This window comes from Sapajus apella, unplaced genomic scaffold (genome assembly GCF_009761245.1).
Source record: "Sapajus apella isolate SASKATOON/1434 unplaced genomic scaffold, GSC_monkey_1.0 scaffold113, whole genome shotgun sequence".
Classification (NCBI taxonomy): Eukaryota; Metazoa; Chordata; class Mammalia; order Primates; family Cebidae; genus Sapajus; species Sapajus apella.
Genome location: NW_022437053.1, coordinates 1,278,574 through 1,340,198, shown reverse-complemented (window position 1 = coordinate 1,340,198; position 61,625 = coordinate 1,278,574). Strand labels below are relative to the sequence as shown.

General features: G+C 53.5%; 2 protein-coding genes and 1 long non-coding RNA gene across 3 annotated transcripts in view; 1 reads left to right on the top strand and 2 right to left on the bottom strand.

Moving 5' to 3' along the window:
• The window catches only part of LOC116537716, a 24,551-nt gene extending 24,479 nt beyond the window's left edge, over positions 1 to 72 (bottom strand). Inside the window, exon 1 of the mRNA XM_032259999.1 lies at positions 63 to 72. Within this exon, the coding sequence (XP_032115890.1) occupies positions 63 to 72 (10 nt within the window). The remainder of the gene's footprint in view (positions 1 to 62) is intronic.
• A 10,852-nt stretch (positions 73 to 10,924) lies between these two features.
• On the top strand, positions 10,925 to 12,039 carry LOC116537677. Its single transcript, XR_004263256.1, has 2 exons — positions 10,925 to 11,660; positions 11,703 to 12,039. It is a non-coding gene; the product is annotated as an uncharacterized LOC116537677 (long non-coding RNA).
• Positions 11,762 to 58,921, bottom strand: KLF13 (Kruppel like factor 13). Its single transcript, XM_032259955.1, has 2 exons — positions 57,899 to 58,921; positions 11,762 to 17,640 (listed from the first exon to the last, which is right to left on the bottom strand). The coding sequence occupies exons 1-2, from the start codon at positions 58,482 to 58,484 to the stop codon at positions 17,351 to 17,353; spliced, it is 876 nt and encodes a 291-aa protein (XP_032115846.1). The 5' UTR covers positions 58,485 to 58,921; the 3' UTR covers positions 11,762 to 17,350.
• Between the last annotated feature and the right edge of the window lie 2,704 nt (positions 58,922 to 61,625).

Sequence of the window (61,625 nt, the reverse complement as noted above, 5' to 3'; positions counted from 1 at the left end):
ACACGCACAGCCCCAAACCCAGCCCCACACTGCCCCCCACAGCCCCAAACCCAGCCCCACACTTCCGCCCATATCCCCAAACCCAGCCCCACACCCCCACACACCCGTAGCCCCAAACCCAGCCCCGCGCTGCCCCCCACAGCCCCCCACACCCACATTCCCAAACCTTGCCCCACGCCGCCCCACACTGTCCCCCACAGCCCCACACATCCTCCCTCGGCCCCTCACAGCCAACACCCGGCACCCCCACAGCCTCCTCAGCCCTATGCCCCCCACACAGCACCTCACAGCGCCCCCACAGGCCCACACAACCCCCTCACACTCCCCGCATCACCCTCACCCCCATAGTCGCCACAGCCCTCCACACCATAGAGAAGGCCTATGCAGCTGAGAAGGTAAGTCCTTTCCTGACTCCACAGCCTAGTAAGGGTCAGGACAAAATGCCATGGCCAAGAGTGCCGTGAACACTGCCTGAGGACGGGGATGGCAGGAAAGGCTGCCGTAGGACGTGACACGTGGTCTGGGTCTTTGGGGTAAGTGAGATTTGAGTAAGGAAGCCAGTTTCAGCTCAAGGAGCAGACCAGAAGAAAAGAAGGAAAATAAACACAGGGCTGATGCCAAGCACAGAGATAAGGGACACAGAAGCCTGATTCAGTAATCCTTCAACTAACAGGAATTCCAAAAGAAGGCAGAGGGAGGACAATTAACAATACAAGATTAGAGGAAAGCGTTACAGCCCTAAGGAACAGCCCTAAGGAGACGTGGCGTCTTCAGATGGAGTGCTCCATGGAACGCAGGATCAAGGAAAAAACGACCTGACTCTAGAAATATCTGAACGAAAGTGAAGAGTGACAGGGAGTAAGATTGGTTGACAGACTTCAAAGATGGTAAAAATAAAATGTTCACTGCAAAGGCTGAGAACTGCAGTGCATCAGATCCCCATCAGTAGCAATGGTTGTAAGAAGATGATTGGGAAGTAATTTCGAACCCTGTTTTCTACACTAAGCCAAATTATGAATCAAGCACGGGGCAGAAAAAAGATACTGTTAGACCTCCAAGGACTCAAAATACAGAAACCCATCCTCCCATGCATCTTTTCTTGGATAGTTACTTGAGGATGTATTCCAGCAAAGTGAGAAATCAAGCTAAGAGAAAAACCTGGGGTTGACTCTTGAGTGATCCACCAGGGGGTGGTAAAGGGAGGCCGGTGCTGTGCTCCGACCCAGAGACAAGGAGTGGAGGTGGGAACCATGGGGTAGGAGAGGGCAGGGGAGGTCTTGAGAACAAGAGCCACATTATTACTCTGTTATTACTATTATTCTGTGAATAAGAAGGAAGAAAGGCAATTAAAAGCTATAGGGAAAATGTATATAACAAAATTCTGCTTCAACTAGAAAGCAAACTAACATGAGATAGGAGTTTCAGTTTCTGAGGGAAGGCAAAATGAGTTCGCCCCATTTGCTGTGGATGCTAAAACTATCTTCCTTGTGTGGTCAGAGAGGATGGTGGTGGTAATGACTTTAGGCCCATAAAGAAAGAACTGTCCCCTGGCCCAGCGTTTAGCTGTGCAGTGAGTAACATGTGACAGTGACATGCCCAGCTGCCCAGGGGTGTAGTGGCTCTCACTGCTGCAGTTCAAATCCACTGGGCTCCACTTGTACTGTAGACAAAGTTGTGGGACCTAGAAGGAGTGGCTAGCAGGGGCCATCCTACCCTCAGCTTCGATGAAGGGGGGAGTCAAGACACAGACCAGAGGTATGGTAGTAAACATAGGGGAGTAAGTGTGAGTGTAAAGTTGCAGAGAGAACCTGCAGAAGAGTGAAAACACTGCTCTAATGTAAACGCAGGCAGAGGAGGGAGAAGGCGCAGAGGGGAGACTGGAATGGAGGTGATTACGGTTGATGTTTGAACAACACGGGTTGGGGGCACTGATTCCCTCCCCCATGAAGTGAAGTCAAGAATCCTCACATAACTTTGGACTTCTCAAAAATTTAACTACTGTTAGCTTGTTGACCAGAAGCCTTTCTGATCACATAAACAGTTAATTAGCACATCTTTTGTATGTGAGATATATTATGCATTCTTACAATACAGTGAGCTAGAGGAAAAAAGTTATTAAGAAAATAATTGTAAGAAAGAAAATAGATTTAGTATTCATTAAGTGGGAGTGGATCATTATAAAGGTGTTCATTCTTGTCTTCGTGTTGAGTAGGCTGAGGAGGAGGAAGAGGAGAAGATGATCTTGTTGTCTCAGGTGTGGCAGAGGCAGGAGAAAATTTCCATGGAAGTGGACCCACGCAGTTCAAACCTGTTGTTCAAGGGCCACCTGTATTCATCTTTCATACTAGGAAGCCAGTATATTTTGTCAAATACTCATAAATCACAAACTGGGAGAACAAGGATTTTATTGAAGCTGAAGGGAATAACAAAAAAAAAAAAATTAAAAACAGAAGCTATAAAATGTTTAGTCCCAAGGTGGTAGAAATGGTGTATGTGGTGGGGGATAGGTGGATAGGTAAAGAGACATTTTATCATTAGGTTTTTTTTTTTTTTTTGGTATTTTTTTAACCTTGTTCATATGTATTACTTTGATTAGAATTCCTGAATTTTAAAAATAAAACCAATAATCCAATTACTTCTGAAGTCCTTGAACATCATGACTCAATACTCCATAAAATAAATATATTTTACTGTTTCTTTCTTTTTTTTTTTTGAGTTAGAGTTTCACTCTTGTTGCCCAGGCTGGAGTGCAATGGCATGATCTCGGCTCACCACAGCCTCCACCTCCCGGGTTCAAGCGATTTTCCTGCCTCAGCCTCCTGAGGGAGGGAGTATTACAGGCATGCACCACCATGCCCAGCTAATTTTGTATTTTTAGTAGAAACAGGGTTTCTTCATGTTGGTCAGACTGGTCTCGAACTCTGAACCTCAAGTGATCTGCCCACCTCGGGTGATCTGCCCCCCTCGGCTTCCCAAGTGCTGGAATTACAGGCGTGAGCCACTGCACCTGGCCTTACTGTTTCATTTTAAAAATCATTTTCACTGGCACTTTCTTAGTTTTACAACTGTCACCAACTGTATACAGAGCATGCATTCTTTACCCTAGCAATGAAAGGGGGGAAAAACACACCATTGCACTCCAGTTTCTAATGCTTACCTAAGGTACAGTGCCAGCTGATGAGAATAATAATAACTGCCCTGCGCCATCATGTTGAGGCACCTCTCGGTACCAGGACAGGTGACTTTGACCCCTGCCTGACTCGTGACAGCATCCTTACCTATGCTCAGATCGGTGAAACGTGCTTTTGTTTTAAAGGCCTCCCAGCAAGGAGCTCAGCCTGTCCCCTCTCCGGCTGAAGCCGTTCTATTTTTATTCCATGCTCTTGGATGGCTCGTGTCCAAGCCAGTGGCTGTGCTCCAGGTGCCAGACTCCCTGGCAGCATCCCTACTATGGAACAAAGCTCTGCCTGGTGCAGGCAGCAGCCTGGTCACAGCCTGATCACAGGCTGGTCACAGGCCTGTCACAGACATCTGTGCACGTTTCAGTCTGCCCATTGTAGGGATAGCTTGCAGGCCTCCCTGGACCTGGCCAAGCCCAATAACATGCAGGAACCACATCTGTGAACCATGTCACAGATTGTCAAATTGTCAGACATTTCACACCTAGAGCGAATACAGAGAAAACAAGCCCCAGTTTTCCCACCACTCAGTTCTAGTACAGGCACACACCTCAGAGAGATTGTGGGTTTGGTTCCAGACCACTGCAATAAAGCAAATATCACAATAAAGTGAGTCACAAATTTTTTGGTTTCCCAGTGCATATAAAAGTTGCGTTTAACTATACTGTAACCTGTTAGGTGTGTAATAGCATTTTGTCTATATAAATAATGTCCATACCTTAATTTAAAAATACTTTTTTTGCTAACAAATACTAACAGTCATCTAAGCCTTCACCAAGTTGTGATCTTTTTCCTGCTGGAAGATCTTGATTCAATGTTGATGGCTGCAGACTGATCAGCGTGGTGGTTGCTGAGGGTTTGGGTGACTGGCAATTTCTTCAAATAAGACAACAATGAAGTTTACCACACCAATCGACTAGTCTTTTTTTTTTTTTTTTTTTTTTTCCTTAAAGACGGGGTTTCACCATGTTGGTCAGGCTGGTCTTGAACTCCTGACCTCAGGTGATCTGCCCACCTTGGCCTCCAAAGTGCTTGGATTACAGGCATGAGCCACCACACCCGGCCCAATCGACTGGTCTTTTAGTGATGGATTTCTCTGTAGTGTGCAATGCTGATCGCATTTTACCCACAGTAAAACTTCCTCTGAAATTGGAGTCAGTCCTCTCAAACCATGGTACTGATTTATCAACTAAATTTATGGAATATTCTAAATTCTGTGTTGTCATTTCAACAGTGTTCACAGCATCTTCAAAAGGAGTAGATTCCATCTCAAGAAACCACTGTTTTTGCTCATCCATAAGAAGCAACTCCTCATCCATTCCAGTTTCATCAGAAAGGAGTCTTTTTCCCTGAGCAGTAGGTCTCAAAACAGGCTTAAAAATATTCAGTGAACCATGCTGTAAATAGGTGTGCCATCATCCAGGCTTCGTTCTACCATTTCCAGAGCACAGACAGAGTAGATTTAACATATTTTAATGGTCCCAGGATTTTCCAAATGGTAAATGAGTACTGGCTTTAACTTAAAGTTATCAACGGCGTTAGCCTCTAACAAGAGAGCCAGCCTGTCCTTTGAAGCCAGGCACTGACTTACTATCTCTAGCTTTAAAAGTCAGAGATGGCATCTTCCTCAAGTAGAAGACAGTTTTATTTACACTGAAAATCTGTTGTGTAGTGAAGTCGCCTTCATCAGTGATCTTGGCTAGATCTTCTGGATAACCTGTTGTAGCTTCTACATCACTACTTGCTGCTTCACCTTGCACTTTTATGCTGTGGAGATGCCTTCTTTCTTTAAACCTTGTGAACAAACCTCTGCCAGCTTCCAACTTTCTTCTGCAGCTTGGTAGCTTCTCTTAGCCTTTGTAGAATTGAAAGAAAGTTAGGACCTTGCTCTGAATTAGGCTTTGACTTAAGGGAATGTTGAGACTGATTTGATCTTCTATCCAAGCCATTGAGACTTTCTCCATATGAGCAACAAGCCCGTTTCACTTTCATATCATATATGTGTTCACTGGAGTAGCACTTTTAATTTCCTTCGAGAACATTTCGTTTGCATTGACAGCGTGGCTAACTACTTGGCACAAGATGCCTAGCTTTTGACCTACCTCAGCTTTTGACATGGCGTCCTCACTAAGCTTAAATATTTCTAACTTTTTGATTTGAGAGACCTGTGACTCATCCTTTCACTTGAACACTTAGAGGCAATTGTAGGGTTATTAACTGGCCTAATTTCAATATTGTGTCTTGGGGAATAGGGAAGTGCTGAGGTAGGAGAATGTAAACACAATATAGCTATAGAGAAAAATGTTTTCATAGATCATGATTATACTTTTGTACTGTTTTGCAACCTATCTTTTTCACTTAATAATATAGTGCGTATTGGTGATAATGGAGGTTATGTGGTTCATTGAATTAGTCTCCTATTCCTGGACGTTTAAGCTACTTGAAACATCTTGATATTTTTAGCAGATTAACTTTTTAAAAATGTTGTTCTTATGTGATATTTGCTGCATTCACAAGAACATATGTAATGCAAGTGTGAGCGCGGCCCTGCCCTCAGCACGAACCTGTCATCATTGCTGACACTCCTCTGTGTGCCTCTCCTGGCCCTGTGACCCTCACTGCAGAGGCACCTGTCCTCTTGGATTTGGAGTTTGTGTTTCCATTGTAATCCGGGTTCCACCGACTAGCAGCTCGTCTTCCCAGAGTGGAAGGTTCGTGTGCAAAGTTCACTGGACCATTGGCAGAGCACTGCAGAGCCCAGGAAGGAGGCCATCCTCCCTGCTCCGAGCGTGTCCAGCCCCCACAGGCCAAGAGTCAATCTCAGAAAACCCACCGGAGTGTGTTTATGGTTACAAGAGCAGGAGACAGACAAGAGAGAGGGTGTAGCTGTGTTCATCAGGGCAAGCATGCAATAACCACTTTCCCAAAACACAGTCGATCTGGGAGCCTTGTGTCGCTGGTGTTGAGATGAGGACTCCTCTTAGGAGGTGCAGGGGAGTCTGCTGATTATGCAGGTCATCTTGATATTTACTGTTGATTCTCCCTGGTCCCCTGGCAAATTCCTAAGTAAATGATTACCCAATTGTGAGGCTGGGAATGGAAAACATTATGATGGGGCAGGGGTTAAGAATGAGCCCTAGAACTGAGGTCAGGACACCCAGACTGAGCTCCTCAGGCCTATCATGTGCTTGTTAGTGAGGATAACGCCCATCACCACTTTGTACCATCTGGCTCTGAGTTCAGGAGGTCTGAGTGAGTGGGTGCAGCAGCTAGACATATTGGCAGCCTGGGCACAGGGAGTCACAGCAATGCAGGGGAAAGGGCTTTGCCCGGCTGCTTGGTGGGCCCTGAAGGGAGGTCTGAACCTCATGGTGCCTGGGACTGGCCCCCCCTTGAGCGCAGCTTACTTATCATCTTAGAGGACATTACATTGGACAAACTGGGCTGCCAGGTGCAGGCCCAAGACTGGCCAGTGTTCAGGCCTCGGAAATGCAGCAGCCAGAAAAATGCTAAGTGGCCAGCTCTGTGTCCTAGGGCCCGCCAGCCTTCTGGGCCAGTCCCACAATGCCAGAGAAGAGACAAAGTTACCCCTAGACAGGTTAGAAGCCATTATTTAATTAACCCAGAGGTTAAAAGGCAGCTGTGGGCAGTGGTCTAATCAGACTAGGGTCTCTCAACTTTTGCCAGCTGTGTGACCTTGAGAAGGCCACTTTACCACTCTGAGCCTTGTGCCTTCTGCAGCTTTAAGTTGGGACTACTCCCACTTCCCTCTGAGAGTGCTCAGAGGACACAGCTCAGCAAACAAGCTCCTGGTCCAGGACCCGCTGAGTGGCTGCTGCCAGGCAGGCCTCTGGGACAGGGAAGGCAGGCTGGGGCAGCCTTCCTCAGTGTCCCGGGTCGGTCCCAGTCTCTGTCCACAGTGATAACTTCCCAGTGGCGATTGGGAGTGGAGGCCTGGCTGCGGCTGGGTATCTGGCAGGGGCACAGTTCCCAGCAATGACATCTCATACCCCGCTGTGAACTTCACCTTGACCCCACACAGACCATGCATAGCTTGCTTCCCAGGTGAAGAGGGCAAGGCTTAGGGAAGGACTTCTTTCCACAGCTGCGTGGCAGGCTGCTCAGAGCCAAAGGCCCCACTGTGTCTGACACAGAGATATCAGACCTTTCTCCAACACTGTGTGGCCACTGACCAGAGCAAGGGCTGTGCAGGCAGCGGCAGGTGAACCGGGGTGCAGGTCGTCAAGAATTGATCCGCTTTTCAGAACTGTAGTGCAGTGACAATTATTTTTATTATCACTGCTACTTTTTAAAGCTGAATAGTTGAAGGGGAATACTATAAAGGATGACAAAACACAGATGGAAGAGATGCTCAGTCCAGTTTAATTCAACTGTTTTGTGGCCCTTGCTGCGGCCATGGAGAGTGGGATGCAGGCTCCTTCCACCATGCAGGAGTTCATCGAGCCCTGTAGCCCGAGCTTCCACGTTCCTCTCCCCAGCCCAGGGGAGTGCAGGAAGGACATGAAGGCCGGGACAGATGGGGGACTCATCCTGGACTAGTTGGGGGTGAGGGACAGCCTGATGTGCAGCCACATCCCAGCTTCACAGGGTAATCACAGGAGTCCTTATAAGAAGAAGTTTAGGAGGTCAGAGAGGAGATGCTACTCTGCGGGATTTGACGATAGTGGAGGAGGCCACAAGTCAAGGAATGTAGGTGGACTCTACAAGCTGGAAAGGAAAACAGACTCTAGAAGAAAGCAGCTCTGTTGACACCTGGATTTTAGCCCTGGAAGACTTGTTTTGCACTTCTGACCTCCAGAGCTATATGAGAGTAAAAGAATAAACTTGTGCTGCTTTAAGCCACTGCTTATGGTAATTTGTTACAGCAGCAATAGGCATTTTTTTTTCAAAACAGAGTCTTGCTCTGTCACCCAGGCTGGAGTGCAGTGGCATGATCTCCCCTCACGGCAACCTCCACCTGCTGGATTCAAGCAATTCTCCTGCCTCAGCCTCCTGGGTAGCTGCGATTACAGGTGTGCGCCACTATGCCCGGCTAATTTTTGTATCTTATGTAGAGATGGGGTTTTACCATGTTAGCCAGGCTGGTCTCGAACTACTGACCTTATGATCCGCCCACCTTGGTCTCCCAAAGTGCCGGGGTTATAGGCATAAGCCACCATGCCCTGCCAACAATTGGTAATTAATACAGGTCCTGTGCTTCCAACACAAACCTGCCTGTCCAATGTACCACTAGAATACTGGTCTCTGATATGTGACGGTGGAGGAAAGTTGGTGCAGAGATAGCAGTAATGCCAGGAGTAGCCGCGTGTCTTTACTGCTTTCCATGTAGACAACCTTTTAGGAGTGGTGCTAATGGCAGGAATTTTTTTTTTTTTTTTTGAGACGGAGTTTTGCTCTTGTTACCCAGGCTGGAGTGCAATGGCACGATCTCGGCTCACCGCAACCTCCGCCTCCTGGGTTCAGGCAATTCTCCTGCCTCAGCCTCCTGAGTAGCTGGGATTACAGGCACGTGCCACCATGCCCAGCTAATGTTTTGTATTTTTAGTAGAGACGGGGTTTCACCATGTTGACCAGGATGGTCTCGATCTCTTGACCTCGTGATCCACCCGCCTCAGCCTCCCAAAGTGCTGGGATTATAGGCGTGAGCCACCGCGCCCGGCATGGCAGGAATTTTATCATGGCCTAGATGAGGTTTGACTGGAGGTGACTGAGCCATGTATATCCCTAGAATAAGCTACACATTACCTAACATGTTATTCAAGACCTTCTGCAGCCAAACACAATCCAAAAAAGGCCAGTCCACACCCCACCATGACTGACAAGGCTAGGAGAAAGTGTCAGGGGGTCTTGATGATTACACCCCAATGAGTCCCCTTGGAAAATACTGTGGCCCATCCTCTGAATGCTAACCGGGTCCCCTTCCAGAACACCAGTCCCTGCAAGGCATTTCTGGCAAGCAGTGTTTTAGCCCCTGCTTGAATGCCTCCAGCAACAGGGTGCTCACTGCCTACAGGCTGGCACCAAGAGATGGGTGCTTCATTTATTTATTTATTTATTTTTTAGACGGAGTTTCACTCTTGTTGCCCAGGATGAGTGCTTTATTTATTTATTTATTTATTTGTTATTTTTGAGATGGAGTTTTGCTCTTGTTGCCCAGGATGAGTGTTTTATTATTTTTGAGACAGAGTTTCGCTTTTGTTGCCCAGGCTGGAGTGCAGTGACATGATCTCGGCTCATGTAACCTCCGCCTTTCAGGTTCAAGTGATTCTCCTGCCTTAGCCTCCCAAGTAGCTGGGACTACAGGCGCGCGCCACCACATCCGGCTAATTTTTGTATTTTTAGTAGAGACAGAGTTTCACCATCTTGGCCAGGCTGGTCTTGAACTCCTGACCTCAGGTGACCTGCCTACATCGGCCACCCAAAGTGCTGGGATTACAAGCATGAACCACCGCACCCAGCCCGAAGTCCTTCTTTAGAGAGGCAGGTGTCATTGTGAGCTTCGCCAGGCTCTGTCCTTTGGGGGAGTGCATTCCCGTCCTTCACCAGATGCTTCTCCTCTCCTGGTCACTACACAGCCAGACACAGTGCTTCACCTAACCACCACAAACCTCACTTCTAATCCCAGTCCTGAGAAAAATGCAAAAAGGGTCAGGCCCAGGAGTGTCCTGAGGCTGACCCCTCAGCCCTGCCTCCAGGACACTGTCCTGTCTGCTCAGCACAGACCCTCCCCACCATCCAGAACTGCTTTGTCACCTGATCCAAAAAGAAAATGAGGAGAAAACGTGCTATGCACATGCCACACACACTCAGACATTTGTTCTTCAAACACCAGGAAATCTATTGCTTGCTTTTTTTCTGCCCTCTTACATTACGGGTGTTCTCTGAAGGCCTTAAGACACCCCTACTTCCTGAGATTGGGGCTTCCATGAATGGTGGGCTCCCAGTCTTCTGGAAAGAAACCCCAGTAGGGTTTCAAATCTCAGCAGTGACATCATAACTGACAGGCGTTTTTTTTTTTCCTGTCAATATTTTTTAAGCATCTGGGATCCTCTCGGCACACAACTATTTATGGAAGCAGATCCACCCTGTAGTTGTTGCTATCTGGGGAAGTTCCTGAGCAATAAATGGCTCTGAGAAGGCGGAACAGTGGCTGCCCTGGGAAAATACTCCAACCAAGAATGGGCTCCAAATGTCTCGGTACCAAAAAGACTTTTGTTTGAAAATGTGTGCTTGTTTTTATGACTGTTCAGTATGTGCCTGGGTGCATTCATTTCACGCCTCCCTCCTCCCAGTCTATAATACAGAAAACAAATGTTCATCAGGAAATGCCAGCTGGTGTCAGGTTAGCTTCAGGAAAAACAATGTCTGATCAACTGCAATGCCTGTATTTGTTAGTAATACTTTACATTTTGTGGTGATTTTCATTTATCCTATGAACAGGTAACCACGGGCCAGGTGAGGTGGCTCACTCCTGTAATCCCAGCACTTTGGGAGGCTGAGTGGGTGGATCACCTGAAGTCAAGAGTTTGAGACCAGCCTTGCTGACATGGTAAAAACCCTGTCTCTACTAAACATACAAAAATTAGCTGGGTGTGGTGGCAGACATCTGTCGTCCCAGCTACTCAGGAAGCTGAGGCAGAAGAATTGCTTGAACCTGGGAGGCAGAGGTTGCAGTGAACTGAGATCATGCCACTGCACTCCAGCCTGGGTGACAGAGCTGGGCTACAGAGTAAGAGACTCCATTTCAAAAAGCAAAACAAAATGGGTAATCACATAGGAACAGCGTACAGCCTAGATGCAGCGCTAGTCTACCCCTGGGTGAGGCTGACATGTGGCTACACCAGCTCATTTTCAAATGAGCTTGCACTGGGGCCCCTCCCTTCCACATGCTGTGGAAGACCCCCACCCCAGCAGCTACCTCCTCCAATAGCTGCAGGCTTCCCATTGCCTCCAATGAGGACATCACCTGCCCTGGGGGCAGCCAGGGGCAGTTAGTGTTCAGTGGGGACTTAAACGGGCTCTGCTACCAACACCTGCCTTCCTACTCCCCAGGGCCCCGGGACCTGTCCCCAGTGCAGCACACTTTGGGGTCAGTGCCTATGGTAAGTTGGAGGAACTTTGGTAGCTAGAACAGGGGTGTTTTCTAGACTCTAGGCTGAAGGGTGAGGCGAGCAGGGTATCCAGTGTTCAAAGAAGCGGTGGCTTTGATCCAGGAAAAGAAGTCCAGGTGTTTCTGTGGGACTGTGAGGGAAAGGTGCTGTGCCCTTTGAGGGAATGTGTCATCACCACATCCCTTTCTCCTCCATGCTGTTTAGGATGGACAGGGGTGGGAATGTGATGAGCAGAAATAGCCTCTCATGGGCAGGAGGGGAAGCCAGAAGTAGCACCGACTCTCTTCAAGAGCTCTTCTGCAAAGCCTTCCTTCCGGAATAGGACCCACTAAGTTCCAGGCAAGCTTCAGTCCCTCAGTCAATTGCAACTGCTTGAGTTTGTTCATTTCAGTTCCCTTCCCCTCAGAGCCTCTGTAAGACATGCCCTTCAAAGAAACTAGCTCCAGCAAATAAAATAATGAATCATAAATTTTATTTCAAAATGTAAACGTCACTAAACATGCATACACGTTAAAACAATAAAATTTACAATTTCGTTAATTTTTCTTTTTGCATAGGACATCATTACAATATAGAATCTATGCCATACAAAATACATACAAAGTTTAATCCGAGCAAGCCAAGGCCAGACTGGGAACTGTACAACTGTAATACTTCACTGTAGTGATCCAGAAAAGATGAAACATGGCCTTCGGAATTATGGTGGGTGCTGGTTAAAAAAAAGTTCCTACAGAAAAGAAAAACATGAGCTCCATGGAAATGGTCTTGGACCCTTGGATTCTGCCTTGGGCTTTTGGCAAACGATTCCAGAGAAGCTCCACCAATGGCTTTGGATGGGAAGGGGTTGCCTGTGCGGGCCTGGGGCAGCTGAGACCCAGAAGCATGCACCCAACACATGCACACAAGCAATTCCTAGTCACCAAGGAACCACCGCAAGCCCCAAACCCGACAATGACAATGCATAGTTGCTCAGGAGAGTCTCCCTCCTGCTGAGGCTGACCAGCCCGAGGCCCCAGCACTCGGCACCAGGGGCCCCTCCAGGGAGAGGCCAGGGAGCAAAGTCTCCCACTCATACACCCAGAGGCAGGCACCTGGACCTGGCAGACGCTGGAGCTGATGAGCCCACGTGGTGTCTAGAGCCACATGGGAGGTGGCCCCTCACTCCTCTCAAGGTAGCCAGGTACAGTGGCTCCTGCACTGTGTGTAGCCTCGGTCATTCAGCTCACATACCTGCTTTCCAAATGAGCACGCAATGTGGCCTGTCCACAGGCCCTCTAGGAAGAGGCCAGGGAGCAAGGACCCTGAGGCCTGGAAGAAAGCAGTTTCCTTGCCACCCCCCCCGCCCCCCCTCCACCCCGGAATGTGTGACTTGTAGGGTTGGGGACGCTACTTCTCTCCCATCCAGTTCCTTTTTAAATAAAAGTAGTAAAGTTTTTAAAGCTGTATGAGAAAGAGAGAGGCAGGGCAGGGCCCCCACGGCCGCACTGCAAGTCCGAAATCTTCATGGGGGTGAGTAGAAACCAAGCACAGCTCCTCTTCCCTCGTGGACCGGGCTCCCATCTCCTGCCGAATTCAACTCTTCTGATACTGAGGGAAAAGAACAGCAGGCGGGAGGTGGCGCCTCACCCTAAAGGGTGCTCAGGCGTGTCAGTAGTAAGCTGGACTGTGCATCCACGTTCTGGTACAAAGGTCTCTGGAATGTGTCTCAGACAAGCCTTCAGAGCCTCAGAATCAGGAAAATTAGTCATAGGACCTGGTTCTCCCTGGGTTAATCCTGATTTCAAAAACCATCAGCCTACACCTCAGATTTTAGCTTTGGAAAATATGGTGACCAGAATTGTATACGGAAACAGCAAAAGATGTAGATAACCTACAAAGCAGTTCTTACTGGTTGCGATGTGATCAACACATCACATACCTTTTAAACCTTCTAGCACTGAGTCTTTGACTAAATGACCTTTTTTAAATGGGGGAAAAAAAATCAGTGACATCTGTCGGAAGTCAAAATAGTCAGGTAGCCCTGCAAACACAGCCACAACCGGTAGCAGAGAAACAAGGCCACACTATTGCTCAGATCACATCATCCTGTTGGGGGGCACCCCTGCCCAGCTGAGATCCTGAATGGGTCCCTAGGGAGCACCAGGATCCTGTGCAGTCCATCTTAGCACCTGTTTCTGGCAAGAAAGAGGCTGGTTTTCTGGACACACCGTGCAGGGAGACAGAAGACTTGAGGTCAAGTCTTGAGGCAGAGTGGCCAGCCCTCTCTGCTCATCCCTACCTTTGAATGACCCCTCACTGGTCTGAGCTGTGCTCTGGGTACAGCAGGGCCTGGGGTCGCCATGCCTCACGTTTGTACCTGGAGGCTGCACCATGGCAAATCCTGCACCTGCCTCAGTGTGGAGCCTGGGAAACGAGTCAGGGTTGGGAGTGAGGGGATCTTGCACTCGAGAGTCATGGGTGGGGGTGCAGCAGAATGCAGGTAGGGCTCCTCCAGGACCATGTTCCCATCCAGGACATCTCTGCATGTTCCTATGTAGCACCCTGCAGGACAGGACCCCAGGGCTCTTTGAGGAAAGGGCTGTGTCCATCTGTTTTCCTGTATGGCTGTAGGATCCAGTAGGCATTTGGGGAGCTGATAACCATTCCCCTAATATGGCTGATGTAAAGAGGAGCTTTCTTATCTGGGACATGAGCAATACCAGCCCCCAATGGCTGAGCCTGAAGTCAATTTAGGCCTTTTATAGGGGAACTCTCCCTTCACTCAGGCAACCTTCATTTTGAGATCTCTGCCCCTATGGACCACCAGAACTGAAGTCCCAAAATAAGGGTTTGAGTTTTCAGTATTATTTCTATGAGTACTGATTCTTTAACCCCATCAAAACTGGCAAGCATGGCCATAAACCACAAAAATGGAAGACGCTGAAACAGACGCAGGCTGGGAAGAAGAAAACGAAGGCTGTTTCCGGAGGGCCGCCTTGTGTGCCCGCTTCAGTGGTGGCAGCGTTCCAATGCCCACCACCCTCTTCTACGGGGCATCCCTCACTTCATGATGAGATGGAAATCTGCCCATGAGGACCCCGGTGAACTGCTCCTGAGATTCATGGATTTCTCCTCGCCCTTCAGGTGAGATGAGTTTAAGCTCCAGATGATTCAGGAGGGTCTGGCCAGGAGGACCCCTTGGGATTTCTCTCCTGGTACCCTCCCCCAATTTCCCAGTCCAGGCCGGGGCCTAAGGACCACACCCTGCCATTAAACGAGAACCACTTTGGGAATGAAGACACACTCTTACGCCAAAAATAGCCAACGCCTGCATATTTCTGTTTTAAGGCAATGTTACCCTTCCATCTATCAGACGGAACAGCCCTGGGTCATTTAAAGGAAAAATTAAATTAAGTGCTCTCTTTGGAAACAGCCAACACCCGCTTCCCTCCCCCACCCCCCACCCTGCTCTAAAACAAACCAGCTCTTCTTTTTATTCCAAGATGACTAGGTTTAGAGTCCTATCTTTTCCTTCCTATGTGCAGACAGATGTGAAGCTAGAAAATCTCCTGCCGTGACACCCTGGGCAGATCACAAGGACTGGCCCCTCCCTGGAGAGCACTTTGCTGGCCTCCCAGGGACGGGCTGCTCCCTCTCCCTGCCTTTGGGAACGGTGGACGGTGAGTGCACCAAAGGACTTTGGAATAAAATTCCTGAACGTGGAATGTGAATTCCTGAGACATGAAATGTATTCAGAGTGTGGCTTTCTCTGCCTCACACGAAAACAACTTTGGGAGGGACCTCACTTTGGAACTGGGCATGAAGATCTTTGCACCCCAAGCACCCAGGGCTCTCTTCTGTCAAGGTCCCTACCGAATATTCCACTCTGTCTTCCAGACCCGATGCAAGCAGGGCTGTCAGGGAGCCCAAACACAGCACGGCAGCCAGAGTGGCCAGCTCTGTATTCAACCAGAGCGGGGGTGACCCTCTCCCCGCCAGTTCCCACTGCAGCAGGAATAATGCTACTGCCCAATTTAGGGTCCATCGTGCTACCTGGAAGCTACTACCATGCTGCGGGCCAATGCCAGCTGACAAACAGTAGTGAGAAACGGGCACCTGATGCCATACTGTGCCTGCGCAGCTGCTGTGACAGAGGGCACTTGTCCACTCTGGAGCCAGCCCAAACAGTGGCCAGCGGCTGGGCCTGGGTCCCGGGTTTGTGCTGCACCCCACACTGTGGTGGGGCCAGGTAGAAGCAGGATGACCACAACCAAGGCACACTGGGCCCAGGAAGGCCACCTGTGGCCCTCTGAGGTCCCAGGGCCATTCCTTTGCATCAAAATAGGTACTCATCAAAACAGGTATCTCTGGCAAGATACCCTGAGTCCACCCCAATCCCCCCACCCCCCAACACACATGCGTGTGTGCAGGCGCACACATGCATGCACGCACGCACACACAGATACGTACATGCACGCAACACACACAGATGCGCACATGCACGCACACACGCGCACACACGCACACACACACACACTGTCCTGGGCCCTTGCATTTACAGGCCCCAACTCTGAGGAAGAAGGGAGGGCAGTACCTGGGCCACAAGCCTGGGGTCAACACTCCAGCCATCTGCAGAGGAGCTTGCTGGACCACGGCTTGACTGACCTGCCCAGCGCTCAAACCCAGGCCCCGGCTCTCCACTCCTTCTCTCCTGCCAGGAGAAGGCCGGTGATGGGGCACCAGAGCAGCCACACCAGCTGGGTGTGGCCTGGGGCCTCCAGGCAGGGCAGGGAGAAGCAGGAAGAAAAGGGAGGACGAGTCCAGGGGACACGGAGACGCCGGAGGTTTGCTAAGTCTGAGTTGGGGATGTGGTGGGTCTGAGAAAAGCGTCTCCCACAACTTTCCATCTGGCGTTCCCTGGGGAGGAAGCAGAATGCACGCTCTCCAACAGCATTTCCTGTAACATCCACGCCACTCCTGAAAAGGTCCAAGTCACAATGTTCCGGTCTCTTGCTACCGAATGTTCTCTGTGAAGCACGGTACACTGCCACATGCACAGCTGCGCACACAGACCCTCTGATGAGGAGGCCCCAGGACCTGCCCACCGTTTCCAACAAAGGTGCCCATGCGGGAGGACTCCGGAACTGGATGTGCCACCAGGAATTTCTGACATCATTTTAGAAGCCCAGAATTCCTCATTGGAGGCCCAGGTATGATAGTGACGGGGTCCCGCGTGCCTTCCGTAGGGACACAAAGAAGTGGAATCCCGGCAGGTGTGACCCAGCCGCTGCCTCGGAGGAGGCCAGATGGTGCAGCGCTGTGTTCAACCAGGGCTCGCACCTCTGCTTCCAGTGCTCCCAAGCGCCCTAGGAGAGGGCTCCTGGAGGCGAGGAGGGAGGCAGGCAGGGCGCAGAGGGCTGAAAGCCCACTCCACAGTCATCAAGGTGGAGTGCTCCTCCGGCCGGCACAGCTTTAAGGCTTCCCTTTGCAGGGGCCTGTCCCTCAGAATCAGCTGCGCTGGAAGTCTGGCCAGGCCTGTGGAGCAGAGGCCAGAGGCTGGGTAGGGCAGGCAGGGAGAGCTCAGGCCCGCTGCTTAGGAATCTGCAGCGGAAGCACAAACGTCAGTGACCACGTCTGCTCCCAACAGACCCACAGGCTGGCCAGCCAGCCAGACGCTGAGCTCCAGACTGGCTGGCCTGCTCTGTCCCCAGTGTGTCCCCGAACCTAACAGAAAACTCCAGAGTGCAAATCTATGTACAGAGTAAGGCGGCAGGAAGGGGTGTCCTCACTGACCTCGTGGAACGTGTCCATCCCTGAGAAAGGGGGTTCAACACCGCTGAATCTCAACTTTGTGGGTCTATCTATTGTGCAATTGGTGGGTGGTGGTTTTTGAAATTTTTGTGTTTTTTTTTTTTTTTTAGACAAATTTACTTTGACACCTGAGGTGATGAAAATTCTTTTTTCGTGGACTTCGCATCGAGTTCTCTCTCTTCTTACTACAAAAGGAAAGGCCAGGGACTCACGAGGGGGCGGGAGCGGCTGCTCATGGCTGTGGCGGGCTCAGGGCGAGCTGGCCGGGCTGATGGTGGGGCTGCTGGCGTCGGAGCGGCTGTAGTCGCTGAGGGAGCCGGTCCGCGAGCCCCCGCCGCGCCGCTGCAGCATGCCGGGGTGGAAGTTGGCGTGGCGGCGCGCGTGCTTGGTCAGGTGGTCGCTGCGCATGAAGCGCTTCTCGCAGATGGGGCAGCTGAACTTCTTCTCACCCGTGTGCGTGCGGTAGTGCCGCGCCAGCTCGTCGGAACGCGCGAACTTCTTGTTGCAGTCCTGCCAGCTGCAGGCGAAGGGCCTCTCACCTGTGGGCACAGGGGCAGGGCATCAGTATCTGGCCGATCCCGGCCTGCACACTCTCTCTGGGAAAGGGCCCGCGACGCCCAACACCCCAGCCGCTCATCGCCCCTGCCACGTGCCCCACCTCCAAGAGCTTCCATGACAAATCCCTCAGAGCAGAGATGAAGGTGGGCCCCTGCCCTCCCGCCCACACCTGCGATGGAGGAAGAGGACAGGCCTAGGATAAAACAGCATTGCAGGTGAACTGCAGGGCCCAGGCTCCTGGCAGTGGACCCCCTAAGTACCCCACAAAGCAGGAAGCACCACACACCAGGCAGGGCCAGCGGTCCCCAACGCATGGGCATGACAGGCCCAGGCCCTGGCTTCACAGGCCTCCTGGAGTCCAGGCACCCCTGCTGCTCATGGGAGCCACATTCTGGACCTCTGCAGGGCAGGAAGACAATTCTCCATCTAGTCTGTAACATGACAGGGTCAGCCTCGGGGATCTCCAGGGCCTGGAATTCTACAACCAGTCTGCCGCTCCTTCTCTCACGCAAGTCCTGAAGTGGCCAACCAGGGTTGGCTGGCAGAGCAAGAGAATGAGACAGGTTCCCGCAGAGCCAAACATGGTGACAGACAGCAGCCCAGAGAATCCCATCAGGGGCCTGTGCAGGAGGGGAGGCAGCAGAACACAGTGGGGATGGGAGGTGACGAAGATGGGCTATACTCAGGCTGCTGCTCCCTCCTTCCCATCCCTCACTTAGAGCAGGAGACAGGCCAGCGTTTACCCTGGCAAACTCAACCACAAAAATGACATCAACTGCTCAGGAAGAACCAGGGTGGGGGGCTCTGGCACCCCAGAAAGCAGCCCTTCTGGCATTAGGGGTGGCTGCAGGGCTGCCCTTCCAAACTGGCCTCATCCCTTCTCACCCCCCATATCCATAAGGCTGGATAAACTTCAGGACACAGTAAAGGCACATTATTACTCTTTGTTTAAAAGAAAAAAGAGAGGCAATTAGAAACTCCAGGAAAAATAGAAGACATACAAAAAACGTGTGGTTCAAATTAGATGTAAACTAAAATGCCACATGATTATGAGTCAAGAGCTTTGAGCCAAGCTCAGTTCTAGGGGTTTATCCTATGCTCTATTACTTATCCTTCACAACAAGTCTACGAGGTAGTGGCAGGAAATGTAATCCCAGCACAGGCCCTGCTGATGGAAACTTTACACAGTGTGGTCATGCTAACCTTAGCACTAGCTGTCAGTGTTTTAGAACCAATCCTATAAACAAAGGCCACACAACGGACCTATGGGCCCAGAAGAGAACATGGATTTAAGAGAAAAGTGGGAATGCACCCAGAGAACAAGGACATGTCTAAGTGAAACACAGAGGTTTAAAATTACAAGGATTGTCAACAAAATAAGTAAAATAATACATCCATCAATTTAGGAAGAGTTGGAGGGGAGGAATAGGAGTGAGGTAAATCCTTAAATTTCATGGCAGGAGGATAACAGAGAATACCTATATTTGATCAATCAAGAAACAGCAATAATACAGTTCATTTATGGCAGTAACCATCAAGACAACTAAAATCAGAAAAGACGTATTGTTCTCTAGGGAGTGGGGCTGGACTGGTGAGACCATGTTTTTTGTTACAAGCTCTCTGTTATGGGTATGTATCTATGTATTCACCTACCTACCTACCTATCTATCTAATCTGAGACAGTCTCGCTCTGTCGCCCAGGCTGGAGTGCAGTGGTGTGATTTCGGCTCACTGCAACCTCCACCTCCTGGGTTCAGGCAATTTTCTTGCCTCAGCCTCCTGAGTAGCTGGGATTACAGGTGCCCATCCGTGCCCGGCTAATTTTTGTATTTTTAGTAGAGACAGGGTTTCACCATGTTGGCCAGGCTGGTCTTGAACTTCTGACCTCAAGTGATGCATCCTCCTCAGCCTCCCGAAGTGCTAGGATTATAAGCGTGAGCCACATGTCTGACTTGGGTCTTTTAAAAAAAATACACATTTGTTTCTTTCATAACAATAAAAAGAAATGTTTAATTCTTTATATATCTAGTCCAATATTTCCCAGAATATGTTCAAAGAAACGTTATCATTGTATAAAGCTTCATCAGTTCCAGAATAAAAAATTTCATCAACCAAAGAGTGAAAACATTGCATGGTAATTCCACTCTTGGAGATTCAGAATGCATACTGTCATTAAATGCCTAGGGAAGCCCAGCATTAAATAAATGGTTTAGTATCAGCCATGTCAGGTCTGACAGATGAGGTTCAGACCCTGTTTGCACTGAGTTGTGACAGTATGGTCCAAACAAATTCCTTGCTGCCTGCAGTAGGGGAGACAATGGTCCCCAAAAAGATACAGCCAAGTCATGACCCCCAGAACCTGTGCATGTGACCTTATTTGGAGAAAGGTCTTTGCAGATGTCATCAGGTAAGGATCTGGACAGCAGCTCCCAAGTGTGGAAGGTAGGGACGAGGGGAGGGAGTGAGTGAGAGGAGAAAGGGAGCAAGAAGAAATGGGGAGAAAGTGGGCAAGGGAAGGAAGGGGAGGCAGGGAGCGGATTCTCCCTCAGAGCCTCCGAAAGAAACTAACCCTGCCAACACCTTGATTTCAGGCTCCTCGCTTCTGGAACTGTGAGAGTGAGTTTCAGTTGCTTTTCAGCCACCCAGTTTGTGGCAATGTGTGACAGCAGCTGCAGGAAGTAAGCACGCTGCCCCATCCTCCTGGGGGTTGACACAGGTGCGCCTCAACCCAATGCCTGGCACGTTCCAAATGTGCACTCCTAAAATCTCCACTGTTATTGTTGCTCTTAGTCATTAGCCCTGTCAAATGGGTCTCCCCAGATTTGGGCCTGTTGGGAGGGGGGGAAAGCCAAGCCGAATTCAGACTGAGCCTTGCTTTTTAATAGCCCTTGTGAGGAGCCTTGTCCTTTAGCTCCTTCTGCCTGCAGGCCGGGGAAGCATGTGAGGTGCGCACAGCTACGGGTGGGCCACACGATGCCGCAGGAACTGCAGCATCCACGGATGGGACGCTGATGCCAGGCAGCCTGGAGCAGAGGCAGGTGGTGTCCGGCGAAGCCACTCCACCAGCACAGTGCTCAGCCTCCCTGTACATCAAGAGTTCTATGGTTTGACAGGACAGGGCACATACGGGTGCCTGGCCCAGAGACACAGTCCTGACCCAGGCAGATGTGGCCCCCACAGCGGCTCCATCCTCTGCTCCTCCGGCCAATGAACTGGCCCCCAAACTCGAGTTATGGCTCAAACTGGCAAGACCAGCACTGGGTCTGGCCCGGTCTCCTGGTAGTGACACTCAGGCAGTACCCAGGAGGCTGACAAGGAGCAGCCCAGAGAGGGGAACAGGTGAGGGCGTGAACAGGGAGCAGCATGCCAGGGCACTTTCACCCACATGATCGGCAAGGAGCCCCAGGAGCTTTGGTGTATGTGGGCAAGAGCCCCTGCTATTCATCATATTCAAAATTAGAAATCAAAACAAGGTCTTCCACCAAGCCACATTCCAGTGACTCTGAGAGGGACAGTGCCGTCACACCTCCCTGTAGCACCTGCAATATCCTACTGCACTCCCTGGGAGCAAGAGGCAAACAGTGCTATTGTCATGAAAAGTTTTGAATTCGAGGCCCCACACGTGGTCTCCAGATTCGCTCTAAAACCTGTTCTGGGGACACACTCCGGGGGCTGTGCAGCCCAGCAGCGAGTGCAGCAGGGCACCCAATGAGGTGGGGGGCAGCCAGCCCCGCCCTTCAGAGAGTGAGCCCAACTCCCATTCTAAGGCAAAGGGAGCCCATCGGACTCAACAAACCAAGCACCCTCTGTGCTGGGTTCAAACCCTGCATCTGCCTCCTCCCAGGCATGTGATACAGAGACAGTATGACAGGGACTCAAAAGGACAGGGCTCCCTCTAGAACACGTAGGCGATTCCAGACCCCTGCAGAGTAGCTTCTAGCCTTCCTGCTGGATCCCAGAGCCACTCCAGCTCCCCAGGTGGGGGTATCCAGGGTCCTGGCTGTGTGTGCCTGCTCTTGTGCATAGGGTGGGGGCCCTGGGACAAGGTGGGATTAAGCCTTGTGAGGAGGAGACTGGGTGAGAGGAGGGGGCCTGGGGTCAAGCCTGGAGAGGGACTAGGTGCCCAGGAGCCTGTAAGGGAGGCTGCAGGAGGGCTGGGCGGACAGTGGGAAGATGGGGGAGGGGCTGGACCAGGCCAGGCTGGGGCTTGGGGGTCCTGTGGGTGCCAGGCAGCGAGGAACTCTTCGGGTGTCAAGCTGCACGGCCAGGGATGCAGGGTTGGGGGCCTCGCGGAGTTGTGGGGAGAGTGGGGGTTGGGGACTGGGGTGGGGTTGGGTGGGGCGGCTGCTCAGGGCTGCGAGTTACATAAATGTTCCCTGGCGCCACAGCGAGGCCATGAGCGGAGCAGCGCAGAGTGAGAGCAGTTGCCTCATCTTATCAGGGAACACAGCGTCCCACAAGCTGCTCCTGCCCAAGCCGCAGGCCCGGGCGGGACAGCATGTTCCCTCAGAGAGCCAGCCGGGAGGGGAGCACAGGGCTCTCTCTCCTCCATCCACGCCCCCCATCCGCCTCAGCACCCACGCCCCAGGCCCTCCCCGCTCCCCAACAGCAGCCACATGCAAGTGTGGCCAGCTCAGGAGTTTGCGTGCTCCAGCTCAAAGCCTGGCTCAGACTTGGGCTGTGGCATGAACTCACTCTGCTCTGCCCTCCTGCACAAAGGGCACGCTCCCAGTTACCTCCTGCCATCCAGCCTTCACCAGACTGCTACCCACCATCCCACAGGTGAGTGGGCCCCTCCTGGCTCCAACTGCATCTGTATAAACGATACTGCACTTCTTTCTGTGAACCTCCTATGGGAAGCCTGTTGTGGGGTCATTTTTCCACCATTCCCAATGCACCAGGCTGGGGCCAGAACAGTGTTTGCTGCAAGGGCCTCTTCTGCTCGCCTCCTGCCGGGTCTACTCTGGGAAGCCCTGCTGAGCTCCCCTCCCCTTCATGGAAGGGAGAAACAGAGATGCAACTCCTACTGGGAGGTCCTGGAAAGGCAGATGACCCATCGTGTCTTGGATACAACAGCAGACCTCTGCAGCGCAAGGATCCACAGGAGCAATGGCAGGGACAGGACTGGTCAGACTCAAAGGGAGGCACAGGGAAAGCCTCCCAAAGAGAAACTGCTTCTCCTCAGGCTCCCGGGCCACTGTCCCCAGTCCCCAGCTATTCCCCACCAGTGAGTGGGCTGTCATTCACCGATGGACAACTTTGCTCTATGGGCACTGGCTTGGGGCCACTTCCAGCTTCCAACCTCAAGACTGCCATGTTTTCCATTCCAGGGAAGCCTGTTTGCCCTCCTGCCCTGGGGCAGCTCAGCACATGGCCAAACATGGGGGCTGATAAACTGCTGGCCTCCAATGAAATTCAGGCACACAGCCTCTCCTCGGGTGGCAGAAAGGCCTCCCCGCTCTGTGGTGGAGGATGGAGTTCCTAATTCTTTAGGAGGCCATTTGGCTGCCCTGCTCATTACTGGAAATGCTAGTGGTTTGTTAAGCCACATGGAGCTGACATGCGCATGGTCTCCCAGGAAGTCCAGGTTGGAAGCTCTTACCCACCCACTGAGCAGATAAGGGAAGTGAGGCTCAGGAGGAGACAGTGAGCTGCCACTCACCCAGCTGGCGGCAGAGCTAGAGCCACAGCTGGGGCCTGCCTGTGGCAAAGAAGCAGCCTGCCCCACCCCCACTCCTCTGTTGATGTCTCAGGGATGGTCATCCAGCCAGTGTCTCAGTCACTGAGATACGTGGGGCACATGCCTGCTGCACAGCAGTGCCTGGAGGAGATAACACTGTTATCACCTGTGCGCCAAGGGGCTCCGGGCGCATGGTCATGAACTGCCCTGTAGTAAAAGGGTCATGGGAGGCAGGCGTGCCCTGTCCCAGGGCGCTGTGGTCTGGTGCCACTGACCACACACTCCTATCCACCCTTCATGTGCGAGAGCTGGCAGGGTGCCGAAGCCTGGCTGGAGACTGCCACACACAGTGTTGGAAGAATCCTTCTTGGACAAACGTGTGTCTCCACATTTCTACAATGCATGCAAAGGTATTTTTTTAAAGCAGGCATTTTTCTTGTTGCTTTGCTTTGTTTTCAAATAGGTTAACTTGATCCTAAAAATTCATACAGAGAAACAAACAGGAATAGCCAGAAAAAAATTCTGCAAAACGATGTGGGGGAAACGAGACCACCAGGATTCAACAGTTCCCTGAACTGCTACGCAGCTAGTGAAGCCCAGCAGGAATGGCAAAATTAGAACTGAAGGCAGTGGTAACTGTGCATAGGATGGAGTGACATCTTGAACCCCTGCGGCGGGGGACACTCAAAATGTGTATCAGGATACTTCGGGAGCAAGGTTAGATCCATTCCTCCCCCCCACACCAGGATAAATTCTAAATGGGTCAAAGATTCAAATGTAAAAAATAACCACAAACATTCTAGGAGAAAACTGTAAGATAGAAGTTCCTTCTATAAATCAAAGTCCACAAGCCATAAAAGAAAAGACTGAAGGCTGGGCGCAGTAGCTCACGCCTATAATTGCACCACTTTGGGAGGCTGAGGCAGGAGGATCACCTGAGGTCAGGAGTTCAAGACCAACCTGGACAACATGGTGAAATCTCATTTCTACTAAAAATGCAAAAATCAGCCGGGCATGGTGGCTGACGCCACCAGCTACTCAGGAAGCTAAAGCAGGATAATCACTTGAGCATGGGAGGCAGAAGCTGCAGTGAGCCGAGATTGCACCACTGCATTCCAGCCTGGGCAACTGAGCAAGACTCCATCACAAAAAATAAATAAATAAAAAATAAAAATAAATTTGACTGCACCAAAAGTTATACTATACTTCTCTGGGAACAAAGACATCATAAACAAAGGTGAGAGATAAATGACAAACTGACAGAAAAAAATATTTGCAGCTCCTACCACAAAGGGCTAATCTCTAATACAGAAAGAGCTCACAGAAATTTAAAAAAGAAAAATATCCAACAGAAAAATGGACAAAGGCAATTCATAAAAAAGGAACTACAAAGGGCTCTCGAGCACCTGAAAAGACGCTCCACCTCGCCCAGTAGGAGCTAACAACAAACGAAAGCCCCTGAAGTGCAGCCCTGTAGCTACCACCTTGGTGAGGCTGTGGGTAAGCAGACAGTCCTTGCTGATGGGAGTGCGAACTGCTACCACCTCCATGGAGGGTGACTGGCAATACCTATTAACATCAGAAACGCGCACACCCTTCTGCCCCACATCTCAACTTTTGACATCCTAGCCTACAAACACATATGCACACCTTCAAAATGGGATATGATCCTGATAATTCAATGCATCAGGAACCTGTAAACAACTCATGACCTTCCACTGGGGCCTGTCAATAAATTATGGAACGCCAAGACAACAAAATACTAACAAAAAGAAGTATTACAAACTGCTATGGAAAGATCTCCAAGCTGAGTGAGGAAAATAAAGTTGAGGACAGATGACCAGCAAGGATGTACGTGTGCCTGGGCCAGTCTGCGCAGAGAGCAGGTCCCTCGGAAAGTAGGAACAGAGATCACCCAGAGGAACACTGAGCAGATGGAGGATGCGGAAGGTTGACAGAATTTTCCCTGGGGAAACTCCTTAAATCTTTTAGATTCTGAAACACACAAATGCATCTCCTATTCAAAAAGTTAAATTAGAAACAAAAAAATCCATAGCAAACTAGAAAATGCTAGCCATCAATAATGCCAATTAAAAACCAGACATTCCACACTCTGGGCACATTACTGGCCCCATTCTGTATTCCCTATTTCAAAGCACATTTCCTCAGATTCCCCCAAGAGCTCTCTTAAAATAACAATGGTCGCCCAGGCTGATTCTCCTCAGAACATGCTGGGCTTCCAGGATGAGAAACTCAAAAATAACCGTCAAGTCCAATCTAGCTTTGTAGGGCTGCTCTCAGTGCAGGGCTCAGGGTTTCAGCGCCCTTGGGTCACATCGCTAACTGTCCTATTGGAGGAGGGCGCTCCCTGATAAATGATTTGACAGGCCCAGCAGTTTAGAATGGGTCAGACTTAAAAGGCTATGGGTGACAAATATTCAGCAAAGGATTTAAACAGCAGCAGTTCCAGGGTTGTATTACACGTCAGAAGCCCCCTGCAGGCTCCTGAATGCCACACTCCTGCCAAAAGACCACCCCTCTGTGCACTGATACCACTGGGGGCTGAAATTTGACCCAGGTAAATGGGGCAGGTGCTAGCAGCTAGGAGCGCCAAGTCCATCCAGCCACTAGGATGCAGACCCCAAGTGCCGCTGTAGGGGCTGGTGAGGAGTGGAAACCAGGGAATCTGCAACTACTGGGAAAGGGTTTTCTCTTGCATCAAAAAGAAAAGGAAGGAGGGAGAGAAGGAAGAGGGCAGACCGTGTGTGGGGTAGGGGAAGAGGCAGTTTGGAAAGGCCTCTTGGGCCCGCCTCTGGCTGTGACGTCTGGTGGGAGCACCAGCCTTGGCAGTCACAGGGGAGCTGTCACAGGAGACAAGTCCCACTGCCCTTTGACACCAACAAGCACCTGCACAGCCAGCCCAGCTCTGCACCCCGGGCTGTGCTTCAGCCGGCTCTCCAGGCCACGGAGGGAGGAGCCCTCTCTGCAAAGCCTCTGCAACCCTGGTGGCCCACTTCCTCTTCCTGTGTCTCCCCTCCCCCAGCCTTCATTTCCTTCCCCTGCCCTCTCCCCTTCAGTGCCTCCTGGGTGGGCCTTGCCAGTAGGGACCCCACCCTGCTAGGCTCTGCTATCGGCGCTCAAGGGCACCGACAGCTGCACGTACACTCTTTACAGGCACGCGGCGTTTACTTTTGGCCTGCACTGGGCTCATCTGACCACCAACCCCGAGAGACAGGAAAGTGTTGATGTGAAACCCGTGTCAGAGGCGAGGAACCAAGTGACCTCACCAAGGTGACACACTCAGATGGGTGAGCTTGAGGCCAGGCTCCACCTGGAAGAAAGATTGTCACAGCCCCTCCCCAGGCAGAATAGGAACACTACTGCCCACGTTCATGTCCCCGGAGGAGTAAGCAGGGGCACCCACCCGTGGTGTGGTGAGGCTATCCTCTGCACCCCAGGCCCCCACTGCTCCCACAGCCAGGCTGCACTGGGCCTATTTCACTGCAGGCTTGCCCAGGCTGCAGCATGTGGGCCTGAGGACCTGTGGGGGACCTCCACAGTTGTTCCCCAGCTCCCCTGCAGCTGATGAAGGAGACGGGCAGTTCCCTGGGAAGGGTGAGGACCACCAGGCAGCACAGTCAACACAATGGCGCTCAGAACCCCTGGAGGAACCTTGGAGGGCTCCTCCTCCAGGCCCAGCACCTGCTACCTGGCCAGCTCCAGGTGCACAGCAGGCTCAGTTTTCTCAGGAAAAATGCGGCAAGGTTTCCAGGAGAATATAAAAACAATATACTCTTCAGAGTTGGTTTCATAGAGCAAATACGTCCGCATTAAAATGAGCTTGTCATCTGGATGACAAGACTAAAACACCTTTGGTTTTTGAGAGAGCCGAGGCAAAACCACCACCACAACATCAGACAATGATCTGTCTTTTCTGGAATAGCTCAGCAGTGTCAGGGACTTCTAGGAACTTCCAGACCCCCAGGGAGGAGCTAGAAAGCCCACCCGGGCCTCTCCTGCAGCAGCTTCGGCCCACAGGCCCACCTGGGGCTCTCTGTCTTGCCCACTAGGAGCAAGGTATCCCCGCCCCCATCTTTTGGGAAAGCCCTTGTGTTCCGAATCCCTCTTGGTGGCCTGGCAGCCCCAGGCCCTGTCCCTCAGCCCTGCCCGCAGGCCTAGTAGCCCCTGCATCCTGCTCGGGCTGGTCGCAGCCTAAGAGCACTAGAGAGGGGACCGCCCTGAAACAGAGCCCCACTGCCTGCCGTGTGGAAAGACCAGTGCTCTGGGGGCGGGGGGGGGGCGCCTCTCCTCAGGAGACAAAGCCCACCCTCTTCTGGGCACAGGCCTGCTCGATGCGTGTCTGTGCCCTCCCTTCTTCCCTGTATCCTGCTGGCCCTGTTTCCTATGCCCTTCCCTGTCCCAGCCTAGAACAGCATCCTAACCTTAAGGGAGCTGACCCCAGGAACACCAGCCAGGAGGAAAAGCAGTGCCACACTCTGTACTATCCCATGGCTAGGCCCCCAGAAGCTTCAAGGTTGGAGTGACCCCCTCTGCAACAGCTCTGTACGGGACTCTAAGACCCGAGGCTACCTGGGTCTGCCTGATGGCAAGGGAAGGCTGGCAAGAACTGGGAGGAGCCACTGGGGTAGGAGCCCTGTCCTGTGTCCTGCCTACCTCCCTGCCCCAGGACCACAACACGGGGGGGTGGGGGGCTCGGTGCTCCTTGGTGTCATTCCCAAGGTCACTGGAACCAGGCTTCATCTGTTGGGTGGGCTAGACGAGGAAAAATAAGCACATGGAGTGGGCCTGCCGTCTCTCTCGAATGTTCTTCTGAACCACCAACATGGGCTGCTCATAAACAGCCCCGGGTATGTGGACAGGGAAGAAAACAGACTACCAAGTGGCTGAGCCCCACCCTCAAATGCACACACGCAATTGCAGGAAGGAAACAGGTTACCTCGGGAAGACGGGATTTGTGTGTGACTGTCCTTTCTGCATTTGTCTTCATCAAATGAACCGCTTTGGACAGCCAGAATTAATGCAATAACACTGTATAACAAAGTGGTGTATGTACACACCCACACACCTTTCACCCAAGCTCCAGCTCACAACTGGGACTGCTTCCACAGAACCCAGCACCCCTGACCCCAGAAGGGAACAGCACTAGTTTGCATGCACCAGTACACTGCCTGGAAAGGTTAAAAGGACCACATGCCAGAGTTTCATAAAGGTGTTTGCTCTCCTTTGGCTAAGGGTTACAAAGCACATTTGAAAATTTCCGTTCTCAAGGTCCCTTTTAAAAACAGCAATAACAGAATACTGATGGTTTCGGCCAACAGAAGGCCAGAAGCCACCTGAGGCAAGGGCTCTGGAGCTTCTTTCCTTCACGCACACCCCTGAGTCACAACCCCTGTTGCTCCTGAAGGGATATGCAGGGAAAGGTATATCTGCCCCTTGCCCCAGAAAGCTTCCAGATCATGGATTGCTGCAAGCAAAGGCCTTCTCCAGATGAACGGTGTTACCTGTGGACTCATGTGAACTGAACCCAAAGAATACACATTTCCATTTCCTTTCCATTGTGAGGGCCTCATCACGAACTGTCTCCCAAGAGAAGCCAGGAGCATCTTCCCTGAGCCCGGTGAGTGATGCACATCCAGCTGACCCCTGCCCCGTCTTTCCTCTGCCATCTTGAAGGAACTGTTCCCTGGCTTCAGGAGCCTTGTTCTGGGCATCGGAGGCAGCATGGCTAACACAGCACTAACACAACACTAACACAGCCCCGATGGCAGTGATGGCCCAGGGATGACATTCCTGTTCCCTTCTTCAGAGAGTCTCTGAAAGACCAAGGCAAGACAGGAACATGAGGTTGGAATCCACAATTAGAGCCAGGTTTATTTAGCTGATAGAAATGCTTTTATTTGAGGCTGATCCGAAGTAAAGGCAACTTGTATCTAAAGTACATAAAGAACTCAATCTCAACAATAAGCAAACGCCCAATTTAAAAAATGAACAAAAGATCTGAACACTCAACCAAAGATAGACAGACGGTAAACAACTGTGTGAAAAGGTGCTCAGTGTCATTTGCTATTATGGAAATTCAAATCATAACAATGAGATATCACTATACACATTTATGAGAATGGTTAACATCCAAAGCAATGACAGTACTGAATGCCAGCGGAGCAGCTAAAACTCTCATCCATTGCCGCAAGAATGTTAGCCACAGGGGAGCTGACCAGCCACCTGGGAAAACGTGTTTTGCTGGAAGCTAAAAGAATGCAGGCAATACAGTTAACCTGCCAACCTTAGGTTTGGACCTTCTCCTTCCTCTGCACAACTGTCTTTGTGAGCTGCCCTTCAGTTGCTTCCAGAATATTGCTGGCTATATCTCTGGAAAACTCCTGGATAAGATTGTTGGGCAAGAACAAAGGAGATGCTGGCTGCCCAGCAGCTGGACCACTCAGCCACCCCTGCCTAGTACTAACCTGCTTCTCATCTGTCCCCACATTCCTGCACTGGACCAAAGCCTCACAGAACTCTGGGTAAAGATGGCAGATCAGGCACAGGCACTCACACCCTTCCGGCCCCAGATCCCACTACAATGAAAGTGGATTTTAACAGACAAAGCAAAAGGGAAAGAGAATAACAATAATAATCAGGAAGCAAGACATTAGAAAGACAGCAGAGAAAGCAAGAAAGCAATCCACGTTACCCCACAAAGGCTCAGGAGTCTCTAGTAGGGGTGGGGGTGCAGTGGGTGGGGGGGGCACCTGAACATCAGATAAAGCACCTGTGGACACAAGGTCTTTCCCCGCCTTACAGATGGCTGCCTCCCCTTCATGTACCTACCAGGGACCAGAGGCTGGCTGACTGGGAGGGTCCACATAGGAGGGAGCTCTGGACCGAGGACTCCAGACACAGCTCGGAGTAGGGCAGCCTCCAGAACAGGGGTGTGGGGAAGGGCGGCTGACTGAGTGTTGCCTCCCAGCTTCTTTCCCAGTGCAGCAACAGGACCACCCTCCCCCACTCCAGGCAGGAACACAACACTCCTCTTGGGGGGGCACCCCTGAAGGAGATGGCCCTGTAGACCACCCACAGGAGGCCACGGTGGCTGAGCCCACTGGGCGCCCAGGACCCCCACCCAAGTCAAGCTCTCTGGGCCACCACCAGACAATGCAGAAGAGCCTGACTTGGGTGGGCGAGAGACCCAGACCAAGGTGCAGGGACGGGCGATGTGGAGGGAGCACAGGCCACACAAGGGGAAGACTGCCAGAGCCGTCACTAACATCCCCACCGGAGATGGACCTGCGGAAGCAACAATGGCATGTGCCTTTACAAAGGAAGGCCCAGAAACCCAAGTCTGAAAGGAAAGGAGGAAAAATGTGGCAGAAATAAAAATCTCAATAGCGGGGTTAGAACACTGAGAGAATTTCACAGAAAACAGAGCAAAAATGCAACTGGATGAGAGAGAAAAAATATACAAATGGAAGGGTCAGTCCAACAGCTCCAAATGAAAGGGGCTGCAGGCAGCTCTGGGAACACAGGGGGCGCTGCAGGCAGCCCTGAGAACATGGTGGGGTGTGCTGCAGGCAGCCCTGAGAACATGGGTGGGGGGGGGTGCTGCAGGCAGCCCTGAGAACACGGGGCGGGGGTGGAGGGTGCTGCAGGCAGCCCTGAGAACACAGGGGGCGCTGCAGGCAGCCCTGAGAACATGGGTTGGGGGGGTGCTGCAGGCAGCCCTGAGAACACAGCAGGTGAGGTGCCTGAGAAGAAAGGGCAAGAGTGTCTTCCAGACGCCACCTGAAGGGCCCGCTGCAGGGCAGAGTGTGGCCAAGCACCTCCACACACGTGTGCACCTCCAAGCCCTGGGTAAAGACACGAGCCCAAAAGGCCTCGAAACGCAGAGACCGGCAGGTACACACAGTCAGAATCAGAACCGCTTCCGTCTTCACCACAGCAACATCAGACGTCAGAGACTGCAGCAAAGCCTTCCAAACCCCACAAGGAAACCGGTCCCACCTACGATTCAACCCAGACAAACATGAACCAACCTCAGACCAGGATCAAGACGTTTTCAGACATGTGTGCCTTGAAACAATGGCCTCCCATTCTCATAAGTGAATTAACGCAGGAACAGAAAACCAAACCCTGCATGTTCTCACTTATAAGTGGGAGTGACACACGGAGTAAACGTGGACACAAAGAAGAGAACAACAGACACCAGGGCCTACTTGCGCATGGTGAGAGGTGGTGAAGCCTGAAAAGGCTACTTACCGGGTACTCTGCTTATTACCTGTGTAAAGAAATAATGAAAACACCAAACCCCATGACATGCAGTTTACCCATGTAACAAACCTGCACATATACCCCCGAACCTAAAATAAAAGTTAGAAGGAAAGGAAAAATGGCCTCTAGTGCACCCCTTCCAGGAGGCTATGCAGCAGGAGCTCCACGAAGAAGCAGACACAGGGGCTCCAGGAAGCGGGGCCTGGATGGTAGGGAGGGGTCCCAGGATGACAGCCAACCCCCACAGAGACGCTGCACAGGCCACAGTGAGCAGGCCACACTTGGGCGGGAGTGTGGGACAACACTGGGAAGATCAAGCAGCAACGGCGACCATTGAGTCTACAGGAAATTAACACATGTAAAGTATGGGAGACCTGCAACTAGCATTTACTGTCATGATTCCCAAAATACTGCCTGCTGACTCCATCGTAAACATCCGATTATCACACGGGTCGGGGGAAGGGTGCCAGCTTGCAGGCACTCATGTGCCATCATGGGAAGTCAGGAGGTAACACCTAACAGTCTTCTCAGAGCCCCTATGAGCATGCTATCGAGCTGGGCAGGTAAATAACAAAGGAAGTAGCTGAAGAAGCTGGCAGAGGGTGGATGTACAGAACGATGGGCTCCTTAAGCTGTGTGTATTACCACATGCACTATTCTAATACAATTTTTAACACCATTTACAAAATGGGATGGGTGTAGCGATCTCGCAGCCCAGCCTTTCCTTAGAGTGTCACTTTCTTCTCCTAGTGGCTCATCTTCAGAAGCCATCTTCTGTGCGGAGATGACACCCTGCCCCTCTGCTCAGAGGAGGTGAGGGACCATCCACAAAAGACACTTACTGAGCGCCCGGCCTCTTCCTCACCTATCTGTGTTACCTTAGTAGCACTGTTGATTGTTTTGGTTGTTGTTGCTTTGATCTCATAAACACCTGTGTCCGTGTTGCCTTCTTTTTACTTACAACTAGTTATAACTTGAAGCTGAGGACAGCAAGATAGGCTCCATCACTTCTTTAAATGGTGGCTCCAACCCCAAGCTTGGGGCTTTAGGGTTGGACCCACACAATTCCCAATACCAAGTCATGTGGGGTGACTTCAGGCTTTGGATTCTTCGCTCTACACTTACTATTAGCCCACTAGTAAAATTAGATGTATCAGGCTTTCATTTGAAGATGTAAGGCATTAAAATATTTATGGACAAATTGATATTGCATCTGGGATTTCCTCCAAAACAATGGCGGGGGCAGGGTGGGGGAGGGGCAGAGATAAGACTGCAGGGGGCTAGCATGTGGGCATCTGCCTGAAGTTGTCCAAAGAGAACTATTAATACAGCCAGGCACAGTGCCTCACACCTATAATCCCAGCACTTTGGGAGGCCAAGGTGGGCAGATCACTTGAGGTTAGGAGTTCGAGACCAGCTTGGCTAACATGGTGAAATCCTATCTCTTCTAAAAATACAAAAATTTGGCTGGGCATAGTGGTGGGTGCATGTAAGACTGAGGCAGGAGAACTGCCTGAACCCAGGAGGCAGAGGTTGCAGTGAGCCGAGATCACGCCATTGCACTCCAATCTGGGCAACAAAAGCAAAATTCTGTCTAAAAAAAAAAAAAAAAAAAAAAAAGAAAAGAAAACAAAACAAAACAAAACCCCAACTATTACTATCTGGACAGGGGTTGCAAGCCCAGGCCCCGCCTGGAGGCCACTCCTCCTTGCCGGCTTTCAGCCCATTCTTCCTCAGGCTCTCCCCAGGCCTGCTCCCTGCCACGCCACGGTTGGGGTATGGTTAGCTGATTCTCCGCCTGCCACAGGCAGGCAAGGTCCCGTCCTGCAGGCCTGGGCTGATGTCCTGGACTGTCCCATTGCTGTCGGTCAACTCGGCACTCGCTGGGAAGGCAGAGCTGCTCCAGGCTCCGGGGCCAAGCTGGGTAGGGACTGGACAGGCTGAGGCCTCCGCACTGACGCTGTCTCCAGGACTTGGCTGCAGTCAAGCGCCACGTCTGACCCCAGACTATAACCTGGGTCCTGGCGTCTGAAGGGCTCAGGAGAGTGAAGGACTCCCAGGGGTCTTCAAGCTAGGCAGGCTCGTGGGGGTGCAGGTTTTCCCCAGAAGCAGCCTGGTTTCTGCTTAAAAGAAGAAACAGAGAAGTCCTCTTTTCCTCTGAGGCCCAGGCCTGCAGTACAGGGTCCTTGGTGAGAGAGGGGAAGGGTGTGGGGGGGCTGCCGGCCAAGAGCCCCCTGCCCCAGACCTGGCCACAGCAAGCTACCCCACAGCCCTGCCAGCTCACTGTTGGAACTCTGGCCAGAGCCACCGCAGCCCCCCTTCCCAGCAGCTATTCTTGGTCTGTGTCTCCCTTTAGGGGGAGGATAAGGGTGGAAATGATCAGAAGCTAAAATTAGCAAAAGGCAAACAATTGAGGTCAGGAATCCGAGGTCAGCTGAGGACAACAGTTTGTTCTCTGCGGCCCGAGGTGGTTTTAGCAATAAAGGGAATTGAAAATGAAAACAGATCTGGAAGCAGCCCAAGCCCTGCTGGGACCAGGCCCAACACCGCCAGGCCCAGGTGGGCAGGCCAGATGGCAGGGACTTTGCCCAGCCCAGGCCCCCCAACCTCAGGCTCCCCTCTTCACAAGGGGGCCTTCTACAGGCGGCAGGCAACACCCAGAGCACCTGCAGCTGTGGGTTACAGAATGCCGGGGACAGGTTTCCCAAGCACTTAACGTGGGCGTGACTTCCTCTCCAGTGAAGGCCCAGCACCGTGGCTGTAAACATCCCCACTAAGTACTGGATGACCAGGGCCACAAGCCCCTGTTTTGACACCTCCAGGCACTCACCCTTTTAACAGGCCCCAGTAAAACTCCCTAAGTGACAGACCAGGAAATCAAGCCACAAAGTCAGCAGATGTGGAGCCACCCTTGAGCCCAGCTCCCTGGCCCAGGGTCCCTTCCCAGTCACTCCTCCCTGGGAGGCCCAGGGCAAACCACACACTCCAAGGTGGCACCAACAGAGCCCACAGCCCAGGTGGGCCGTGTGGTGCCTGCAGACAGACGGGGAAGACAGTCCGGCCTCGTCATGTTCCACCGTCAATAAACTGACCTCCCTACAAAAACTCCAAGTAGCCACCCTGGAGGTCTCAATGCCAGTGATCTCTGGGTTCTATCTGGTGATGCTCAGTCCTAAGGGAACTTGGCTCAGCGTTGGATGTGTGGGATTTAATACAGCCTTTTATTAAGTTTCTATTCATTGATCTCTGCCACCTAACAGTTTGCAAAGGTCAGAAGAAATAAATCAGCCCAGTGGTCATAATTCAGAGCGGGAAGCATACAGGAGGCTGGAAATGTGCAGAGCAGGTCAGCAGACCCAGCCTGAGGATGGTGCTCCTATCCCCAGCAGATAGTAGTGCTGACGGGCCCTTCCACGGGGCCAGCACAGGGCCAGAAGCCAGAGGCACACCAAGTAGCACCACACACAGGCGCTAATCTCAGCAGCTGCTGAGGACGCTGGCCGACTTCATGGCCCATGGAGAAGGCAGGCATGGAGCCCATGGCCAGCGCACGCCTAGGCCAGGCAGAGCTCACACAGCCTGTCCTTTCTCACTGGTGCCATCAGGTCTGTGCATTCTGAGCAGGACCAAGGACACCGGGAACCCAGAGAGCCTGCAGGGTAGACACGGGGACTGAGGGACGTAGAAACCCCTGAGTGTGGTCTGCAGCAGGCCAGGCCTCTGCAGTGAGACAATCTCACCTTTCCCCGGAATGCAAGATCTCAGGACCCTGGTGTCTGAGGCTGGATCACAAACCCTCCAAGATCTGAGGGTCCTGGGGAGGCCTATTCGGAAGGGTCTGAAGCTCCCAGGTGCAGAGCAGCCTGGGGACCCTCTGCTGTGTAAAATCTACTTAAACAGTGACTTCTGCTCACTGCAAAATCCTTTTAGACACCCAACAGCCACTCACCCACCCACCCACCCTGCCAGGGTGCGTACCTGGACACTCTCATGCCTTGCTTGTGGATAAGCAGACTCATCCTTCCTTTCTGAAAAGAAGCAACTTGCCCTGAAAATAATGAGGTGAGGTGGGCCGGACGTGGTGGCTCACGCCTGTAATCCAAGCACTTTGGAGGCCAAGGTGGGCGGATCACCTGAGGTAGGGAGTTCAAGACCAGCCTGACCAACATGGTGAAACCCCGTCTTCTAAAAATAAATAAATAAATAAAATAAAAAATAAATAAATAACAAATAAATAAAATAAAAAATAAATAAAAATTTTAAAAAAGAAAATAATGAGGTGGACGATGTCCTGGTGCTGTCCCAGGACAGCCAATCACTGGCGCTCTCAGTGCAAGACAAGGGCACACGGGGCAACCATTCAGGCCAGGTTAGAAAGCAGTCAGTGCTTGGGGCCGTGTTAAAGCAGGACAGCAAATGGTTTGTATGAGATGATCCCAGGTTTTAACAGTGGAGACTTGTGAGTGGTGGAATTAAAGTTATTGATATTCCTCCTTGGTAATTTTTCTTGACATTTTCCCATTTCCCAAATCATCCTTAATTTACCTGTTTGACTTTCACAAGTAAAAATAAAAATGAATGCCAGGCACTCAAATGATGGTCTTTTGGCAAGGCAACTTCTCGTGAACAGGAACACACTTAGGTCTGACCCCAGCCCAGAGCACCAAAAACAAGTCCATGACATGGGCTGAGCAAAGACTCTCCAACTCAGTTCCTCCGGCTCTGACCCAACTCAGAATCTGCACCAGGTCCAGCGACGGTGGATGTGGGTCATCTTACACAGCAAGTGGTTCCTGGAGACACTGGGGGACTCTTACTTGGATGTCCATTCACACTCCCTCCTAGCGTCCCTGCTGTCACCATCATCATGTTCTTACACAGAGGTCGTTAAACATTAGGCTCCTGACTTACTCCAGAAGGCCCCTAGGTGAAGAGTGCCAGGCCTGCGCTCTGGCCCGGCCATGGGAACATCTCAAGAGTTTACTAAGCCTCAACTTTCCCACTGGGCTGGCTACCTCTAAGGCCCTTCTCAAGGGCTGTACCCAGACGAAAGGTTCCTTGTGGATCCTTCAAGGTCTGAAAGCTGAGCCAAAGAGCCAGTCCTTGTGCAAGTTCCGGATCTCACCAAAAAAGGGGGTGAAATTGGACCAGAGACCACCTACATGCCAAGTTGCTTTCTCTAAATACCCAGTGGCTGGAACAGGTACAAAGAACCAAGACTTGGGTGTCATTTCCTTTATCCTGAACCCTGCAGGGAAAGAATTTCCTACACTCCACATTTTAGCAGTTTGGTGAAGACAGAAGCTGAGGGGAGCATATACACTCTGCCTCCTTTGAGAGCTGTAATGAGATGAAGTTCACAGATGTCCACCTGCCCAGCTGAGAGACCATCGTTCTCATTAGGCCCAGGCAGAGGAGAGCCAGGGCGAGGTTCTGAACAATGGGCCGATGTGGTTGGCATCCAGGTGCCCAGCACCCTCTGGAGCCTGCTTGGCCCATTCCCGCCCTCCCCAATCCCAAAGCTTCATCTTTCTGTCCAGGATCCCTGGGTCCAGGGTGCCCAAGATCCCACATGACTGGGCCAGACCCTGGCCCTTTCCTGCCCTGAAATGGGCATATTGGCTTAAAAACAGGGGCCACATGCTGTACCACGGTCTAAGTCTGGAATGGCTGAGGGTTAGGGGCCATTCTCTCCAGGGCTTCATTTGGTGGAGAAAAGCACATCATCCCATGAATCACAAATTCGGCAAAGGCTACTCTGAGGACTTGGCAGCTTCAGCAACACTCCGAGTACTTTTGGTTCTGCCAAGAACACATGGCTGGTAGCATTCTACCATTCAACTTTATGTAGAATTCCAGGGACATCTGAGCCCATCTGCTTTTCATTAATTCACACCCAAGTTCACACTGGCAGGAGGGGCCCTGGAAGCTGTGAACCTCCTCCTCCAGGAAGCCCTCCGGACCCAGGAAAAACAGGCTTAAAGCAGCCCAAAGACCTGAAGCTCCCTGCTCCCAGCCTGGGTCACTGGCACAGTGGCACAGGCCTGGTCCAAACCTGCCCCACATGGGCAGAGGACTTCTCCTGCAGACACCAGCCTAGTTCCTCCCCACTGCATGCTAGGCACTAGGAGCAGAGCACTGCTTTGCGCTCATGCAGCCGGAGCAGTGAAGTATCAGAGGCGAGGTGACTAACTACAGGCTGGTACCAGCTGGAACAGACTGGGTCCCAGAGACTCACGTGGAGGGTCAGTGCAGAACAAGGCAAGCGCCCTCCAGATCCCCAGGTCCTCAGCACAGCAGCTGTTCGATCGAGGAGAGCACTGCTGTACCACTGCTGCCTGACAGGGCGCCTGCCTCCCACGTGGCCCAGCTGGCGTTAGTCAGTCCAGGCTCTGAGGAAACACATCATAACCTGCACAGGTGGCTCACGGGAAAGCAGCGTCAGCCTCCTCTTCCTAAATGGGCAGCAGCAGCATTTCCCTGGGTCCTGAGATTCCCCCAGATGGAGTGACAGTCATAGGCTGTGGCCCTACAAAGTTAAGGGACAAAAAAGCTGCCATGAGTAGGTGGGAGTAGGCCTGCAGAGGATACAGTACCTCACCCTACCTCGCCATCTGCACTCCGTGGTTAGGCGAGAACGCTTTGTCCCCTGAAAACCCACACCCTGAAGCCCTAACCCCCAAGGCGATGGATGGTCCTAGGAAGTGGGGCCTTTGGAAAGTGACGAGGTCATGAGGACAGGGCCTCCTTACAGGATTAGTACCCTTAGAAAGGAGAACCCAGAGAATCCCCTCACCCTCTCCACCATGTGAAAACGTTACAATAAGAAGACACTGGTATATGAAGCAAGAAGAGGGTCCTCACCAGATACAGAATCTCCCAGCGCCTTCACCTTGGACTTCCAGCCTCCAGAACTATGAAAATAAATGTGTTGTTTGTCCGCCACCCGTCTCCAATGTTTCTGTTACAGAGGCACACTGGGCCTCCTCCGCAGCCCCAGGCGGTGCTTCAACTCTCCACTGCCGTCACCAAGACGCCGCTGGAGCCCAGGCACTGCAGCCTGAGATGCAGTCGGGGCCTAGGGTCTTCACAGTGCAGCCATCGGGGGCCAGAGCAGCAGGCTGCAGTGACTGCAGGGCCACACCCACGGCTGCCAGGAGGGGGTTCCTGGGCTCCACATTGGCAGGTTTTCAGTGAGAACGGGGCCAGGCGACAGTCCTGTCTGGGAGGTAAAACTGTGGGTGCCACTTAATTTCTTTTAGCTTTTCTGCACTTAAGTGGTCTGTAGCACATGTACACTTCAATACAAAGCATGTGGTGCGTTGTGTGTGTGTGCACATGCATGCATGTGTGCCTACGTACCATGCACGGTTTTTCCTTTCGGAAGGCACTGGGGGCTGGGCTGACACAGTCAGACTCCTCTGGGTTCTGCTGTCCCTTTAGTGCAAAGCCAACGTGAAGAGGGGCGCCTGTGCTCCTGTGTACTGCTCTCCCTTCCAGATGTCACCCTCCAGTCACCCTCCTGCAGTCATCCTGACAAGACCAGCAAGCTTCCAGTCCCAGCTCCACACACAATCCCTGGGAGGAAGAACAGTGTCCTGTCTTCCCAGGAAGACAGGAAGCCTGCGTATTTTCCACTTTACTCTACCAGCAACAACGCCTGGGGTTCAGGTCCTGCCTTCCACCTTCGGAAATGAAGTACCCAGAAAGTGCAGGAAGACGCCTCCACGCTGCGGCAGACCCACACAGAGTGGCCAAGAAGGCCAGGCTGGAGACACTGGAGCCTGAGATCTGGAATGCACTGAGAAGCACAGCTCCCCTCGTGCTGGGAGGGCATCATTCTCCGGGGCTGTGGTGCAGGAAAAACCAACAATACACCTTCCTGTTCCACCAACGCCACCGCCATGACCTGTTCCACCAATGCCGCAGCCACGACAGAGGCAGCCCCACCCTGCAGCCTACACACCATCCCAGGGCCCCAGAGGCTGGAGGGTGGGAAGGCAGACACAGGAGGTTGGGCCCCCTTGAGCTGCTGCCACAGGATGGCCCCAGCCACTGTGCCACCCACGTTTCCTTTAGCCATTTCTTGCCTTGGCTTCCCAAGTCACACTGCCTGCCTCTCTCCCCTGCCTTGAGGCTCTGCTGGCCAAGGGCCTGCCACAGGACTCCGGCATCCCTCACGAGCAGCGCTCCAATGCAGAGCCACACCCTGGGCCCCACATCCGGCCTCTTTCATCACCACAGTCAAGGTGGGGCCCAGGGGGCCTGCAAGGAAGGGAACACCCCATGTCCTGAGAAAGCTGGGGCAGGGGGCAACATGAAGCCTTGGGGCTCTGGCCTGGAAGCCCCTGAAGAGAACAAAGTGAGCCCAAAGAGGAACTCTTGCCCGGCTGTGGCCCAGGGGCTCTCCGCAGCCGTGTGGCTGGCTGAATACTGGTAACAGCGGCGGGGTCCATCACACTCTTTACCAAAGTGGATGGGTCAGGTTAGAGTGGACCAGTCCAGGAGGGGAAGGACAGCGGCTGCTGTGTAGGAGCTCAGGCCTGTGGCCAGGGCAAAGGGCCCGTGCAGAAATCTTTCCTTCTGGGCTCAGAGAAAAACAGAGGACAGGAGGTCCGGGGAGAAGACTGAGTTTCAGAAAAAGGAAGAGGTGCTTTCTGGAAGTCACAGATGGGTAATCTTCCCAGAAACAGTCAGGGTCATTGACCTGGTGTTCTGTGCACAACAGCTCTGGGTTCCTGTCAGGATTCCCGGGGGGCTCCTGAGAGATAGGCCCGGGCTGTGAGCATCTAGTGTGAGGCAGGCATCCATAGAGAGGGGCTCGCAGGCACCTGTGCCTGATGCTGGCACACAGGGGCACACTTGTGGAGCTGCACTCACTCTGAGCTCAGACACTCTTCCTCTAGAACCATAACCCCCATCAGTGCCTATAAACGGTATTCTGGGGGCAACAGAGGCAACCAGGGGTGAGAAATGGGGAGCAGCTGCAGCCCTCCCCAGCGGGTCATTTGCCCCTGGTAAACTGACAGTACAAACACGACATATCATGTGGTGCACAGCATCTGACGACTTCACACTAGGCTGGCGGGGCAGACGCCTGGGTTGGAACTAAGCACGCTAAGCACTGGTGTGGTCGGCCCCAGGCTGCAGCCTCACAACTTCGACAGCCAGGGCAGGGTTCCCTGGTGAGAGGGCTAAAGGCCAAAGGTACGGTGCCCTTCCTGGGCTTTCTCCACCCACCAGCTCCTCACACTCACAGACTTACTGTCAGTTTCAGACGGGACTCTGCCACACTTCTGGAGATGCCCCGCTGTTTGCTGCTGGGCACGCGGCAGTCCCAGCAGGATCTGTCCCCATCCCAGTGCTCTCCAGAGAGGTACCCAAAGGGGCAAGAGGCAGGCTGGGGCGGGGGCACAGGCCTCCAGGTCCCAGAGCAGCACACAGGGTGGGGCCACAGGCCCTACCCTCAGACACCATGTCCTCAAGGGACAGAAGCACCAGCCAGAGCCAGGCCCCTCATGACACTCAGGCAATGGGTGAGGAATGCCCAAGCCCCCACCCACCCATCCACTGACACAGGCAATTCCAGCCTGATGCAGTGTGCCTGCCTACCATCTGCCCTGCTCCTCTCCTGGCTCTGGCCAGAATCTCACAGCTGCCTCCTCCTGCCCAGCCCCATGGAGCCCAGCCCCAACCCCCATCTGCTCAAAGGCTGGGAGGCCAGGGTGGCACCCTCAGAAGGGCCAGGAGAGGAACCTGACTCACATAGTCTGAAAGGCACCTGCCCCAAACTGCAACAGCTCACGCTCCCTGGCCAGCTCCCAGGGTCCACTTGTACCTAGCCTGGTTGTCCTGGGCTGAACCCTGGGACCTTGGCCTGCTCCGGGTTACTTGTGGCCCCTCCCTCCCCACTCTCTCAGGCATTCCTTTGGGTACCAAGGGAGGATCCCAATCAGCCTCAGGACAAAGTCAAACCCCGCCCACCCTCATCCCGCCCCACCCAGCAATCCTCCCCAGCTCTTTTCTGCACTAGATTCCAGGAGATTTTGTTAAAAGAAAGATTCTATTATGTTTAGAATAAAAATCTGTAAATCCAAGGACCAGAACTCCGTCTCCACATTCTTATAGCAAATTCTACAATGGTCCCATGGGGGGGGTTCTCCCTCCCCACTGGCCCAAATTCCCCCAATCAAGAAGAGAAACAGGGCCCTCAGCCCGGCCCAGCCCAGCCTCAGCTCCTAAGCAACAGGTGACCCCTTTTGCCGTGGGCCAGCCATGACAGGGGGTGAAGTCACCCCCCTTCACCCCCAAAGGCCACCAGCCAAGGCACTGAGGAGCCAAGCTTGGCAAATGTCTGGGCGGCTGGGGATTCCTGGCCTTAGTGCCTGGCACCCCTGCCACCTCCCCTGGAGCCCCTGCCAGCCAGACACATGAAAACGTCCAGCCATGGCGTGTTTTCAGAGTGTGCCCTGGCTTAAAAGGCAGGTGAAGAAGGCCACTCTCTGCTGACACTCCTCCAGTCCTGCCACAAAGAAGGGCAAGCCCAGGTGCCTGCTGCCCTCCTAACACAGGCTGGAGGGGCAGATCTGGGGTGTCTCATCTGCACAGAGACGGGTACAGGTGTGGGGAAGAGCCCTACCTCTGGAGCTAGAGTGACAGGCCCAGGGTGGCGTGCGTGCCCAGTACTAGCAAAAGGTAGCTGAAAGTATTGGCAGGTGTTTGTTCCAAGGGGGTGGAGAGCATCCCCCAGGGCCAAAGTCACCCCTGACAGCCAGCCCGTCTGTGCACAGTAGTATTTAGAGCAGCAACCAGGCACGGGCCACTTGCAATGTGTGTGTGGCTCTCCTATCTCTGCCGCAGTCTCATAGGGAGCGACACTGAACAGATTATACAAACAATGACGAGTGACCAAAAGTGCGGGTGGCGCAGGGGATCAAGAGGTCTCCCAGGGAAGACTAAAGAGCAGGTTAATTCATGCACCAGGGCCTCAGGCCTCTCCAAGAAGACCTTCCCCGTGGAGTCATGGTGACCTGCAGTCAGTGGGAACATCCCCACACCAGGACCCAGCTTCACCTGAGGACTGCGTGTGCTGCTGGAAAGCCAGAGCTGGCCAGCTCTTAAGAACAATGGGCAGTTTAAGTAGAAAACTTTTCCGGGTCATTTATTGAAGTTGGAAATTATCTCCTAATATGAAACCTAGTTATTGTTCTAGTGGTTCAGGAGGGTGACAGCACAGGTGGGCACACAGCCTCTGCCAGGGCCCGTCAGCACCCAGGCCACTGTGGTCCCCACTGGAGGCTGAATGCGTCCCTCATGCCTCCTTGCCTTCTCCCTGCAGGTGAGCAGCCGGAGGCTGGTTCCTTCCCACTGCTGGGGACTGACACTTGGTGGGAGGTGTGCAGACTTGAGACTGCAGGAGGCTGTGTGACAGGCTGTGTGACCCAGCCTGGCTGTGGGCACCGCAACTCCCCCTTAGGGCCAGGGGCAAGTCTGAAGTCCCGAAGGTATCTGCCTCTGCAGAACATTCAAATGTGGCCACCCCGGACCCTTCCGTTGTTTCTCCCAGGATGGTGCCTGCTGCACACCTGAGCCAGCACGCCCCGTGCAAGGGTGCAGGACAGTCCCCAGATCAGGGTCCTCTCCATACCCAGTCACTCAGAGGACCACTCACAACCACAAGAGCAGAGCACAGAGACAACGTGTGTGCCTCGGTGTCCTCCTCTGCCCAAGCACAGGAGCCTGGCCAGCGGAGGAATGCGGAAACCCCACGCCCAGGAGCAGCCCCGACCCTCTCCAGCAAGCGGGCCCTGCCTGGCGGACACACACAAGCGTTCACAGAGCAATCAGATGCCAGGAGAGCAAGGAAGACCACGGTCTTACAGTCACTCCAAATGTTCACCTCTGACCACAGGAAGTATTTCCATACCAAATCCACTCACAAGAAGTTAGAAATAAAGCAGAAATAAAGGCAGCTGAGAGGCCAGCCTGAACAAGGCCTCCGTGCTTCCCTTTAGGAAACAATCCTCATATTTGCAAACATAGAATTGCTGCCCCAAAAAAGAAAGAAAATAAAGAAAAAAATACATATATCCGCAGATGGCCCAAAGCTCATGAAGGCAATTACTCCTGTAAACAAGAAGAGGAATGCCTGTGGAAATGAGCGAAGCCCAGGCGAGACACAAAAATAGCAAACCTAAGTCCTGAGTGGGATTCCCCCGGCTGCTGATGGCTGAGACGCTGCCGGCAGCGATGAGCGCCCCCCTTGAAGGATCTGTTACAAAGTGGACGACTGAGGCAAAGTTTGGCTGCAAACAGGATTTCTATTGTTCTCTACTGAAGAAGAGCGGTCAGTTAAGAAAACTCTCATGGCGCCTGGGCCTCGGGAGGGAGGCAGGGCACCCAGCAGGGTGCTGCGTCTCTGGGGGAACGGCCAGCATTCCCACCGAGGACTGCCCAGTATGGGAAGTCTCCCTCAGAGAAAGCCTGGTCTCAGAAAGTCCTTCCCTTGAGGTAGCGTCACTCAGCAAGATTAGCATAACCACCTGCAAGAAAAGTCTCTTCTGTCCCTGGGAGACTGCCCAAGACTGACTACTACAGGATGCAGGGGAACCTTCAAGCCCATCTCAAACAGATGGACTTGTCCAGAAATGTTCTGATGACTGGTGACTGAGTCTTTCACCGTGAGGTTGAAGTTTCAGTTCAGCTACTTCTGCTAATAGTCTGGCCAGGTACAACCTGCCGGTACCTCACAGGGCTTGGTTACCTGGTAACACATGAGGCTCACCTGAATCAGGTCTGAGCACGCCTGATGCCTAGCAACATGGTCTCCATAGCAACAACAGGATGCTCATAGAAGTTCACAGACTGTACCACCTTCTGCTGCAGGTCGGGGTTTATCTGGGAAGATACAGACACGGAAGCTGAGGTTGGATGCACCTGAGGCCGCAATGCCAGGAGCATCACCCCACACGCTGTGCTGCAGGGTAACTCTGGCCAGGGGGCTCAGGGCAGGCTGTGAGGATCCTGGAAAGTGACCCAGCACCTGCTTTAAAACAGTAGTTCTGGGCTGGGTGTGGTGGCTCACACCTGAGTCCCAGCACATTCCCAGGCTGAGGTGGGAGGATGCTGTGAGCCCAGGAGTTTGAGGCTGCGGTGAGCCATGATCGCACCACTGCACTCCAGCCTAGGTGACAAACTATGACCTAGCCCTCAAAAAAAAAAAAAAGTTCTGAACTGTCTATGAGTCTGTTTCTTTTAAGACACCAAACCTGTGTGTTCATTCAGGTGCCCATAAACAATGTCATCCCCCTCTGCTCCTAGAGGCAGCGTGAACAGACCCACTTTACCATGAAAACCCAGAGCTGGGCTCAGCCTGTCCGACTTCGAGGCCGGGGCTCACACCCACTACGCCACAGTGTCTCTGTTTAGATAACAAAGAACTATCAGATAAGAAGGCCTTTCTCTGATGAAAAACAACACTTAGAGGCTCCCAAGGAAGGTCATGCAAACACAGCATCTGTGGAGTCAAACTTCCATGAGGCCGTCCAGTAAGAGAGACAGCCATGACTCAGGGCTCCAGGTTCAGAGCTCAAATTCTCACAATGAACGCAGGGCACAGGGGCGCGGGGTCTCCCATGAAACTCCCACAAGTACTCAGGTTTTGGACTCCTTTAACACTTTCTAGTACTATTTCAATACCTTCAACTTCAGGGTTTTTTTTTCTTTTTCTTTTTTTTTAAAGACAGGATCTCCCCCTGTTGCCCAGGCTGGAGTGCAGTGGCAAGACTGCAGCTGCCACCTCGCGGGCTCAAGGGATCCTCCTGCTGCAGGCTCCCAAGCAGCTGGGACTACAAGTGTGTATACCACCATGCCCAGTGGAGTCTCACTATGTTGCCCAGGCTGGTCTCGAACCTGGGCTCGAGCAATTCTCCTGCCTCAGCTTCCTACAGTGCCGGGATTACAGGCACAAGCTACTGTGCCCAGCGTAAGTTTTTCCTTAACCACTATAAAAAGTATATTTTTCAGAGAAAAAAAAAAAAATTCCACATACATCCTTGAAAGGGGTGATATTAGCAGAACTGTTTCTGCTTTACAAAGACAGAAAAGATAAGAAAGGAGCTGGGCACCCAGGTGAGGAGGGATGCTGGGGCCCTCGCCACCGCCGCGTGCCACCCAACCACAGGAGAGCTGCCTGTTAAACAAGGAACCCTGGAAAGGCCAAGAGGCCTGGGGTGTGCACAGGCAACCCCAGGGACTCATCTTGAAACAAATGTAGCAAATCTGAACATTTTTTTCATGCTTAGTTGGTAGGCCCGGCTCCCAGGGTGACTGCCACAGCAGCTGCTGCAGGGACAGGCTTTGCAGGCAGGTTCCCACCCCAGGTTGGCCATGAGGGCAGTGGAGGGAGGGTCCATGAGGCAGCCCGGCCCAACTCGGTTCATCCTCAGCCTGCTGAGTGGTGGGAAGGGACCCAAATAGCCCTGCACACCTACGATGAAGACGAGACCCTGGAAACAGGCCTAGACATAGAGAGGCTCAAGGGGCACACCACCCACCAGGGCAACCTGGGTCTACTGACGGTGAAATAAATGAAGCCGCTTCCTTGGATCCTCACCTGGCCCCTCCATGGGGTGGGTGACTCAGTACAAGATAATCCATGGGTGGGCAGAGCAGGGACGCCCAGTGAAATCCAAGGTGAAGGGTCGGGCCTGCGCGAGAGCCTGCTGCCTCATCTCCTACAGCAAAGAGCCACCTGGGGCACTCCCACAACGGGTGGGAGGACATCCACTGGCGCAGCCAGCCCAGGCTACCTACGTGAGCAGTTAGAATTTAACAGCAAACACCAACAAGGTATAAACAAGCGCATGCCCTGACCTGCAGGGAGGGGCCGGGCCTCTGGTGGGAGAGTCCAGCACCGGGTGGGAGGGCGCCCCTGGGGCTCAGTCAGACTCATCAGCCTTCAGACAGCTTCTAGAAGCACCAGTTATGGGTATCTGACCACCCAACAGGAAAGAGCCATCTCCCCAAAATTTTCCATGGAATTTAATTAGCCTCAAAGCCAATAAAATCCTGGTGTGGTGTTTATGTAAGCACTCCTGGTCCCTGGATCATGGCCAGCGCTCTCCCGGCCTCCCGTGACAGCTGTCGGCAGTGGGGGCCCTCTTTGCTGCCCCCGTACTGCCTCACCAGAGCCTTGTCACCGTCTAAAAGAAAAGTCAATGAATCACTAAAACATTCCTCCTATAAAGGGAAGGCAAATGTTTATTAAGAAATTATAGGAACCAGGTCAGACATTTTGGTGTCTTAGTCATTCTTGCTAATTAAAAAAAAAAAAAAGTCAAAATAGAAACTCATCCTAGAAACTTGAGACAATGGGAACTTCTCTAGCCAGGAGCACTTGGAGCCTTGGCGCAGCCCAGTTGCCAAGGCAACCTAGTGTTTACCTCCAGTTCTGCTGTGTAGGAGGACCCTGACCGTGAGCAGGGACAGTCAGCCAAGCCACCTCCTCCCACCACCCCACGGGACAAGCCGCCAGGGCATCCCCAGAGGGCGGAAGGAGGAAGCCACAGCCTCCCCCGCAGTGTCTCCCAGGCAGAGCAGCTACAGACAGCACAAAGGAGTGGTGCCTTCACCCTCCCTCCTCATGCCCCTGGGGGCTGTTCCCCTGCATACCCACCTGCTGCTTGTCCTGAGGGCTAGAAACCCCTAAAGGCTGTTAAAGAAATGCCCCCATACCAGACTACAAGGGGGAGTAACTGAAGTGAGAATGGGGCCAGACTGAACCTCAGCTGGGCAGCCAAGGAGCTCGGTTCCCATCCGTTAACCCAGCCAGGGCCAGGATCCCAGCAGGGTGCTGGGTCCCCTGGTCTGCAGAGGAGGAGCAGAGAGACTGGGGCAGAATGGCCCAAGATGGAGTACCCCATCAGGGACCAAAAGTACACACCTTCTGGCTTGGCTCCAGGGTCCCGCCCTCCATCCTGAAGCCTGCTTCTGCCTACACAGCCACGGCTGGGCATGCACTGCTGCTTCCTACCCTGCTCTTGCAGAGACTGGCCTTTAAGTGATGCAGCCCCAGTGGGGTTCATGGAGCTGGGAGAAACAAGCATCATTCTGCAGCCCACACCGCCTAGCCAGACGCCTCAAGACTGGGTTACTTCCAGTGGAACAATTGCTCTGAGACTTGGCTACACGGCTGATCATGTGTGCACATGCATACACAAGCACACACACATCTGCACGCAAATACAGGCACATACACACGCACATATACACACACGCACATAAATATCTATCTTCCAAGGCCATGTGCAGTGCTAGATGTGCAAAGAAATTAAAATGCTTGGCTGATAATCCAGGGCAACTAGGAAGATCAGGGAAATAAACTTTGAAGTTTCTCAAAGGCTAAAGTGAATGACTTAAGAATGATACAATTTGTCCAAAGCAAATTGCTGAAGTGTTCTACCCAACCCATCATTAGGGAAGCTTCAAATCACAAGCTCTAAGTAGCCAAGGCTGTATTTCCTGCAAGACTCTAAGGTCTGACAGTAATTCAGGACAACCACCTACATGCTCGCCAACACAGCAGCTCTACACCTGTGACACTAGACACTGAAGGGCTCTTGCTCTGTCAGCTGAAAAGGGGACACAGCGGAAAGTGCTAAAACTAATTTCAACCTTGATAAAAGATGGAACCCTGCAAAGCTCCTCAAGCTCACTCAGAGAATGCTCTGGCACCATAGGTCAAGCAGCAAAGTTCAGCCATGCACCACAGAATAACGCTTCAGACAATGACAGTCCACGTGGGATGAGGCTGGCCTCATAAAATGACACCCCATCTTAATTGTACCTTGTCTATATTTGGATACAAAAGGCATACCATTGTGTGACAGTTGCTCACAGCATTCAGAACAGTACCCTGCAGTACAGGCTGGTATCCTAGGAGCAACAGGTTACACCACAGAGCCTAGGTGTGCAGTAGGCCATGACATCTAGGCATGTATAAGTGCATTCTATGATGTTCACATAGGACGAAACTGCCTAACAACACATTTCTCTGAATGCATCCCTGTCATTAAGCAATCTATGACTGTAATTTCAGAAAGGGCCTGCCATGCAAGCAGAAAAAAACAAAAAAGGCACTCTGGAAAAGATAACAAAACCTCAGGCACTCTCCCTCAGAACGCACAGCAGCGAGGGGCCAGAGACCCTGTGGGTCCTCATATGCTGCTGCGAGGCCTCCTCCCGCCACACTAGCCATGCCAGGAGACAAAATCGACAACTGGGGGACAAGCACAGGAGAATCCTTGGCGGCAGTGAGACCTCAGCGATGGGACGGAGGGAATCTGAGTCCCTGCCTGCCCTGCTGCGGGCCACTCAGCATGCCTCGTGGGAGAGGGACATGGGGCAGATGGCAACCCCATGGATGCCTTCAGTGACCAGTGAGCAAACCAGACATGGCCAGTCATGCAGGTGAGGACAGCAGGCAGTAAGTGTGGAGGAGCAGATGGGCCAAAATGTGCAATGCAAGACCATCGAGAGTCGGCTATACGCCCAGACATTTACACATCCCGATCTGGATATGTGGCAACCATGTCATTAATTCCCATTTATCAGTCCTGGACCATGGAAATGTGTTGGGGTTTGCTGTCGGCAGGATGCCTGGGTGCACCCATGGTGCTGACCCCAGCTCCCAGATCTTGGCTTTGAGTAGCCCACTCAGCCAGTGGCCCAGGTCAATAGCCTTAACCCTTCTGGTAACCCAAGACCAATGACCTGCTGGACCCATGCCCTCTGCCCCACTCCCAGTTGACAAAGGAGTCAGGTTCTGAGACTCACATATGCCTTTCTTCCATTTCCAACCTCTTTTCCAACAATTCCTTGCAGACACCCCTGTTCATGCTCCACCATTAACTTCTACCAATAGCCCCAAAGCAAGTTCCCTTTATTCTTTTTCTTTTTAGTGAGCATTTGGACAAAAAAAGAGTTAAAGACAAGTGGAAAGGCTCAGAGAAGGAATTTATCAGAGGAGGAAATTCTGGCTATATCACAAGCTCTGCACATACTTGGGTGTGGCCCAAGATGGACTCTCAGGCCTCGCTAACCCATGCATACCTGTTAAACCTACAGGGAGCACCTGACCACGCCCCACATGCCAGGACACAAGGCCTCCCCATCCACAGCTTGGACCCACATACGGAAGCACAAAGCCCCTGCCATCCCCAGTGACCACAGGCCTTGGGGTCACTGCTTTGTTCACAGGCTCTCCTTACTTCAGGAGGAAGCCAGAGGTGTCCTCCAACAAGGCTGGACCGGGAGAGGATGGTGGAGCCCCAAGGATTAGCTGCCAGAGCTCCAAAAAAGGGTGAGGAGGCCCCAACCAGGGCCCTCACCACTTGCCAGGCTGCTCGGCCATCACCTCACCTCCCATGTGTGTCCAGTGGATGCTGGGGTGGGGGGAGAAGCCCATGGCTCCTCTGAGCCCATGTCATCATCTCCCCACTCCCAAACTTCCTTCCACCTGGCCCGTGCTTACAGGAGACAGGCACCTGCCACAACTCCACCTTAGAAGCTCCTCCTGAGACAGGAGCCCGAGGCAGGCTCAGAGCCACCTGCTCTTTGGCAAGTGATTTTTGCTTTGGGCCTTTGATTCTTGCAGAGCTCTTTCATGATGCAGCCTGGGCCCCAGCTCCAAGGAGACGAGCCTGTGCCCTATGCCTGGGGACCCAGGGTCACCCATCCGTGCAGAGTAGGCCACACCCCTGTGGCACCAGCACAAGGACATTTAATCTGAGGCATCAGGCCTCAGTGCTTCTCCAAACAGGTCACCTTGGGACAGACTGGCCAATGGCCACGGAGTATAGCCAAGTCTCTGGTTAGCAAGTGTTTCTGTGTGATGAACTTCAAAATGGAGAAAAATAAACAGATTCCTCCTCCCGCCAAGAGTGTTCTCTGTCCCGTTTGTCCAGAACGATGTTGGTAAAAACCAGGACTGGTCAAGGCTGTGTTTCTGGTGCTCAGTGCCATCCTGTGCCCTCCCTCTCCCCCCACAAACCATGCCCAACAGCAAATGTCGATCATAGCCTGGCCCTGTATCAGGAGGGGGACAGCGTGGAGAACACAGGAGCCCGGTCACTCTGCTGGGTGGGGCGGCAGGGTGCGAAGGTACAGCCCCTTCACCATAGCCCTAGTTTTAACTGAGCAAACTCCATGTCTCCCCCAAGAGCCTGACTCACAAACAGTTGATCCACATTTGCTGGGGGTGAAGATGGACCTCAGATCTAAAACTGAACTAGAAATCAGAGACTCCACACAGCCACCATGTTCCAGGTGTGGATGATGCTCCGTTCAGCCACGAGCATGAACAGGGTGCCACATCCCCTCATACACACCCTGTATGTGGTTATACACATGCACCTGTATATGGAAGCATACATGTGTGTTCAGGGCCAAATGGCATAGCTTTTGGTTGGGTGACGATTTCTTCTGTGCCTAGTACCCAACCGATGCCAACAATAGTTAAACAAGTTCAAGTCTCCATTGCATTGGCCCAGAACAGTGGCCAAAACCTTCTGAACTCCGTACCTCCTGCCCTGAGGGCTGCACTAGTGTCTGTCTCTATGACCTCAACCCCAGCCACACAGCACAGCAGCTGCTTCTGAACTGCCAAGCTGGAGAGAAGTGTACTCCCATCTTGACAGGAAGTTGACTTCTCAAGAAAATAATCCCATCTGGGGCTTTGAAAGGAAAGAAAAACAGGCTCAGGTGTGTGGACCTAGGACAATTTTTGCTTTTTTTTGAAAGCACATAAAGACTCACCAGGACTTTGAGGGTGTCACCCACCATAGGCCCTCCTCAGCCTTGGGAGACAGGCAGCCGGTGGCCACAGGGCCGGCATTTGGGCTGACCAAGAACACACTCAGCTACCCTTGAGCTGGCTACTAAAACCACCTTGAGCCATTTTCATTCCAAAGAAAAACAGGGTGTCTTGTCTGTTTGGGGAAAGGAGCACCTAAGCCTCCTCCAGGTGGTCCTTTGACTTCGAAAGCAGAACCCACCCCTCATCTGTCCGGTCAAGGAAGTTGGAAGATGGAGTAGCAATCAACCAGGTGGACAGAAGGGGCTGAGCCTGGCTGCCCACGTTAACCATGTGATCCTGCAATGGGACAGCTGATCTCCCATGCCCTGCCCCATGATGCAATGCAAGTGCCCAACATCGCCTGTGCCATATTTTGGACCAAAATTTGTTTAAACCAGACCTGATCATGTGAAACAATCAGGCCATCCGGACTGTGAGATGTTCTACGAGACAAGTGGCCTTCAAATGCCAGCGTAATACAACAGGAAACCCGAAGGCAAGAAACTCTCCTATGCTAAGGAACAGACAGGACAACCACAGGCAGTGTGTGATTAACCAGATCCTGAATCCTACACTGGACATTTCAGGAATCGCCAAGGGAACTGAATATGGACAGTGTCTCAGATAATAGACAATATTTAAAGAGACAGGAGAGGCAGAAAAATATACATTAAAAAATATACTTTTTATTTATTTAGATACAAAAAGGGAAGGAGGAAAGAAGAAAAATGTGGTAAAACATTACCCAATGATTCTATGGGAAGAGTACAGGAGTGTTCAGTGCACTACTTCCTCAACTGTTCAGAAGCAAGAAAAATCTGTGCGGGAAGCCGTGTGCTGGGGACATCCAGGCTACTACTCCCACGGGGCCCTGCCCACCTGCAGTCACCTGGAACACAGGTCCAGACAGGAGCAGGAGTAGCGCACAATGGGGACACCCAGCTCAGGAGCAGCTGCTCAGGCACAAGCCCCAGCTCCTGTCCCTGCTCCCCTCTCACTTACTGTGTGACCTTGGGCACGATTCCTAACCCACTGGAGCCTCCGCTTCCTCATTTGAAATTTAGTAATCATAATAGTGCCTACTTCACAGGGTCCTTGTGAAGATGAGATACTTTGATGTAAACTAATACAGACAGAACAATGCCTGGACCCTGGAGCAAATAGTCTGGAAGTCTTAGGATTGTGAGAGCTAAGTATACCATTCTAGAAGTTTTTATTTTTAAAACTATTTTAACTGCTTCCTGAAAGCACAAACTGAACACACTTCACAGTGCCTTGGTGTCTGAAGATCCCTGCTAGAGTGTTAGTTATTCTAGGGTCTCTCATGCAGGCCTCCATGACCGTCCGCCACAAACGGCCCCACGCTTGTTCCAGCACTGGTTGACCCCAGGGCTTCTTCATTACCCATGTAAACACACACGCTTACACATGCGTATGTTAGCAACCTGGTGCTTTGTTTCCTCCGTGCCTTTAGCTGCTGTCCATGTCTTTTGCCCTTCCTCAGTGACCAAGGGAATTAAAGCTATGCGTAAAGTGGGAACAAACAGGACCTAAGGGCAGGAGGCTGTCAGAAGTTTGAGAAGTGGGCTTCACGGCACCTACTCAGAAGGATCAGGCCCCCACCTCTGCTGTGTTCCAGACATGTGAAGCCCCAGACAGAGGATACAGGTTAAATGCCTGTGGCCTATCCGTTGGCTCAGGCAGCACAGCCTCCAGCCCTCTTTCAGCAGGGAGGGAAGGGAGATGTCGCCACCCCAGCCCCCACCGAACACTCTCCAATCTCTGGAAAACCAGAACTGAAGAAGGCCAGGAGAGCCGGCCACCAGGCGTGCGGGAGTAACAGTGGTTTTGCTGGTACTGTTTTAAATGTTCTCACATACGCAAAAGGAGAACTGGGAGAAGTAAACATTTTCAGGAAGGTGGAGTGGCGACACAAGAGGTCTCTCTCTCAGCACAGGGACACCAACTGTGGTCTGTTTCCTTTAGAAACATAATGTCTTTTAGGTTAACATAGTAACTCCACAACAGATGTAACCAACACCTATCAACCCTGTCAATACCACCACCAGGTCTCAGTCCTACAAAAATGCCAGCTCCCCTGCACCAAGACACACACACATCAGGGTCCACTGCTACACAACTGCTAATAGCAAAACACAGAAAAGGCAATGAAGCCGTCCTTTCAATAAGTGAGGAGTTAAGTAAGTTACGGTTCAGCCATGTAACCGCATCTTGGAATACCATGCAGCTGTGAAAAAGGGTGAAGTTGCCTCATTTAAAAGCAACACACAGAACAAAATGCCAGCAGTGGGATGTTTGCTAGGATCCTATTTATGTACATTTCAAAATGTCTATGTGGATACGCTTGTATGCATACATGCAAATCCCTCGAAAAGGTCTGTAAAGAAATGCACCAACATGGGGTAACAGTGGTTTGGTGGCGGTGCAGCCTGGCACCTCCCATGCCGCATACACTTCTGCACTGTTTGAGGAGTTTCACAACTAGCACCACTGGCAACCTGAGGGTGTAAGAGGGAGGGGCAGGAGTGCTAAGCCACTGGCCTGTGCGTGTCTCTGTATGAAGCACAGGCTACCAACAAGCCTGGCTTGGCCCTGGGTAAAGGAGATCCCACACAGATGCCCTCTGCTCTGCCAGGCAGCAGCATCAGGGAGTACTTGCAGGTGGCCAGGGAGCATCGTGCTTGGAAACAAGGCTCTAAAGCCAGTGTGTGCTGGGTGAGGGATCATCTGTCAGGATCAAACCCTGCTTCTGTGGGTAAAGATAAATTTCAGGTGAACCCCACCCAAATTATCACAGGAAATGGCTGAGAGAATATGATCTGATTCTGCTTCCCGCTTCCACCCCAAACAGGGCCAGGTGACCAGGAAGATGCCTCAGGCTCTGTGGGAGGATGGGCTGTGCAAGGCACTGTGCCCACCTTTCCATGGGGCCCCCAGAGCCCAGAGATGGCCCAGCATGCGGAAAGATGTTTTGGCTCCAGCACTGAAGGGAAAACAGGGCATAGAACAGTTTTGAAAACAATTCTTTGTGGGAACAAATAGGTAGGAATGTATTCAGGGTTTCTTTGCCAAGAAAGACCAAGTGGCCATTCTGCTAGGGGCCTGCCAAGTCTCCCCATTCAGGACAACAAGCAGGACTCTCCAGAGGCAGGATCTGGGAAACAAGTTTGCCCTTAAGAGTGCCCCAGCCTGACCTATCTGGAGTAAGTCCTTGAATTTCTGCATCAAAGCACCTCAGGCTCCAAGAAAGTCTGTTCCTGGTCTTGCTGTCCCCCAAGCTCCTGTTAGCAAACTTTCCAGGCCTAGGCTGGGGAGTTCTGATTGGCCAAACAATAAAGTAGCATGAGCTGCAGAGATGCTTTTCTTGGTTTTGTGTTATCATGCATTTGTTATAATATCGACAATTACCTAAATGTGACAGAGGCCAACGGGTCCACAGGATGCCTTCTGGGATGTGGGAGTGGGAGTCCACACTGCCACACGGCTAACCAGGACTGAAAGCTCTTAGCAAGCAGCTGTTCAGAGCTAGGGGTGGGAGATCAGAGCACAGCCGCAGCCGACAGACCACAAGTACTCCAGAGTCAAGGCTGACCCTTGCACTTCCCAAAGAGTCTTCACATACTTGACCTCATTTCCCTGAAGACTTTCCAGGTGGTCAGGGCAGACATCACTGAACTGCAGGGAGATCTGGGAACCTGTCCCCGGTCACACAAAGGAACAGCCCAGAGAAGCTGGCTACCTTCCTGGTTTTGGCATTCATCCTCTGCCATGAAATTACTGTGGGTCCAGGAGATGCAGGAAGGGGCTCGAGGGCACCTTCCCGCGTCTAATGGAGTACAGGGCCGGGCATGACCTCTGTCACTGACTGCAGAGACCCCACAATGCTGCTAGAGGCCCACAAACCACAGACACCTCATTGCTGTAGCAAAGCCATGCCCTCGTGGCCTGCCTTCTCAGTCATTCCTAAGGCCAGCCTGGGTTTCCCCCTTCTGTGAGATGCTCCCCTTCTCCCTTGAAGAACACCAGTTACTTAGGCTCTGCACACCTGGTCAGGGGCTGGAAATGGGTTTCCCAGGGGTGCCTCCACCAGATACTGAACCAGACTCCCTCCAAAGGCAGGTTTCTGGGCCGTGCAGCCCCCATAATGAGTCATCTGGGGTACCGGTTAAAATGCATTCCCAGGTGCAGACTGGAACTGTATGTACAAGATCAGCATCAGGGGCCTGGAAATCTGCATTCCTTCCAACTCCCCTCCAACCCGCTGCCGGAGCCCTGTGCACTCCCAACTCAGAGGCCGGCATCCGCCCTGGAGATAGGACTTCTGATCTCTGCACACGTGAAGGGGTGGAGCAGTTTCTCTGCTCCAAGAATAGGTGTTGTAGGACATGCAGGCACTCAAAGGGTTGGTTCCATTCTCTTTCGCCTGCCTTGGGTTTCTAGAGGCTCGGAGGAAACTGGCCCCACCCACAGCGGGAGGCCCGGGACTCCAGAGCCCCTGCACCAATCTTCTAGTCAAGGGGCTTGCGCGCGGGCCAGAGCCTGAAGCGGAAGGTGAACCCACCAGGAAGACATCCCAGGGCGGGGGCCCTGCTGAGCCAGCCCTGACCACAACTGTGAGCCCCTTCCCTCGGCCACCCCCTCCTCAATTTCCAGCTACGGGTGCTGCAGGGTGGAAGGCCACCCTGACAGGGGCTGTAGAAAGAGTTCCCAAACGTTAAGTATGCCGCCTAGCACAGGCATCATCGCCCAAAGCAGTTCTCAACTCCAGCCACTCCCCAAGTGCTGCCCCCACCCGATACTCAGGGTCCACCAGGATCCGAGCCTAGCCTGGCCCCTCCCCCAGGGCCACACCCACCCTGCAGCAGCGCCTCGGGCTGAACTCTGGGCCCACAATGACCCTCACTTCCAACCTAAACCCCCACACCCTTAACTGACGCATAATGCCTAGAAAAGGCTCCGCTCTCACCCTCTACCCCATCACCTGCCACGTGGTTTGGGGCGGCCACAGCACGGGTTGGGAGGCCGAGTACAGCCTCCGGAGGGGGAGCGAGGAGGCGGGGTAGGTGGGGGCGGGAGTTAGTTCGAGATCCGAAAGCCTCACCTGCAGACCTCGGGCCCTTTCAGTTCCAAATGTACCGGGAAAAAGTGGCCTTCAACTCTAGGGTCTCCACGGCTGCAGCTTTTTTTTGTGCCTTTTAATCACTATATGAACTATTTGATAAATAAGAGACCCCTACCCTTGGTCACAAGGTAACAGTATTCAGTACACCGGTTTTGAGCCTGTCCCCAAGGTAAAAGAGGTGTCACAGAAGAACTCACGAGAGCTCAGGGGAAGCAGACAATTCTTCACACCAAAATGGGGGAGAACGATAGCCATCCATTAAAACGTGCTCATCTTTGTGTTAAAAACGAAACAAAAAAGGGGAGGGGAGGAAACCGCCGCAGATGAATCAACCACAAAATACCAGGCCGCGCGTGGGAACTGCTGCCGCGGAGCTGGCGGGGGCGGGCGGTGGTCCCCAAGCTGGAGGCTCAGTGCCCGCCCTCGCGCAGGTGCCGCCCGCCCGCACCGGCCCAGGGCAGGTGAGAATTGGGTAGGCGAGAGGACCGCACCGAGGACCGGCAGCGGCCAGGGTGCTCCTTTCGGGACAGAGCCGCGAGGCAGAGGAGCCCTGGGGCCGGGCCCGCCCCCGCCAGCCGGATGGGCGGGGGCTCCCACTAAGAGCCGCAGGCGGGGAGCGGGACCCGGGACCGCCCCCCGCGTCGCCCAGCGCCGCCGCGGACTCTGGTTACGACAAATTAAACCTTAGAGAGCTGGAAAAATTACAGGAAGAAGAGAGCGAAGAATGTGCCGAGTGGCTAAGGGAGCCTTGTCCCCGCGTGAACTTCGCCCGCCGAGCGCCGGGGCCGGCCCCTCCTCTCCTGAGCGCGCGCCCGGCGGCGGAGGAGGAGACGAGGACGGACCTGGGAGAGCGGCCCCGGCCCCCACCCCCGTCCCCGTCCCCGGGTGCCCCACCATCACGAGCGCCGCCTCCGATCCCCACCCAGGCCGCCCGCACCTGCCCGCGCCGCCCCCGGCCAGGCGGAATCCCCGCCCCCTCCCCCGGCCCAGAAGACTACAGCCGCCCCCGCGGCCCCACCCGAGCGCGCCCTGGGAGGGGGCGTGCCCGGCGGGGGCGCGGTCGCCGGGCGGGCGCCGGCTCCGAAAACCGGGACCCGCCTGGCGCTGCGCGCGGGGCCGCCCGCCGGTCGGAGCGACCCGGGAAGGGGCGAGGCCCCGGACGTCCCGGCCTGCCGGGTCCCCACCTCTCGCCTGGCCGGCGGCTCCGGGGGCGTGGTCGGGCAGCTCGCGCCGGACCCGTCCGCGCACTCCGGGCGCCCGCGCCGCCCCACTGACCTGTGTGAGTTCTCAGGTGCGCCTTGAGGTGCGAGGATTTCCCGTAAACTTTCTCGCAGCCCGCGTAGTGGCACTTGTGCTTCCTCTGAGGGGACTCGAGGTCCGCGCGACTCCGGCCCCGCCGGCCCCTTTGTCTGAGACCGGGCTCGCTGCTCCCTACGGGCCCCGGCTCCCGCTCGGGCTCCAGCCCCGCCTCGGTCTCCGGCTCGCTCCACGCCGGGCTGGGGGGCGCGGCCGCCGCGCCTTCGGCGCCGGGTGAGGCGGGCTCGGGGGCAGGCGGCGGCGCGGGCGGCAGGCGGCAGGGGGTCCTCGCCTTCCGGGCCGCGGCGCCCTCTCTGCGCTCCGCTGGGGCCGGCGCCGGCGCCTGCTGGTTGAGGTCCGCTAGGATCCGCGCCACCACGAAGAGCGAGGCGCTGTCCTTGCCGTCGCGGCGGTCCTCGACGCGGGGCAGCGTGGGGGTGGCGGCCACGGCCGCGCCCTCGGGCCGGGACTCCGGCCCCTCCCGCGGCCCGTGCACGACCGCGCGGCTCGACATGGACACGAGGCACTCGGCGGCGAAGTGGTCCACATAGGCGGTGGCTGCCATGCTGCGGGCTGGGGCCGGCGGCGGTGCTCTCCCTGCGAGGCGTCAGCCGCGCATCCGCACCCACGGCCTCGGGAGAACGGGCGGGGGGCGGGGGCGCGGCGCGCCCTCTCCTCGGGCTGGGCTGGGCTGGGCTGGGCTGGGCTGGGCGCGCAGCCGCCTCTGCCGTCACCCGCGCGGCTCCGCGTCCGCGAGGCGCCGGAGCGGCCGGACACCGAAGATCGAGCGCATGGGGTGCGCGGGCAAGTGGGGTCCCCGCGCGGCGTCGGGGGCTGCGGGTTCTAAGGATGCCAGTCGGCGACGTTAGGGACCACCGCGCTAAGTCGCGGCCGCAGCTTCGCCGCGCATTGTGGCAGGCGGGACAGCTGCCGTGCGCGCCGCGGCTCGGTGTGGGCGGCCCGGCCCCGGGGGTGGGCGGGGCCGGGGCCACATCTGGACCCGACGTCAGCCCCCAGCCACATCCTGGCGGCGCAGGTTACAGGCGGCCGCGGCCGCGGGGAGCTGCGCGGGCTGAGGGGGCGGGGAGCCCAGAGCGCGCACCGGCGGAACGGAGCGGTTGCGTGCCCGCGCCTTGGGAGGGGGCGTGGCCGAGGGCCAGGACGGACCCCATTGGCCCGTGAGTGCACTGCCAGGCCAATCCCGGCCGTTAGGGGGGCGTGCCTGGTCCCGGGGCCTGCGCGCGCCAGTGGGCGTGCCCCCTGGGCCGGAGGGAGGAGGGGCGGAAACTGGAGCGGGGCACGCTGACGCACAACGTCCGAGGGCGGCGGGCACGGGGAGTTGCCGCGCTGAGCTGCAGCCCGTACCTCCCGCGGCAGGGACACTGGGGGCACTTCCCTGCCGGAGCTTTTGTGTAGTGACAGCCTTGGTCTCCGGCGTGGAGAGGCGCGCTCTCTGGAGGGCGCCATTTGTCCCTCCCGCCCTCCCGCGAGGGGCGCGGGTGGGGAGGCGTGTCTGCCTGGGCTGCGCGCGGGGCTGCCTGGGGGCGGAACGCACTCGCGCCGCGCCCTCCACCGCTGGCTTCTCTGGTGGCCGCGCCTAGAGCCTCGGGCCGCTTGCCTGCCCCACGCCCTTGCCCTACCGAGCTCCTGGAGTCCGGGCGGGGCAGCTCCCGGGGGAGGGACGGGTCTTTTCGAGCTGGTTCCTGGAGGCCGGGTTCCGGGGTGCGGCCGCTTTGCCCTTGAGCTCGTGTCAGCCGGAGCAGGACTGGCCTCGGCTGGCGGTGGGCCTGGCAACCCGGGTGGCGCGCCCGCCGCGGCCTGTGCCTCCAAAAGCGAACTACGTGCCAGGGCGGCCGGCGCCGCTGCTGAGGGAACGCGGGGCCCCTTCCTCCCCCTCCCGCCCCAGGCCCGCTGCCAGCTCCTCTAGGCTGCCCCTCTCCCACCGCGGTCGGGGGGGCTTCAAACGCCCCCAGCTGCGAGGACCCCGCCCACCGCGCCCCACCCGCTGTCTGGGCCTCCCGGAGGAAATGCTCGGCTGCGCCCAGCCCGCGCCTCCCGGCCGGGGCCTGATCAACTTGTCCTTGACTCTCACCGGTAACCCCCCACCCCCGCCCGCGGCCACAGCCATTCTCCATGCCTAGGCCGTACCCAGAGACGCCGGTGAATAACTTCCCACCGCCTTGTAATCGGGCTCAGCAAACCCCCTACGGCTTCGCCCCGGTGCATTGTACTTAATGGACTGGGAAGCAGTCAGCCACCCCTGCTGTGTTCTGAGAGGAGCCGGGAGAATGTAGGAGCCTGGGCACTCACCCTCAGTGGACCCCAACAGTGGATGAGGGGTGTCATTCTGCTCAAGTTCTCACTAAATTAATTTGGGGTTGGGACCCAGTAAGACTGCTTTTCGGATAACCGGCGGGGGACGGAAACAGCCATTCTAAATATGCATTTTATGGTGAGCAGCTAACTGCATGGGTATTTGAGTACCCTCAGTGTCTGTAATTAAAACCCTAAAATGCGGTCTCACTGATTGAGTTGCTGGCCTCTGGGAGACTCTAAACGTGCTGGGCTGGGTCAGGTCCCTCTAGCAGGGTGTGGGCTTGACCAGAAAGTAATCATGCTTCTTCTAGGCAGATTGTGTTGATGACATTTAAGAGACGTGTGTCCTGACCAAGTAATGATTCGGAATGTTCCTTCATTCCCACCACGTGTTACAGTCAGTCACTTGTTAAGGAAGGAGTGGTCCTACGCCGGCTTATCAGCTACCCATACCCTCCTGGCCCCTTTCCAGCCATCAGAATTCTCCCCAATCTTCAAGGTTCCACGTCTCTCCACTGGGTCACCCCAGCCGGCATGCACAATGGTGGGCCTCCTAGAGTCGGCACTATTCTAGGTATTGGGTTGGTACAGCCATGAACAAAACAGCCCTTCCTTGGGTAAGGGCATGCCCGGTGTGGTCAAGGGTCCTCTGTGCTGATGTACGCCCTCCAAGAGTTTCCTAGGAAAGTGGGTCCCAAAGGATTTTGACTGTGCCCTGTGGCACTCTGGAGACAAAACTCAGTCCCTTGGCTGCTTTCTCAATAATCCACTAATCAAGCATTTGATTATTGTTGTGGAATTCACCGACTTGATCCCAAACCCACATGGAAGTGTCTTCCATATAGACACAGTTCTCTTCCCCAGAGAAAATGTCCCCTTAGCTGAGACTCCATGCTTTCTTTGCTAAGTAACATTTTGCCAGAGATGGCCTATGTATATGTGAGGGCGGGGCCGTCTAATTTCAAATGGAAGCAACAGAAAAGCAGAGCAGGTGTGTCTGGGGAGTATAGAGACTAAAGGCTGAAAGGGTTGTTGAGTTTCTGGGTAAAGGTGGTGGATGGGTAGTATGTGTTGACTTTAACTTCCTTCTGGAACCTCTGAAACATTTGTTAGAAGGCAGAAATCCACAAAGACGGAGAACAAGAGAGGAAGTAACAACACAGTTTTTGAAGCTAAAATACTTAGCAGGTCCAAGAAAATGAAACCCCGAGATAGTAGCTAGGAAGGAGAGCTAAGAACATACACCATGGAATCCCCAGAAGGTTAACGAATGGATGGCACTATGTACCACTATATGTGAGAGTAAAGGGGGGTGAAAATAAGATTGACTGGCTGAATGTCTGCTTGAGGAGCACTCAGATGCCCATATCTGCACCCCAATTTCATGCAG

What these genes read in the sequence shown, in the direction of transcription:
- KLF13 (XM_032259955.1), bottom strand. Translation starts at nt 58,484, where the DNA reads ATGGCAGCCACCGCCTATGTGGACCACTTCGCCGCCGAGTGCCTCGTG. An exon ending in GCACCTGAGAACTCACACAG is followed by an intron (nt 17,641 to 57,898) that starts GTCAGTGGGGCG and finishes CTGTGCCCACAG; the next exon opens with GTGAGAGGCCCTTCGCCTGC.